We start from the raw sequence: 72,089 nt of genomic DNA, 5'->3' as shown, positions 1-72,089 counted from the left end.
CCTGGTAATACTTCTGAGAAGATATTCAGAGAATCACGAGCCACCGGTATGTTACTAAGCTCGAGAACAATCTTGCTTTTCAGGGCAAGACGATATGATCAATAGAGTAAGAATTTGAAATAATCCTAACTCATCGATCGAGGAGTGAACCAGGAGAATGGACTAGGTAGCACGATCAATCTTAGAATGATGATTCAATAACCAACACACTAAGAATAAAATTATTGTCCTTTAACTACCCAGCAACGAGGTTGCTAGGCGTATTGATTTCACACATCACAATTCATTTGTCGGTATTCCGGTTGCATCAACACGAAGACCGAGGAATGACTAATGACGGCAAGAAGTATCACTGTACCAGGAGTTCATAGGATGGGGTGCAATTCCTATAACAATCCCGATTTAAAGATGGTAATACTCCAAGGTAGAACAGAACGAAAGCTGGATTAGCAATTTGATCTGCGGAGCACAACTTCTCTGACCCAATCCTGGATATGGAAGAGGTACTGGAGTTTGTTTCTCCAAGTCATTCAGGACAGAATGGCTTGACGGACCACAAGAGTAATAGACATCGATAAACGAACGCACGCATACTCTTGACTATCAATTGATAGACGAGGGTCAGAATGCAACTAAAGAGAGACAACTCAAAGGAACATATAACTTTCTGAGTTGTGGATGCATAGATTAGTATGTCGAACCAAGTTCAACATATTTCTTCCGGATAACCCATGCGGAAAGGTAGAACTGGCAGAGTCACAATTTATGAATGGAGAACTCCTCAAGAGTACTCTAATTGTGATTTTTTTTTGATCCAATAAACATCTGCCATAAGTAGTTCATGGTATTTGGAAGAAGAAGATACCACGGACTTCAAGGACTATCGCAAAGGTTACTAATATCCTAAAGGAACTAGCAATTACTATCAACATGAAGTAGGTAGAGTGAATCTCGGGTTCAAGAACCCAGGAATAGAATACCTATTACTAAGTAACATCACGGGATGCTTTCGAGAGTAAAGGCCAGAATCATCACACTGGGACACAAATCATGACTAAATTACTAGATGATCCCCTAAGACACCTAGGGTCATAATACCAGCTCCAACATATATGTCAAGGCAATCAAGTACCTCAACTCACCGATTAGTGTGGTTAATCTGGCCCAAAGGAACATCGAAACGGGAGGAAAGAATTTGCAAATTGCTTCCAACTATTTAGAAACCTGGGATGACTCGGACAGCATAACGACTGTAAATGCTCAGAAAAGATTTGAGACATTCACAAAAATGGTGGCATAACCACTTAGAAGCACAATATCAAGGTTCCGAGATCAGCAATTATCATACGGAAGTAGTAGAAACTGAACTCAAGCTTAAATCCAACAATCTTATAAGTCTTCGGATTAGTAACACATGATCCTAATAGAAAGAAGAGAAAGCCTAGTTCTTAATCCCCGTAGAAGAGAAGATGATGACTCAGATTAGAAGGTCATGAGGTATAAGGAGTAAAAACAGCCTTACGTTCCATCCCACAATCAATTCCCTTATATAGCTAAAGAATTTCTAGACTCAACTTCGACCAGTTTGGCTTGGTAATCCTACAGGCAACCTGGCTCTGATACCAACGCTGTCAGGACCCCGACTCAATGCCACATCGATCTAGCATGTAACACCTCATATCACTTTGCGGCCTCACGCACGGTATTCCCACGGGTGTCGCCTTACCTTTGCCCGAGACCGTTTGCGCCTTTTGGCACACGTATATGACAGTGTCGCTAGCATCCATATGATAAGGAGCCCGGGCTGACATGGCTAGTCGTAAACCCAAAGTGGCACAAACTTACAGGGACAGGCATCCATGACCCAGCATCGAACGTGTCGGTCATCAGCGAGTGAATCCAGGCTGTAGCACTGGGCTAGCAGGACTCCGGTGAACCGGGCTGTAGCGGGCTAACAGGACTCTGGTATTCATCGCGTGAGATTTCCCCGAAGGGACAGACACAGGAACGAAGAAGGACACATGCCGGCCAGCCTAAGTGTTCCGGAGCAGTAGCAAGCTACCATGGCTCGGTGGAAACACTAGGAGACATTTCCCGGTAAGAGAGGCTACTGAAGATAAACGACTAGATAGTCAGATCCCACACATACCAAGCATTTCAATAACATACACACAATATGCTCGATATGTGCAAACACAACATGGCATCACAACATGACTCTATGACTCAAGTAATTTAATCAATAGGCTCCGAGGAGCGAGATATTACAAACATGGGTCTCATGACCCAACAATCAGAGCATACAAGTCAAAGCACAAGCGGAAGCTATCATGTCTGAGTACAGACATCTATAAATGAAAAAGGCTGAGAAGCATGACTATCTACCAGATCCTGCCGAGGGCACAAGATCGTAGCTGAGGTAACAAGCTAAACGTCGAAGTCCACGCGGAACTACTAGCGAGACCGAAGTCTCTCTGCAAAAACATAAATAGGCAAACGTGAGTACAAATGTACCCAGCAAGACTTACATCAGAACTAACTACATATGCATCATTTCAACAAGGGGATGGTGGGGTTTAACTGCAGCAAGCCAGCTTTGACTCGGTGGCTATCCTAAACTACGACTGCAAGCGACTCTTTTGAGGTGGCGCACATGAGTCCACATATTCACCATATCAATACACCACTATGGAATTCGCTCCCGTCCCCCTACGAGAACGCCATCCATAGCACTCACGCTTATCTTGCGCATTTTAAGTATCCACTTTCACTTGTCTATGAACTGATATAAGCAACCCAGAAGTCCTTTTCCGCGGACACGGCTATTCGAATAGATGATGTTAACCCTGCAGGGGTGTACTTCTTCATACATGTTTCCACCACTTAGCGTCTGCACACGACATGTGCTCGGCAGACTTCAAGCGAAAGCCGACGTGGGTGTAGACCACGACCTACCTAAACACTCAAGTCTCTAGTCCAGGTTTATCACCTATTCAGGTTCCATCCATGAGGAGATCCGGCCGGAGTTTCGCTCACAGCCCCAAACGATGTGAACAGGGTTCCGTGACACCAAACGGGCGCCCGGTTTACCCGGCCACGTGCCTACCACATCACAGCCCACCCCTACGGTCAACGCTGTCCACGGCCTCCAGCATACTACAAACACCAGAAACTACTTGCAACTCCTGGACAGAGGACAAGGGTGAATAAGAAGTCGAGCGGGGTCATATTTCAGGGCCCAATGTATGGTAGTAGCTGAATCATGGATCACAAACACAGAACTCAGTTCCTGAGGACGGCTACAATGAGACAACCCACCATGTACTCCTACATGGCCTCTCACCGCTACCTTTACCAAATCGTGTTCACACACTTAGCTCACACACAGTAGGACATGTTCACACGCCTCTGATTCATCCCCGATGAATCAGACCTGACTCAACTCTAAGCAGTAGCAGGCATGACAAACAAACATGAATGAGTAGGCACAACAGGGCTCAAACAACTCCTACTCATGCTAGTGGGTTTCATCTATTTACTGTGGCAATGACAGGTCATGCAGAGGATGAAGGGGTTCAGCTACCGCAGCAAGTAACAGATGAATCGGTGTTGTCCTAATGCATTAAAAGAGAGCAGGAGCGAGAGAGTAGGATTGTATCGGAATGAACAAGGGAGTTTTGCTTGCCTGGCACTTCTGAAGATAACATTGAGTCTTCATCAGTGTCAATGATCACATCATCGGTACACGTCTATCGAGAGGGGACAAATACCGGCAAATACAGAAAAGACACGATCAATGCAATGCACAATATGATGCATGCTATGACATGGCAATATGAATGTGTTTTGGGCTAATGCACCTAAAACCAGATTAAATGAAGTTGGTTTGAATACAAGATTCAAATTCAAACTCCGTATGTGGTTATTTAAATGTCATTCACTTCATTTGCCCTAAACAGTACTGATAAGTTGTTCTAACATGCATGAAAATGGTACAGATGGATTCCTTGAATTTTTCTGATAATTTTTCATATATAATTTATTTAATTTGGAGTTACGGTTAATTTTCTATGATTTATTGAAGTTTTAGGCATTTTCTGGAATTTCAGAGTTAAATTAAATCCAGAAATGATTATGGCGTCAGCACCACGTCACAGTGACGTCAGCAGGGTCAACCGGGCCGGTCAGGGTCAAACCTGACGTGTGGGGTCCACACGTCAGTGGCACAGGGGCTAATCCCTCGTTGACTCGGGCTTTGACCCGCTACGGGGCCCGCTGTCAGTGTCTGTGGGGGTGTTTAGCATGGTCATTAGCGACTAAGTAAGTGCGCCACGTCGGCGTCACCGGAGACCAGCCGGCGGCGACCACAGGACACGGCGGGGCACGCTGGACTTGCGCTAGGGGCATCGGATCGATGCGCCAAGGGCACCAGGAGGTAGCCCGCGCCCGTGCGCATCTAGGGGGACCAACGGAAGGTGCGGGGGTGGCCGGAATCAGCAACGGCGGCGAGCGAGGCGGCGGCCGGAGCTCGGGCGAGGTCGGGGTTGGCGTTCGGGGGCACGGGAGGGGAAGCTAGTGGCGGCTACGGGCTCCTGGAGACGTGTTGAGTGCGGTGGTGTGCTCGGCTTCGAGCTGCAACGGCTCCAGCCACGGTGGTGACGAGGCACGGCGGCGGTGAGCTCTCGGGTCCGGCGGAAGCAATGGCTAGAGCGGCCCAACGGCATGGGAAGAAGAGGGGAACGGTTCAGTGGCTCACCACGAGTCCAACGAGCGCGAGGGCGAGGCCGGGGACGCTCTGTGGCCGGCGAATCAAGCAACGACGGCCGTCGGTGCAGAGGAAGAAGATGGCGTCGGTGACGGCGCTCCAGGGCGTCCGGCGTCTTGTGGCTCCGTGGTAGGGACGGGAACGTCACGGCGGAGCTCGGGGGCGCGTCGGAGAGGCGAGGGAAAGGCGGTGGCCGCGGTGGTTCTCGTGGGCGGTGACGGCTGCGTTCGGGTTCGGGCGAGAGAGAAAGAGAAGAGGAGCGGGGCCTCGAGGAAGAGTGAGAGGGGTCCGAGGGGGTGGCGTGGCGTCTCCGGGCGTCGAGGAGGGAGGCAACTAGGCAGGAGGTGGCCAGGGGGGAAGCAGGAGGTGGCCGAGGCCTCTCGGGCGCGCGCCACGCCTCTGTTCGTCCTCCTGGCAGAGGAGGAAGAAGACAAGGGGGAGGAGGTGGGCTGGGCCGGCCAGATGGGCTGGCCAGCTGGGCCAGTTCTGGTGGACTGCACGGGTGAGGCCAGGTAAGCTGGGCTTCTCTCTCTCTCTCTCTCTCTTTTTTACTGTTTTCTATTTTTGTTCTGTTTTATTTAATTGGCACTGAATTTTAATTCAAACAGAATTTGAAAACAGTGCCTAAACTTCCCTGGATATTTTTTAAGTCACCTAATGGACTTCTCCACACATAATAAAAATATCTCAGGTCATTTGAAAATATATTCATTATATATTATGAATATAACTCCAAATTCAAATAAAATATTGATTTAAAATCAGAGCCCAATAATTCCTTAGAAATGTCCCAAAATTTTGGTTTGATATATAACTCTTGCCAAAATTGTCAGAGCTATTTCTAGGGCATTTTGGATTTACTGATTGCAATTTTAGGGTTTCTTGCCCCTCTTTTATTTAAGTTTTGAGGCTTCTGAATTCCTCGGTTCAAATTTTATTTGAAAATAAACATGATGCTCACATGAGGCTAACCTAGAGCAATGCCTGAAGCTAGGGATGTGACAGCCGCCGTCGCATCCATAGCCACCGGCCACCCCTCGCCCTTCCGCTGAGCTCAGGAGCTCCGCCTCGACCCCCTCTTCCTCCCCACCAAGCCAAGCCCCTCGGGAAGCTCTGCATCGCCTCCACGCCATCGTCTTCGTCCTTGACCGCCGCCGATGGTCGCCGTCGATTCGCCGCCGTTCGTGCTTCCCCGAGCTCGCTGACCCTCCCTGCATGATCCCCGTGAGCCCCTGCTTCGTTTCCCCCTAACCCCATGTCCGATTTTGAGCTCTAGCCGCCCCCTCTACCGGAGCCGAGACGCTCCGCCACACGGGCTCGTCGCCGGCGAAATCCCGGTGACCATTTGGTCACGGGCGTGCACCCGTTGCGCTAGCCGCGACCCGTAGAGCCCCTCCAGCGCCTCAGCTCCCTCGTCTGTGAGCAGCAGCGCTGAACCTGACCGCACCCGAACTCCGGCCGCCGCTCACGAGCTCGCCGTCGTCGGTACCAGCCACCACAGGCACGGCCACCACCACCGTTCGATGCGCACCAGCAAGGGCTCTCCAACGAGCCCAAGCACGGCCTCGCCCGTGCCCTGTAGCGCATTTCCGGTTCGCGCCGCCGTCTCGGGCCTCGCCGGCGTCATGTCGCCGGTGTGTTTGACCCACTCTGACCACGACGGGACCCCCCCTGTGTCCATGACAGGTGGGCCCAACCCTGTTAGCTAATTAGGATTAGCACTAATCGAATTAGTTAAACTAATTACCCCATGCTGACACTGACAGTGGGCCCCGTGGCTATTAATTTGATTAGTTAGAGTTAATTAACTCTGTTAGTCACCTGAGTCATTGACCAGTGGGCCCCACTGGTCAGGTTTGACCCGGACCAGTCCCTGTTGACCTGCTGACATCACACTGACGTCAGGCTGACGCAGTAATGAATTACTGGAATTATTATAATTCAGGAAATTCCAGAAAATTGTATAAACTTCTAAAATTCATAGAAATTCAACCGTAACTCCAAATGAAATAATTTATATATGAAAAATTATCAGAAAAATTCAAGGAATCCATCTATACCATTTTCATGCATGTTTGAAAAATGTTTGTCCTCTGTTTTGGACAAAACAAATTAAGGGCATTTAAATAATCATATATGGAGTTGGAATTTGAATCATGTATTCAAACCAACTTCATTTAAATCATAGCTAGGTGCATTAGCCCAAAACACATTCATATTGCCATGTCATAGCATGCATCATATTGTGCATTGCATTGATCGTGTTTCTTCTGTGTTTGCCGGTGTTGTTCCCCCTCGGTAGACGTTGTACCGATGTTGTGATCGTTGACACTGATGAAGACTCAATGTTATCTTCAGAAGTGCCAGGCAAGCAAAACCCCCTTGTTCATTCCGATAAAATCCCACTCTCTCGCTCCTGCTCTCTATTACTGCATTAGGACAACAACGATTCAACTGTTACTTGCTGCGGTAGCTGAACCCCTTTATCCTTTGCATGACCTGTCATTCCACAGTAAATAGATGAAACCCACTAGCATGAGTAGGAGTTGTTTGAGCCCTGTTGTGCCTACTCATTCATGTTTGTTTGTCATGCCTGCTATTGCTTAGAGTTGAGTCAGGTCTGATTCATCGGGGATGAATCAGAGGCGTGTGAACATGTCCTACTGTGTGTGAGCTAAGTGTGTGAACACGATTTGGTAAAGGTAGCGGTGAGAGGCCATGTAGGAGTACATGGTGGGTTGTCTCATTGCAGCCGTCCGCAGGAACTGAGTTCTGTGTTTGTGATCCATGAACAGTTACTACCACACATTGGGTTCCGGTAACTCGACCCCTCTCGACTTATTAATCAACATGATCTCTGTCCAGGAGTTGCAACTAGTTTCTGGTGTTTGTAGGTAGTGTTAGTAGTCTACCAAGTGGCACCCGGTACAGGTGGGCTTGGGACAGACTAGGCACAGTGGCCCGGTGTACCAAGTGGCACCCGGATGGTGGACTTGGGAACCCTGCTCACATCGTTTGGGGCCGTGAGCAACACCCCGGCCGGATCTCCTTGCGGATGGAACCCGAATAGGCGATAAACCTGGACTAGAGACTTGTTCGGTTAGTCAGGTCGTGGCCGACTCCCTCGCCCGGCTTCCGCTTGAAGGTTGCCGAGGTACATGACGTGTACAGGGCGGTAAGTGGCGAGAGCGTGTGTGAAGAAGTACACCCCTACAGGGTTATCATTATCTATTCGAATAGCCGGATTCCTCGGATATGGAAACTTGGACCCCTTGTACAGTTCATAGACAAGTGAAAGTGGATACTCTAAAATACGCAAGATAAGCGTGAGTGCTATGGATGGCGTTCTCGTAGGGAGACGGGAGCGGATCCATAGTGGTGTATTGATATGGTGAATATGTGGACTCGTGTGCGCCACCTCAAAAGAGTTACTTGTAGTCGTAGTTCAGGATAGCCACCGAGTCAAAGCTGGCTTGCTGCAGTTAAACCCCACCATCCCCTTTGTTGATAATGATGCATATGTAGATAGATCTGATGTAAGTCTTGCTGGGTACATTTGTACTCACGTTTGCCTATTTTATGTTTTTGCAGAGAGACTTCAGTCTCACTAGTAGTTCCGCGTGGACTTCGACGTTTAGCTTGTTACCTCAGCTACAATCTTGTGCCCTCGGCAGGATCTGGTAGATAGTCAGGCTTTCAGCCTTTTTCATTTATAGATGTCTGTACTCAGACATGATAGCTTCCGCTTGTGCTTTGACTTGTATGCTCTGAATGTTGGGTCATGAGACCTATGTTTGTAATATCTCGCTCCTCGGAGCCTAATGAATAAATACTTGAGTTGTAGAGTCATGTTGTGATGCCATGTTGTATTTGCACATATCGAGCATATTGTGTGTATGTTATTGAAATGCTTGGTATGTGTGGGATCTGACTATCTAGTTGTTTATCCTTAGTAGCCTCTCTTACCGGGAAATGTCTCCTGGTGTTTCCACTGAGCCATGGTAGCTTGCTACTGCTCCGGAACACTTAGGCTGGCCGGCATGTGTCCTTCTTCGTTCCTGTGTCTGTCCCTTCGGGGAAATGTCACGCGATGAATACCGGAGTCCTGTTAGCCCGCTACAGCCCGGTTCACCGGAGTCCTGCTAGCCCAGTGCTACAGCCTGGATTCACTCGCTGATGACCGACACGTTCGATGCTGGGTCATGGATGCCTGTCCCTGTAAGTTAGTGCCACTTTGGGTTCACGACTAGCCATGTCAGCCCGGGTTCTTTGTCATATGGATGCTAGCGACACTATCATATACGTGAGCCAAAAGGCGCAAACGGTCCCGGGCCAGGTAAGGTGGCACCCGTGGGAATACCGTGCGTGAGGCCGCAAAGTGATATGATGTGTTACATGCTAGATCGGTGTGACTTAGGGTCGGGGTCCTGACAGCGTTGGTATCAGAGCTTGACTGCATGTAGGATTACCAAGCCAAACTGGTCGAAGTTGAGTCTAGAAATGCTTTAATTATGTAAGGGAATTGATTGTGGGATGGAACGTAAGGCTCTTTTTACTCCTTATACCTTATGCCTTCTGATCTGAGTCATCTTATCTTTCCTACGGGGTTAAGGAACTAGGTCTTCTCATCTTTCTATCAGGATCACGTGTTACTAATCCGTAGACTTATAAGATTGTTGGACTTAAGCCTCGTCTCAGTTCCTATTACTTCCGTATGTTAATTGTTGATCTCGAAACCTTGATATTGTGCTTCTGCGTGGTTATGCCACCATTTTTGTGATTGTCTCAAATCTTTTTGAGCATTTACAGCCGTTATGCTGTCTGAGTCATCCCAGGTTTCTAAAATAGTCGGATGCATTTGCAAATCCCTTCCTTGTGTTTCCAATGTGCTTTTGGTCAAATTAATCACACAAATCAGTGAGTTGAGGTACTTTATTGCCTTGACATATATGTTGGAGTTGGTATTATGACCCTAGGTGTCTTAGGGGATCATCTAGTAATTTAGCCATGATTTGTGTCTCAGTGTGAAGATTCTGGCCTTTACTCTCGAAAGCATCCCATGATGCTACTTAGTAGTAGGTATTCTATTCCTGGGTTTTGAACCCGAGATTCACTCTACTTACTTCATGTTGATAGTGTTTGCTAGTTCCTTTAGGATATTAGTAACTTTGTGATAGTCCTCGAAGTTCGTGGTATTTCCTTCTTCCAAATACTATGGACCACTTTATGGCAGATGTTTATTGGATCAAAAGATCACAATTAGAGTACTCTTGAGGAGTTCTCCATTCATAAATCGTGACTCTGCCAGTCCTACCTCTCTGCATGGGTTATCCGGAAGAAACATGTTGAACTTGGTTCGGCATACTAATCTATGCATCCACAACTCAGAAAATTATATGTTCCTTTGAGTTGTTCTCTTTAGTTGCATTCTGACCCTCGTCTATCAATTGATAGTCAAGAGTATGCGTGCATTCGTGTATCGAGGCCTATTACTCTTGTGGTCCGTCAAGCCATTCTATTCCGGAATAACTAGGAGAAATGAACTCCAGTACCTCATCCATATCTAGGATTAGGTCAAAGTAGTCATACTCCACAGACCAAAATGCCAATCCAACTTTTGTTCTGTTCTACCCTGAGGTATTACCATCTTTATATGAAGAATATCATTGGAATTGCACACCCTCTTATGAATTCTTGTTGCAGTGATACTTCTTGCCATCATTATTCATTTCTCGGCTTCCGTGTTGTTGCAACCGGAATGCCGACGGGTGAACTATGATGTGTGAAATCAGTACCCCTAGCAACTAGTTGCTTGGTAGTAAATGGACAATATTCTCATTCTTAGCATGTTGGTTATTGAATCACCATTCTAAGATAGATTGTGCTACCTAGTCCTTATTTCGGTGCACCCTTCGATTGATGAGTTAGGATCTTGTCAAGTCCTCACTCATTTGATCATATCGTCTTGCCTCAAAAGCGAGATTGTTCTCGAGCTTAGTAACATACCGGTGGTTCGTGATTTTCCATATATCTTCTCGGAAGTATTACCAGGTTGCACCTGACTGTTATGTTGAGCTCGTAATCAAGTTGGTTTCTTGTGAACCACTCTTTCTCCAAGAATCTGCGTTGGATATTCCTGAGCTAGTTGGTTAAGCTAGACAACAACTTGGAGAGTTGGAAGATAAAAGCTTGCCTAACTTAGTTCGTTCCAAAGGGATATTCTTGTGTAGTGTGTGTTGAAGAAAGATGATATCTTCATCGATTGGTCCCTGTGATCAGTTGCTGGACCTATTGTCTTATCAATCCTTTGATTTGAGTGTGGGCTATCGTCAGTCAAGTCAGTACCAACGATGCTCGTAATGTTGTCTTACTCGTGGTTGATCCCTCGAGCATATACCATTACATCTTTTGGTCTGACCAATACTATCACCATGTTCACATGATGGTGGAAGTCCAGTGATATGGAAATTCCGATGAGTTGTTGTTGAGCCCATCAGCAGCATTTTGTCTCCCCCATGATTCATGTTGAACATCAACCTAGTGTTGGAAACTTTTATAGGCATTTTCTTCATGCCCCGTTCATGAAGTATATGTTTGGATGAAAGAAGTGACTTCCTTTGATTCACGTGCATTTGATGTAAGTTGCCGCCGTGAATTCGAGAAAGCATGTTTTTACCTCCTCTGGAACCATCCCAAGTCAGTTATGCACATGCGAAGTATTCTGTGGCTTGATAGACTGATCATCTTCATTCCATATGTGTATCCTAGCACACCAAGCCACTGATTGATTTGTTCAAGGAAAAGGAGTTGATGTGCTAATCCTAGGTCATGCACAAGACTTCGACATCCTCGATGATGGTTCCCCACCGGAACTCGGTAGTGTTTTATTGTAAGACTACCATGTGATCATGTTTGTCTGAGACAACATGTTCACATGTGTGTAGCAGAACCAGCTCATGTTTTGGAGCTTTCTATCGTAGTTCATCTCCCGAGAATCCCGCAACGTCATCTCGTCGATTTGTGTTGCAAACTTTCAATTTTCTTCCTAGACTCGATGGGTCTGGAATATCCTGACACCAACCAGATCTGAATCTCAGGCAGATATGATGGTTGGAACATTTCCCCAAGAACTATAATATTGGTTCCTCGATAACTGGTAAAGTGGATGTCATGGCCAACACACCCAGCCAGAAGACCTATTATTGTAGTATCTTGATTGAAGAAGCTGGCCACCTCCCCATAAGGATTTCGCAGGATTTACCTCCGTAGTTATTCCTTATGGATTCTTGTGCTCCCGAAGTCCAACCTTTTACTTGATGTCCTAGATATCAAACCATAATTATCTATGGATTACGCTAGCACATCAAGGAGAACATTAGAAGCAGAGTGCTAAATGTCTCTCGGTCAATCATCCAAATTTTATTTCCTTGGCCTCGCCAAGGGTGAAATCTGAGAAAGTGTTATCTTCCTTTGCATCTGCATCATCCATCATCATTCATCATGGTAGCAAGTTGTGTTGCCAGGATCCTTGACACGGATATTGGTAAAATCTTGATGATTATGGAAATGCCCAAGTTCTTGAGAGCACGCACAAGCGCTAGGTGTTATCATCAGCACTAACTGGGTTTGCTCTCAGTTTCCTCGGCAATGCTATGACCTTTTCAAATAGTGAATTCACTCTTTATTGTTGGGTTCTTCCCCAGTTATCAGAATCATTCCCAGCATTTGCATTTTGTTCCCAGCTTGCACCGCCAATGTGCCATTCTACCATGGGTCTCATCCATTTCCGGTGATAAGCAAATTCATCCATTACGTTGTCTTCAACAAGGTAATCCACATCATCCAAGTCCGAGTATGCCATTCTACCGAACCCCTCCAAACGATCGCTCGAGATTTTCCTTAGGCTGGTATAAAGAGTTTCAATGATCTCTGAATCAAAGGTAATTCTTTTTGCCACTTAAGGGGATATTTCCACAAGTCACCTTCCCTAAGGTGCCCCGTTGTGGTATCATGGCAACTCAACTCCTTGCTACGTTGACAATCGTTTACCACCTTTTTAAGTGTGAAATTGTTGTCTACCTAGTGAGCCCTCGTCATTTGTCTCACTCCATTTCCTCAGATGTATGCCTCGTGTCTCAGCTCAAGAGATGTTGCTATGACTCACTTTGTGAGCTGATCCTAAGTTGATTGATCTTCGAGAAGATAGATTCTTCTAGGTTTTCCTTTCCTCTTCTCGTCATGTTAGCTGGAATTCTCGGAGCAAGACATCAAGACAATGATGGTAATCGAATCAATGTTCTTATGAAGTGCAACCTGGATCGTGAAGATTGTACTAGTTTGCGTTTCCCCTTCATCTTACCCTACGCTTGAATCTCGGGACGAGATTCTTGTTTAGTGGGGGTGGGTTGTCACATCCCTAGCTTCTAGTGCTGCCTGGTGTTTGCATCATGTTTAAATTTTTGAAACTTGAACTGAGGAAATTTGGAAGCCTCAAAACCCTAAATAAAAGAAGGGCAAAAACACTGAAATCTCATTCATTGTTCCAAAATGCTCTTCTTAGATGTTTAATATTTTTGGCAAGGGTTTTGATCCAAACCAAAAATAATGAAAATTTTAAAAGGATTTATTTTTGGGACTTTGAATTTAAATCATTAGCTATTTGAATTTGGATTATATTCATATAATTAGAATATAATTTCAAATACCCCTGAAATATTTTATGAGCTTTTGGAAAAGTCCATCTAGCAAAATAAAAATATTCAGAGGAGTTTTTGGCATTGTTTGAATTATTTTAAATTCAAAACAGTGGCAAAATAAATTGAAAAAAACAAAACAGAAGAAAAGTAAAACAGAGCAGAACTTACCTCAGCCTACCTGCGCGGCTCGCTACTGTTGCCGGCCCAGCTGTGCGGCCCAGCCCACCAGGCGTCCTCCTCCTGTCGTCTTCCCCACGCCAGTAGGCAGCGCGCGTGGCTGACGGGCGCCGACGCTGCCTCGGCCACCTCCTGCTTCCCCTGGCCACCTCCTGCTTCCTCCCCGAGCCCTCTAGCAACGCCACGGAGACGCCCTCGACCGCTATCCTTTCTCCCTGCTCGCTCTAGCTCTCTCCCTCCCTCGATTTGGAGCACCACCAAGAGCCACCGGAGGGCGCCGCCGTCGCATCCATAGCCACCGGCCACCCCTCGCCCTTCCGCTGAGCTTAGGAGCTCCGCCTCGACCCCCTCTTCCTCCCCACCAAGCCAAGCCCCTCGGGAAGCTCTGCATCGCCTCCACGCCATCGTCTTCGTCCTCGACCGCCGCCGATGGTCGCCGTCGATTCGCCGCCGTTCGTGCTTCCCCGAGCTCGCTGACCCTCCCTGCATGATCCCCGTGAGCCCCTGCTTCGTTTCCCCCTAACCCCATGTCCGATTTCGAGCTCTAGCCGCCCCCTCTACCGGAGCCGAGACGCTCCGCCGCACGGGCTCGTCGCCGGCGAAATCTCGGTGACCATTTGGTCACGGGCGTGCACCCGTTGCGCTAGCCGCGACCCGTAGAGCCCCTCCAGCGCCTCAGCTCCCTCGTCTGTGAGCAGCAGCGCCGAACCTGACCGCACCCGAACTCCGGCCGCCGCTCACGAGCTCGCCGTCGTCGGTACCGGCCACCACAGGCACGGCCACCACCACCGTTCGATGCGCACCAGCAAGGGCTCTCCAACGAGCCCAAGCACAGCCTCGCCCGTGCCCTGTAGCGCGTTTCCGGTTCGCGCCGCCGTCTCGGGCCTCGCCGGCGTCATGTCGCCGGTGGGTTTGACCCACTCTGACCACGGCGGGACCCCCCCTGTGTCCATGACAGGTGGGCCCAGCCCTGTTAGCTAATTAGGATTAGCACTAATCGAATTAGTTAAACTAATTACCCCTGCTGACACTGACAGTGGGCCCCGTGGCTATTAATTTGATTAGTTAGAGTTAATTAACTCTGTTAGTCACCTGAGTCATTGACCAGTGGGCCCCACTGGTCAGGTTTGACCCGGACCAGTCCCTGTTGACCTGCTGACGTCACACTGACGTCAGGCTGACGCAGTAATGAATTACTGGAATTATTATAATTCAGGAAATTCCAGAAAATTGCTAAAACTTCTAAAATCATAGAAATTCAACCGTAACTCCAAATGAAATAAATTATATATGAAAAATTATCAGAAAAATTCAAGGAATCCATCTGTACCATTTTCATGCATGTTTGAACAATGTTTGTCCTCTGTTTTGGACAAAACAAATTAAGGGCATTTAAATAATCATATATGGAGTTGGAATTTGAATCATGTATTCAAACCAACTTCATTTAAATCATAGCTAGGTGCATTAGCCCAAAACACATTCATATTGCCATGTCATAGCATGCATCATATTGTGCATTGCATTGATCGTGTTTCTTCTGTGTTTGCCGGTGTTGTTCCCCCTCGGTAGACGTTGTACCGACGATGTGATCGTTGACACTGATGAAGACTCAATGTTATCTTCAGAAGTGCCAGGCAAGCAAAACCCCCTTGTTCATTCCGATAAAATCCCACTCTCTCGCTCCTGCTCTCTTTTACTGCATTAGGACAACAACGATTCAACTGTTACTTGCTGCGGTAGCTGAACCCCTTTATCCTTTGCATGACCTGTCATTGCCACAGTAAATAGATGAAACCCACTAGCATGAGTAGGAGTTGTTTGAGCCCTGTTGTGCCTACTCATTCATGTTTGTTTGTCATGCCTGCTACTGCTTAGAGTTGAGTCAGGTCTGATTCATCGGGGATGAATCAGAGGCGTGTGAACATGTCCTACTGTGTGTGAGCTAAGTGTGTGAACACGATTTGGTAAAGGTAGCGGTGAGAGGCCATGTAGGAGTACATGGTGGGTTGTCTCATTGCAGCCGTCCGCAGGAACTGAGTTCTGTGTTTGTGATCCATGAACAGTTACTACCACACATTGGGTTCCGGTAACTCGACCCCTCTCGACTTATTAATCAACATGATCTCTGTCCAGGAGTTGCAACTAGTTTCTGGTGTTTGTAGGTAGTGTTAGTAGTCTACCAAGTGGCACCCGGTACAGGTGGGCTTGGGACAGACTAGGCACAGTGGCCCGGTGTACCAAGTGGCACCCGGATGGTGGACTTGGGAACCCTGCTCACATTGTTTGGGGCCGTGAGCGACACCCCGGCCGGATCTCCTTGCGGATGGAACCCGAATAGGCGATAAACCTGGACTAGAGACTTGTTCGGTTAGTCAGGTCGTGGCCGACTCCCTCGCCCGGCTTCCACTTGAAGGTTGCCGAGGTACATGACGTGTACAGGGCAGTAAGTGGCGAGAGCGTGTGTGAAGAAGTACACCCCTGCAGGGTTATCATTATCTATTCAAATAGCCGGATTCCTCGGATATGGAAACTTGGACCCCTTGTACAGTTCATAGACAAGTGAAAGTGGATACTCTAAAATACGCAAGATAAGCGTGAGTGCTATGGATGGCGTTCTCGTAGGGAGACGGGAGCGGATCCATAGTGGTGTATTGATATGGTGAATATGTGGACTCGTGTGCGCCACCTCAAAAGAGTTACTTGCAGTCGTAGTTCAGGATAGCCACCGAGTCAAAGCTGGCTTGCTGGAGTTAAACCCCACCATCCCCTTTGTTGATAATGATGCATATGTAGATAGATCTGATGTAAGTCTTGCTGGGTACATTTGTACTCACGTTTGCCTATTTTATGTTTTTGCAGAGAGACTTCAGTCTCACTAGTAGTTCCGCGTGGACTTCGACATTTAGCTTGTTACCTCAGCTACGATCTTGTGCCCTCGGCAGGATCTGGTAGATAGTCAGGCTTTCAGCCTTTTTCATTTATAGATCTCTGTACTCAGACATGATAGCTTCCGCTTGTGCTTTGACTTGTATGCTCTGAATGTTGGGTCATGAGACCTATGTTTGTAATATCTCGCTCCTTGGAGCCTAATGAATAAATACTTGAGTTGTAGAGTCATGTTGTGATGCCATGTTGTATTTGCACATATCGAGCATATTGTGTGTATGTTATTGAAATGCTTGGTATGTGTGGGATCTGACTATCTAGTTGTTTATCCTTAGTAGCCTCTCTTACCGGGAAATGTCTCCTGGTGTTTCCACTGAGCCATGGTAGCTTGCTACTGCTCCGGAACACTTAGGCTGGCCGGCATGTGTCCTTCTTCGTTCCTGTGTCTGTCCCTTCGGGGAAATGTCACGCGATGAATACCGGAGTCCTGTTAGCCCGCTATAGCCCGGTTCACCGGAGTCCTGCTAGCCGAGTGCTACAGCCTGGATTCACTCGCTGATGACCGACACGTTCGATGCTGGGTCATGGATGCCTGTCCCTGTAAGTTAGTGCCACTTTGGGTTCACGACTAGCCATGTCAGCCCGGGTTCTTTGTCATATGGATGCTAGCGACACTATCATATACGTGAGCCAAAAGGCGCAAACGGTCCCGGGCCAGGTAAGGTGGCACCCGTGGGAATACCGTGCGTGAGGCCGCAAAGTGATATGATGTGTTACATGCTAGATCAGTGTGACTTAGGGTCGGGGTCCTGACACCTATGGTATGATTGTATGTTGTGGTTGTTGTTGTCCTACGGACTAAAACCCTCCGGTTTATATAGACACCGGAGAGGGTTAGGGTTACAAAAGGTCGGTTAAAAAGGAGGAAATATCCATATCTGTATTGCCTAGCTTGCCTTCCACGCCAAGTAGAGTCCCATCCGGACACGAGACGAAGTCTTCAATCTTGTATCTTCATAGTCTAACAGTCCGGGTAATGGAGATAGTTCGGCTATCCGGAGAACCCTAATCCAGGACTCCCTCACCCACCGATTGATGTTAATGCAAGGAGTAGGGATTGCCATGCAACGGATGCACTAGAGCTATAAATGTATGAAAGCTCAACAAAAGAAACTAAGTGGGTGTGCATCCAACTTGCTTGCTCACGAAGACCTAGGGCACTTGAGGAGGCCCATTATTGGAATATACAAGCTAAGTTCTATAATGAAAGATTCCCACTAGTATATGAAAATGACAAAACAAGAGACTCTCTATATGAAGAACATGGTGCTACTTTGAAGCACAAGTGTGGTAAAAGGATAGTAACATTGTCCCTTCTTCTTTTTGGGAGGGGGGCTTCTTTTTTTTCTTTGGCCTTTCTCTTTTTTGGGGGACAATGCTCTATTAAATGATGATCATCACACTTCTATTTATTTACAACTCAATGATTACAACTCGATACTAGAACAAGGATGACTCTATATGAATGCCTCCGGCGGTGTACCGAGATATGCAATGAACCAAGAGTGACATGTATGAAAGAATTATGAACAATGGTTTTGCCACAAATACTATGTCAACTACATGATCATGCTAAGCAATATGATAATGATGAATGTGTCATGATGAACGGAATGATGGAAAGTTGCATGGCAATATATCTCGGAATGGCTATGGAAATGCCATAATAGGTAGGTATGGTGGCTGTTTTGAGGAAGATATAAGGAGGTTTATGTGTGAGAGAGCGTATCATATCACGGGGTTTGGATGCACCGGCGAATTTTGCGCCACTCTCAATGTGAGAAAGGGCAATGCACGGTACCGAAGAGGCTAGCAAGGATGGAAGGGTGAGAGTGTGTATAATCCATGGACTCAACATTAGTCATAAAGAACTCACATACTTATTTCAAAAATCTACAAGTCATCAAAAACCTCAGCACTACACGCATGCTCCTAGGGGATAGATTGGTAGGAAAAGACCATCGCTCATCCCCGACCACCACTCATAAGGAGGACAATCAAATAACACCTCATGTTTCAAATTTGTTACATAACGTTTACCATATGTGCATGCTACGGGACTTGCAAACTTCAACACAAGTATTCCTCAAATTCACAACTTCTAAAGTAGCACGACTTTGATATTATTACCTCCATATCTCAAAACAATCATCAAGCATCAAACTTCTCTTAGTATTCAACACACTCATAAGAGAATTTTATTATTCTTGAATACCTAGCATATTAGGATTTTAAGAAAATTACCATGCTATTAAGACTCTCAAAATTATCTAAGTGAAGCATGAGATTTCATCTATTTCTTCAAAATAAAACAACCACCATGCTCTAAAAGATATAAGTGAAGCACTAGAGAAAACGACAAACTACTCCGAAAGATATAAGTGAAGATCAATGAGTAGTCGAATAATTATTCAACTATGTGAAGACTCTCTAACATTTAAGAATTTCAGATCTTGGTATTCTATTCAAACAGCAAGCAAAGCAACATAAAATTACATTCTAAGATCTTGGTATCTATGCTTCCTAGATCCATAGATAGATCTGGTCGCGCCGGATTTTTGACGCAAGTTCTCACGTAGAACGTGTGTTGACTTATGCATGACTTTGTTAGCCGCTCTATCGTGTTCACGGGGTGGTGGATCCGGCCGGTTGGCCGTATCACTTATCGGCTGTATGGGCTCTAAGGCATCGTCGTCGAATTCCGGTAATAGCTTGCTCTTTGGATAGCTATTTGGGTGGTAGATTCTACCATACTTTGTTACTTTGTTCCACTTGTTGTTGAGCATATCTTGTGCGACCTTGAGCCTTTGCTTCTGTTTCTTCAGGCTTCTCGCTGTGGCAGTAAGCCTTCTGTGGAGGTTCTCTTGCTCCAAGTGTGTTTCCGGGATGATGGGTGCATCATCGTCCAGACTATTTTCTTCCCTAGATGGGGATTGATGATGCTTATCTTTGGCGTCATCATGTTTGGACGTCAGATCCGTACTATGTTTGTTGTTTGCAACTTGATTGTTTTCTGCCACCGGGATGGTGCAATTGTCGTCTTTTCCGGAGTCGTGTGGACTATTGTTATCGTTGTTTTTGCTATGGCGGGACTTAGGGCGGCGCCGCTGACATCGGCGCTTGGGTTGCTTCTTGGAGGGGTCATCCTCCGCTTTCTCGTCACCATTGGCTTCGTTGGGGGGTCCACCATGTGCACGTCATGTGATGAAGTAGTGGTCCTGCGCCCTATGGGCGGTGGTTCCGGTTCGTCTCCGGCTTCGTCATCCATACCCTCGAAGTCCTCGGAGCCGAAGTCGAGCATGTCGGTTAAGTCCTCGATAGTGGCTACTAAGTGTGTGGTGGGTGGGTGGCGAATTTCTTCGTCATCCGCATCCCATTCTAGCCGGACATAGTTCGGCCAAGGTTCTCCTGACAAGGAGAGAGACCCTAATGAATTTAGCACATCCCCGAAGGGTGAGTGCTGAAAGATGTCTGCGGAGGTGAACTCCATGATCGGCGCCCAGTCGGACTCGATGGGCACGGATATGAGCGGCTCAGAGTCCGTGGCTGTAGATGAATCCAGTGGTTTGGCGACACGGCTCTCATAAGGGGTGAAGTCAGTATCCGGCTCTATCGCCACTGAGAGTGCGGCCTCCATGGTGGGGTCCATCCCTTCACTCTCGGATGGCGCGACTTGCTCCGGATTGATGGGCGGAGTAGCTGCGGATGCGATCTCCCGAATACTGTCCGACGACAGAGGTACATCATGCTCGTCAAGACTGTATGGCGCGTCCGACATGGGCTCGAATCCGTCGAAGATCAAGTCTCCACGGATGTCAGCCGTGTAGTGCAAGTTTCCAAATCTGACCTGATGGCCAGGGGCGTAGCTCTCAATCTGCTCCAGATGGCCAAGCGAATTGGCCCGCAGTGCAAAGCCGCCGAATATGAAGATCTGTCCCGGGAGGAAAGCCTCACCCTGGACCGCATCGCTAGCGATGATCGAAGTAGCCATCGAGCCTTATGGTGACGACACGGTGGAACTTTCAATGAAAGCACCAATGTTGGTGTCAAAACCGGCGGATCTCGGGTAGGGGGTCCCGAACTGTGCGTCTAAGGCGGATGGTAACAGGAGGCAGGGGACGTGATGTTTTACCCAGGTTCGGGCCCTCTTGATAGAGGTAAAACCCTACGTCCTGCTTGATTGTTCTTGATGATATGAGTATTACAAGAGTAGATCTACCACGAGATCAGAGAGGCTAAACCCTAGAAGCTAGCCTATGGTATGATTGGCTGTTGTCCTACGGACTAAAACCCTCCGGTTTATATAGACACCGGAGGGGGCTAGGGTTACACGAGGTCGGTTACAAAGGAGGAGGTATACATATCCGTATTGCCTAGCTTGCCTTTCACGCCAAGTAAAGTCCCATCCAGACACGAGACGAAGTCTTCAATCTTGTATCTTCATAGTCCAACAGTCCGGCCAAAGGATATAGTCCGGCTGTCCGGAGACCCCCTAATCCAGGACTCCCTCAGTCATTTCATCCCCTCTCATTTAACTTTCAAAAAGTTTCAATTTCACTCACTTTCAGTCAATCAATCACACCACAATCAAGCAATCAATCAAATCTATCTATTTAATATAACATTCCAAAATTTAGAATTTTGGGATGTTACAAAGTCCCAATATTATCGCATAGCCTATACCATGTCAATGCCTTCTCCTTCAAAGATAAAGGGAAGACCTTCTTCTTGAATTCATCCTTGAGCAAACCTACAAGCTTAAATAATCCACAAACTTCATCCACATTGATTAGATGCATATTAGGATGTAGTGTTCCATCTCCTGCATAAGGATTAGCTAGCAGTTTCTCTGTCATACCCGAGGGAATTTCATAAAAAATATTTTCAGTAGGTTTAGGAGCAACTCTTTGTTCTTCCGTTTGAGGTGAAGATACCCCGAACAAACCCCTCAAAGGATGATTTTCCATAGTGAGAAGTGACAGTAAATTTCAGCACGTAATATAAATGTTTTCTTACCAAATTCCACTTACCAAAGGCGCTTCACTCCCCGGCAATGGCGCCAGAAAAGAGTCTTGATGACCCACAAGTATAGGTATCTATCATAGTCCTTTCGATAAGTAAGAGTGTCGAAGCCAACAAGGAGCAGAAGGAAATGACAAGCAGTTTTCCGCAAGGTATTTTCTGCAAGCAGTGAAATTATCAGTAATAGATAGTTTTGTGATAAGATAATTCATAACGGGTAACAAGTAACAAGTGTAACAAAGGTGCAGCAAGGTGGCCCAATCCTTTTTATAGCAAAGGATAAGCCTGGACGAACTCTTATATAAAGCAAAGCACTCCCGAGGACACATGGGAATTACTGTCAAGTTAGTTTTCATGCTCATATGATTCGTGTTCGTTACTTTGATAATTTGATATGTGGGTGGACCGGTGCTTGGGTGTTGTCCTTACTTGGACAAGACTCCCAGTTATGATTAACCCCTCTCGCAAGCATCCGTAACTACGAAAGAAGAATTAAGATAAGTCTAACCATAGCATGAAACATGTGGATCCAAATCAGCCCCTTACGAAGCAACGCATAAACTAGGGTTTAAGCTTCTGTTACTCTAGCAACCCATCATCTACTTATTACTTCACAATGCCTTCCCCTAGGCCCAAGTCATGGTGAAGTGTCATGTAGTCGACATTCACATAACACCACTAGAGGAAAGACAACATACATCTCATCAAAATATCAAACGAATACCAAATTCACATGATTACTTATAACAAGACTTCTCCCATGTCCTAAGGAACAAATGTAACTACTCACAAAGCATATTCATGTTCAAGATCAGAAGGGTATTGAATATTGTTAAGGATCGAACATATGGTCTTCCACCGAATAAACCAACTAGCATCAACTACAAGGAGTAATCAACACTACTAGCAACCCACAGGTACCAATCTGAGGTTTTGAGACAAAGATTGAACACAAGAGATGAACTAGGGTTTGGGAGGAGATGGTGCTGGTGAAGATGTTGATGGATATTGACCCCCTCTCGATGAGAGGATCGTTGGTGATGATGGCTTCGATTTCCCCCACTGGAGGGAAGTTTCCCTGACAGAATAGCTTCACCGGAGCCCTAGATTGGTTCTGCCCAGGTTCCGCCTCGAGAGGGCATTGCTTCATCCCGAAAGCTTCCTTATGATTTTTTCCAGGTAAAAACCCTTCATATAGCAGAAGATGGACACCGGAGACCTACCAGGGGCCCCACAAGCCCTAGGGGCGTGCCTAAGGGTAAGGCGCGCCCCCAGGCTTGTGGCCACCTGGTGGGTCCCCTCTGGTATTTTCTTCACCTAATAATTCTTATATATTCCAAAATAATTCCCCATAAATTTTCAGGACTTTTGGAGTGGTGCATAATAGGTCTCTCAGATTTGCTCCTTTCCGGTCTAGAATTCCAGCTGCCGGCATTCTCCCTCTTTGTGTAAACCTTGTAAAATAAGAGAGAAAAGGCAAAAGTATTGTACCATAATGTGTAGTAATAGCCCATAATGCAATAAATATCAACATAAAAGCATGATGAAAAATGGACGTATCAGCCTACACACACCTTGGGTGAACGATCTAAAGAGATATAACGAATGTGCGTGATGGAGAGAATGTTGTGGGAGGGTGAGAGGGAGGCGGGCGTGTGCATGCATGAGAGAAATTTAGCGCTAGCTACAAAGAGAAGAGGATTGTGTGGGTGTAAAAGACGAACAGAGATCATAATTCATTATAAAAGTGGATTTGGATATTTGAACAAGAGATCATAGTGTTTTAAACTAACGCATGCATGAATATAATGGTGATACGCATGGTGTGGTTATGAACATGTTCAGTTATACTACATATAATATATATATAACATTTATTTGAATTTGTGATAATGTGTGGCTTTTGCAGCTCATAGCTAAATACTTGTCATAATGTAGGGGGCGGGGCACTATACTTTGTGTGATAAACACGGTGTACATATGACACATGGTTTAGATTATGAAGATCTAGCTAGTACATCAAATACAGTATCATTTGGAATCAACATCAAGTGTATTCAAAATTTTGAATTCGAGTTCATATAGTACACATAGTTCATATCTAACTCTATATTAATCATGTGATGTGTTATTAAAATAATATACAAATGATGGTTTAACTTGGCAATAATCATGATTGTAGATTCTTATTCAAATAGAGAAACGAATTCAAATTTAGTTCGAATTGCAGTGGTAGTATAGACATTTGGAATGCACTGAAATGTTCGTATGAGTAGGTTACATGCATTATACAGCCAGCGAAAAAATTTAATTGGACATAACATGGATTCATAGTTTTGAATAACATTTGTACAGTAAAACGGGACAAGACTCTCTCTTTGTGTGGTGCGAATAGTTTTTTTGTTTTTTCATTGAGGGAAGTGCGAATTGATTTGGTACGTACATTATTACATGTTAGGCTTGTCCCAAAATTTCAACCGGCACCTTGTTATCCCGGAAATTCAGATATCGCTTTGTCTCTATGTGCTCCAAACACTCGCTCCTTCACAACCCGCGTCTTGCTATCCCGAAATTACAACGCGCACGAAAACTCCCTCCAGCTGCCAAATCCCGACACGCGAAATCCCCCTTCTAATCCTGAGCCGAAAGGGTCGCTAGTTCAAATTGGTGTGCTACTTTTGTAACACACCCTACATTTTGGACAAGAGCGTCCCTAAGTCATGGTTTGCCCCTCCCATCACCTCCTTTTCGCCATTCAAAATCCTAGGCCGCCATAACCTCTCTGCTCCAGCCGTGAAACCCCACCCTACTTTGTCCACCACCCCACCGCTGCCCCGACAGAGCCTCTTCCCCGACGACGTTGTCCACTGCAACTGCTCGACGTCCCTCATCCACCGGCCCAGATGAGGATCCATCGTCGATCGTCCCGCTGGTTCAGCAGCCCCGTCCTCCACCTCCAAGGAGCTGCTCCGATGATCGTCTCGTCTATCGCGGCTGATCCATCCCCACAGCGTCGCCTTAACCTGCTCCACCAGAATCGCAGCATCCTCACCAACTCCTCGGATGAAGCTGAGGCCTAATTGGCGCCACCAAAGAGGTTCTACAGTAATCGCTGGATTTTCTTCTTGATTCGATCTAACGGTGCTGCCGGCGCTCGGTCCCGAGCCACCATGGTGCGGCTCCATCTACGGCGGCATCGCCATCCACTTCCTCCACAGTTTCGCTCCCTCGGCGGCGACGTCCACATCAGTATAAGCTATTGTTGCTTCTCTGCTCTTGCTCTCAGTCACCTGCCTGGTCTGCTCTAGCTCTTTCTTGTGCTGCTGCTCTTGCTCTTGCTTGCGATGCTGGTCTACTCTTTCTCACACTACTATTGCATGAGCAGCAGCTCTGGCTCTCGCTCGAGCTCCTCCTCCTGCTGCTCCTACCCAAGATGCTGCTACACTAGGCGCTGCTGCTGCTCTGCCACTAGTGCTTGAGCGACCAAAACTATTAGTGCACTACTTTTCTGCTACTAGTGCGTTCAGTTTCGATAGTAAAATTCAGTTTCGACAGCAAAATTCAGTTTCAGCAGTAAAATTCAGTTTACCAGTTAAATTCAGTTTCGACAATTAATTTCATAGATGAGCGGCTGATGTAATTTACATCCAGCACTTTTTTATTATGTATTTTACATCATCTATTGGAGATGCTATTAGAATACCACTTCTGGTTAACATTGTCTCTCTTGTCCTGGTTCAGCCTCGCCATCGTACACCTCACCGGAGCTGCTCCAACGATGAAACCCTCCATCACAGTGGAGCAGTACCCTTGGCTCCATCTCGAGACGCCTAAGATCTTCTTCCCCTCCTCCGACAGCCACATCAGCCGCAGCATCCTTAGCGACCAACCCAATGATGCTAAGATCGACATGGCTTCGTCAAAGAGGTTGTACACTTGCTGCATCGCTTTCTTACTCTACATGTTATATATATTGTCCACTGAGCACATGTAGTAACGTGAAATACGATTAGTTTCTCATATATAAAAAGCAGTGAGGTACCAGGCAACTTAGCTATCCATGATGGACTCTCTCGAAAGTCATCATTATTTATCTCTGTTGTTTGAGCTATGCATGTGTAGATGGGCCTGGGAGTTGAGCTAGTACGGTAGTGGTCTGGGTCCAAAGTAGTAGACATAGCACAAAAACATTTTTGGAGTGTAGGCTTTAACCTGTTCAAGCCTTCCTACTAGAATTGCCAGTGGTTGAAAGGAAAAGTGAAGGAAAAACATAAGAATTGGAAAGTTTCCTATGGCACTACTATTCATGCATTTGGTTCAAAGGAATGGAGCAAAGGAAAACTGTAGGATTTGTTCCTTTAGTGTCTCTTTCAAAGAAAAACCGTAGGAATTTTAATATCCACTTGGCCCTCCTTTTCAAATTCCTGTTCATGAAGAAGAAGACTAGGTGATAGTAGCATAATAGCATTATAAATGTACATTTTCTTGTGGCTTGACATAATTTGACCATGCTTCTTTGCATTCCTATGACTTTTAAATTCATGTGAACCAAACACCCAGATTGACAGAAAGCCTGTGATTTTATATTCTTTGTTTTGCACATGCATTCCTATCCTATTACTGTGTATTTCCCATCCCTAGGTTGTTAGAATCCTCCAATTCAAACGAGCCCTTACAAAATTACTTCTCTTATAGATAGTTGTTAAATAAAACCTTGTGTGGTTTGTCCCGCTCCTGCCACGTCGTCGTCCACCCCAGCTCAGCTGCTCCAACGACGGAAGGGTCCACCACACCAGGGATCCGTGCTCCAGACTGTCTTTCGTCGCCTCGGATCTTCTTCTCCAACGCCGGCAGCCACGACAACTACATTACCATCATCAACTGAGCAGATAACCTTGAGGACTAATTAAACGGGTCCACAAGAGAGGTCACACTCTTTCATGTCTGCTTACGTTATGCATCTCTTAATATTACATGCTACTTTATCGTCATGTTCACCAATTAGACTCCGAGTCAGCTCCAAACAAATGCTCCAACTTGAGTTTTAAAATGGTTGTGGGGTACATATCGCGGCCGCAATCAATAGTATCTGTCTACTATCTGGTAAATCTCTGGTGTCTACTATGAGTTCCATGTTGGGTGGGAAACAAACAGTAAATAAGACATTATCTGTATTTTTTAACTGAAGCTATTATCTTCCTGCTATCATTGGTTTTGGGTCTATCCACAGGTTTCTATCATCACTCTAGATTTCTGCATGCCCTCCTTACATAATCTCACTATGTTTTATTCTTATGCATGTTAGTTATTGTACACAATGGTACTGAACATGTAGAGAAAAAGAGACGAGCCTTGTGTGGCAATAATATTTCATGCAGACGTTGCTCCATGGTGGGCACAAAGGCAGCCCCCTCCCCCCATTTCAGATTGTAATCAAGAGGAAAATAACTGTTCTGAGGGGGATTCAGAAGGAGCAGACCACTCCTATTTACCCCCTGAGGTCTTTTCTCTAACTTGGCATGCTGATGTTGGTCATAGCATGCCTATGGTGCCTTGCATTGCTTACTTTATACATCAAATATGTTATCTGCTTAGTTTAGACATGCTTTGTGTGAATGTCATCTGTTTAGTTTCTATATCATATATGTGAATTATGCAACGCCATCTTGTTTAGCCAGGCATCATATATGTGAATTTTGCAATGCCATCCTGATTAGCCAGTCATCTTTTATGTGAATTATATCATACCATCCTTTTTTTCATTACGTATTACATTTGTCAATAATGTTAGTACATTCAACTACTCTTCATGTGCATCAGCCATTTGACACGGTGATGGAAAAATCTGGAGTGAAAACAAGGTCTTAAAAGCAAACAATGCTATCTGATGAAGCGCATATCTCGCTATTTACGGATAGCTCCTCAGAGGAGGATTTAGAGATAGATGACCAGTCCTATCCCCCCCGAGGTGTATGCTCTAGCTTGGCAGGGTTATGTTGCTCATATTGTGCGTATGGTGTCTTGCATTGCTATGTCATTTTCTTAGTTTAGACATGCTTTGTGGGAATGCCACTTGTTTAATGTCTAATTACCATATATGTGAATCATGCAATGTCATCTTGTTGCAAGACATTATATATGTGAATTATGCAATACTATCTTGTTGTAAGGCATTATATATGTGAATTATGCAATGCCATGTTGTTTAGTCAATCATCATATATGTGAATTATGTCATGCTATCCCTTTTTTGTATTATGTATTCCATTTGTCGACAACGTTTGTATATTCACCTACTCTTCCTATGCATCAGCCATTTGAATCAGTGACGGAAGTATTTGGAGTGAAAACAAGGTCTTTAGAGCAGACCAAGGCCGGGCCGGCAAAATTCGGGCCCTGTGCGAAACTACAAAATGGCGCCCTATCACACTAACAAAATGAAATCACAAGCAATTATAATGTATATATGTATCCCGCAAAAAATAATTATAATGTATAATTGTATATAATATAATGTTTTCAACCGAGGGGGTGTCTGAGGACTATTGCCAAATTGTCGATCGATCCGCCTGTATGTTGTAGCAACGGTGACGCGGTCGTTGTTTTGCGATCGATCTGCTACCTATGTTACATGGATACGGCAGGTATATTTGTGGGTAGATGATGAATAAAATGGTTCAACAGTGCATTAGAAAGTAAATTAATAATAAATTGACTTATGTCTTACAAATTTTCAGGAGCGCTCAATGTACGAACAACTTGCCTTGTAGACTGTAGTTTCCCGTAAGTCTTCTGTAGTTGCATACTACTTTGTTTATTTTTTTTCTATCGATGGATCTGAGTGTTTGTATGGAAAGATCTAAATGCAAATTTTCCCTAATAGTTTCTCTTCGTTAAGTCCCCAGCACTAGCAGCATGGATGGTGTACAAAATAAGAGTAAGGAGGCTGGATCAATGGAGCTTACTTGCGATAACGTGATGGATCGGTGAGACGCTACGTTGCTGCCGGTGGCGCGGAGAGACCGATAGATGGCGATGTGGAAACTGATAGGTGACGGCGGCGCCGATATGTAGGAGTCATTGTGCGCGAGAGCTTGTGTTAGCGACCAGAATTCTAGCAATCAGGCGGCGATTGACTCCTGTCCCGTAGATCCCGTTTTTCTTTTTTTTGAAGGTGTGACGAGGTTATGATCGCGAAGCGTGGGATCGCCTGAGATCGAGCAGCGATGTGGCTCGCGCATAGACTCATGCGGAGTCATGGACACCAGCGGCCCAGGCCCAGGAATAACATTTTTTCTGAGAAATATACATACTAGGCCTATAAAAATTGGGGGCCCCAAATTTTATTTCCTTTGCGAGCCGCACACTCTATACCACTATGGGCCCGGCCCTGGAGCAGACAATGCTACCTGCTAAAGCATACATCTTGCTAGTTTAGAAATAGATGACGAGTCCTATTTCCCCCCTGAGGTGTATGCTCAAACTTGGCAAGGTTATATTACTCATATCATGCATATGTTGTCTTGCATTGCTTAGTTTTTATATCATATACACAATATTAAATGCCATTTTCTTAGTTTAGACATCATATATGTGATTGCCATATGCTTACTTGCTTAGTATATAAATCATGGATTTGAATTATATCATGTTATCATGTTTACATAGACATCATCTATCTGAATTATGGCATGCCAACCCATTTAATAAAGACATCATATAGTTATATCATCTAATCCTGTTTAGTGTTTACATAGTCATCATATTTTGAATTATGTTATTCTATTCGTGAATTATATCATGCCATCATGTTTCCATATGCGACATGTATGTGAATTATGGCATGCCAACCTATTTAATAAACACATCATATAGTTATATCATGTCATCCTATTTACATAGTCATCATATTTTGAATTATGTCTTTCTATCCTGTTTAGTTAGCCATCATATATGTGAAATTGTGTCATGCTATCTTGTTTATTTAGCCATCATATGTGTGAAATTGTGTCATGCTATCATGTTTGGTTAGACAACATAAATGTGAATTGTTTCATGCCCTCTTTTATTTCTCACTATCCATTGCACATGTCTATCATACAATGTCTATACATTCAATTAATTTTCTTGTTTATCAGCCATTTGAATTGGAGGGGGTGATGGCAGTATCTAAGGGAGTAACAACATGGTCTCCATAAAATATAGTGCTACCAGTCGATGTAGATAGAACCACGGTTGTACTTGCCCAAGAACCAGCCCCACCACACATAACTCAGACTCTTGCAAATTGTACCCCCTACCCAATTGGACAGAGAACCAGCTACACCCTTCTAACCCCAACCCCAAAAGATAGTAACCCAGTTCCAGTTGACACAACACCGTCTCCACCACAGAGCACCCAAACACGAGCAGTTAGTAAGGCAACTACAGTGCCCAAAGCACAAGGACCACCACTCCGAACCCCAACTCAATGCTTAAAGTAGAAGAAGAATTGTTCTCAGGTCAGATTCCGTAGCTATGGTTCATACTCCTTTGCTCTTGCATCACTGTATTTACTCATACCAACTAATTTCAAATTTCAAGGATGGAATTGAAACTCCAATGGCGCAACAGGTATGTTTTAAACATGTTTCTTTAAATTGTTTGCTGTTGTAACTTGCTCTATGTTTATTTCAGTTTTAAATGAATAAACAATCATGTTCTCATGTCATGCACATTATAAGTGTTGTTATTGTTGTGTAGTTTCCCACACTTATATTATATCTATGCTGCTTTGTCTTAAACAGATATGATTTGAGCTGTGTATCCATCTTGATTTGGCAACATAAGCTAGAATGATATAGACCATACAGTGACCATGGCACATAGTTATATGTTTGTTTCATGTTGTTATCCTGTCCAGTTTACTACTGAACTAATTTACCAAAATGAGTTTCATAAACAACATGGTAAACCTGTGATGTGTCTTCTTGTTTCTATTTTAGAATGCGGATAAAATATTGGAGAAGAGTACCCCATTATGCAATGGTAAAGGAAGTAATGTAGATAATGTTCAAGATAGTGAGACATCCCTATTGGTCTCCAAGAAAGCTGATAAAAACTATCTTGAAGATAGTGAGACAACCCCAAAGTCTTGTCTTGATATAGTGTTCGAGTTATTGGCCACTACTGCTGGCACAAGCTCTTCGAACTTGCTGCCTGAATTAGTGTGGCTTCTTGAGTCTGAAATTCAAGTTGAAAGACATCAATGAGATGTGTTGCGACACGAAGCCGAAGGACTGAGGAAGTTCCTGCATAATTCAGATGCATACTTTCTGGTGCAACGACAAGCGCTGGAGGATTTAAGTGCCAAACAAGATAAAGTTAATAAGCTTGCTAAGCATCTTGCCAGCATGGTGGGTACCCAGAATATTGTTTCTTGAGCTCTTATGAAGTGTTTTTAGTTCTGGACTTGTTTTACTGTAGTGTTTATTTGCACTGGTCGCCAACTTTGACAACCAGTGTATGTAATATGTTACTTTGTTCCCTATATTTGTACTAGTGGCGAACTTTGATGCCTAGTGGATGTAATCTGTGCAATCGCCGTAATATCCTAGCGTTAGTTGCTTGCTTATTTATTTTTAGTATTATTTATTTGTTTGCTTGTAGTTCTGCAGGTATTTTTTTCTCGGTTTTCTAGTGGCCGCAATAACCTACTTTTTAAAACTAGGCCACAATAACCATGGGCAACATATGGACCGTTGTAACCATGGTTCTCCTATCTGCTATAGTGACCATGGGCCTCCTACGGGCCTTCTACGGGCCGTATGATCGATTGGCCAAATATGGGTCGTACTATTCGTGGACCATTAACGGACCGCAATATGGGCCGTAAACGGGCTAGAATGGGAATCGTCTGTCTATGGGCCGACCATAACGGGCCTTTAGTAGGCCGATGTGTACAACGGGCTTAATTCTATCGGCAAGCATAACGGGTCCTCAATCGGCCATATTTGACGACGCTATGAAAATGGCCCAACGGATTAATGGGCTACATATGAGCCGATTTTAACCGCGGGCTGAATTTGACCCACAAGCTTAACAGGCCAATAATGGACCGTAAGTAATCGAATTCTGGAAATGAACCCAATAATAAATGGGCCCTTAGAAGGCCAAAAGATAACACTGGCTAGAAATGGCCCAATGGAATCATGGGATGTTAATGGGTATAAAGCGATATATTGTTCATTATGGGCCAGTTTCACCACGGGCTGTTTATGGGCCAAGAGTTACAAAGGGCCTCATATTGGCCGAAGGACGTCATGGGCCATACATGGGCTGGAAGTTAGAACGTGATGGAATCATATTGGACGGCCTAGATGATGCTACTAGGCCTAATTCGGATAGGGTGTAACGGGCCATGAGTTAGAGGGCTGTAAATGGGCTATATGCGAACAAGCCGTTAACAGGCTTTCCGTGGGCCGGGACGCTGGCTTTTGACCAACTCAAACGGGCTAGCCTTTTAACCTGAATGGGCCACTCTTGGGCCGAGCCACGTGTCGACGTATCATAGGCGCATCTCGTCCATTCGTTGGATGACATCTATCCCAGCGCTGAGCCGACACGTGGATCCTCCGGTGAATGAGAATTTTATACGTGGAAAATCCATTGGTCCGGACTGTTAACGGGTTATCGGATCCAAACCGAAACCCGATAGCTGGCGACCCGTTACGGCGGATGCCACGTGTCAATTACCCTTGATGAAAGCACTTCCATGACGCACAATTTATCGTCATGGAAGTGGACACTTCCGTGATGATAATTTGGTATTGTCATGGAACACTTCTACGATAGCACAGGTATGACTATCTTGATTTTGCCATAAAATCGCCATGGATGTACATGCATGACAGAAAACGTGACCTACTGTGACAAACACGTATCATCACGGAAGTGATTTTTTGTTGTAGTGCAAGTATCAAGGAGCTTGAATCAATAGTTTAATGAGATAGTTAAAGAGTTTTTGACTTCATTAAAAATGACAAAGAAATTTGTGTATACAAGAAGTTTAGTGGGAGCTCTATAGCATTTATAGTCTTATATGTATTTTCCATATTGTTGATTGGAAATAATGTAAAGTTTATAAGCACAATAAAAGATTTTGTAGAATGTGTTGCTAATGAAAGAATAAAGGTGAAGCAACTTATTGGACATAAAAATCTATATAGATAAATCAAGACATCTGGTTACTCTAAGCCGAAATGAATACATTGACAAGATTTTAAAAGGTTTAAAATGGAGAAAGTGTTTTCTCCTAATGTCACATAGCATGATGCTTAAGATAAACGATTGTCTATAAGACAGTTGATAAGCATGTGCAGATTAGTGGAATTCAATAAACCTTGATAATCGAATCCATCATGAATACTATGATATGTATTAGGCCAAATGTTTCTTATGCACTAAGTGTTAGTAGCATGTACCAAAGTGATCCTGGATTGGTTCACTAGGCAAATTGTTAATATAATTAAGTACCTAAGAAGGACAAAAGGACTTTCTCCTTGTTTATAAGAGGAGATGAAGAGATCGGTGTAAATGCTTACACGAACACCAGCTTTATGACTGACACAAAATTATTATTGAGCTATAATAAATTGTTTGGAATATTTTTAAGCATAAACAATATTGTGGATTCTATAGAGTCAGATGAATATGTTGTAAGCATCATATGTTTCAAAGCAGTCTGGATCAAGAAGTGTCCTGATATAGTTAGTGTGATCCCAAGCGGTGAAACCAATAACATTGTATTGTGAATAGTAGTGTCATTGCTCAAAGCAAAAGGAATCAAGATCCCGTGTAGAGATCAGACATGACTAACACAAATATTACATGGTTTTGAATGTGCCAAAACTGATGGCGAAGACTGTACCACAAGCAAGGCATGAGCAACAGGGATAAGTTATGGGTGTTAAAATAGGCTATGCAACTAGATTGTTGACTCTAGTGCAAGTGGGAGACTGTTGGAAATATGCCCTAGAGGCAATAATATTGTATTATTATATTTCCATTTTCATAATTAAGAGTTTATATTTCATGTTATAATTGCTATGATCCTGGAATATGTGACTCAGTGGAAAACTCATATGCATGTGTGGAATGATAAACGGTAAAGAATAGGTTCCTAGTCTTGCCTCTAAGACAGGCTCAAGTGTTGTTGGTGATCATGTTTTCCGAACCTTAGGATACCGTTAAGTGTAACGATAGTCCTAAAAACAATGAGAGTATGATGTTAGAAGAATTATGATATTGAATCGACCCAAACTTTTTTGTTATACTTTGAGATAATATCGTCTGAAATCAATTGTTATAACAAGGAGTGTTAACATGTGTTTTTGTTCCTTAGACCATGAGAGTATCTTAGTCACTTCTTACCATATGATGAGCCTTGGGGTTGCTCAAACGTCAACTATAACACGATGATCATAACGACAACTTACAAGTTCATTGGAAAATTTGACAAGGGACTAGATAGCTCGAGAGTGGAATTTGCTTCTCTGCCAATGAAAAGATATTCTTAGGGACCTCTTGGTGCGACGGCATCCATCATTGTCTAGATAGACATAGGTGCCTATATCACGGGGATGCCAAAACATTTCAACGAGAGAAAAAACAAAACTAGTGACAAGAAGAATGGTATAGTGAGCATGTGTATGGCTCAGGAGGATGCCGATGCACCTCGGGTTCTGTAAAGTATCGAGAAACAAAGGGAACATCACATGATAACCAAAGGTTCACTCGAATGTCATTCGCGTAATCATAGGGATCAATATGGACGTCGACGGTTCCGCCATCGACCAATGAACGAAGGGGTTTCGTTCTTGTCTATGTTTTACTGAACCTACAGGGTCACAAGCTTTAAAGTTATCACGGTCTGCTAAGTGTTAGTAGGACGATAGTATCGAGGATTTATTTGTCGAATTGTTTCATTAATATTTGGAATAGTTCCGAGATGAACATGAAGCGTTTCTGGGTCACCGGAAGGGGTTCGGAGTTTATTAGCTAATATCGGGCATTCCTGATAAATAATATATAGGTAGAAAATGGTTTCGGTGGTGTTAAATTAATAACAAAGACTCTAGTAATTGTTATGAGGCTTTTATATTCAATTTAATATCAACGGGCCTTAAAAGACCAAGTGGTGGATGAAGAATTAGGCCACCAAGGCCAAATAGGGGAAGGCGCCCCCCCTTTCCCACTTGGAAGACCGAATTGGAGTGGGGGACTCCTCCTCCCTAGGACGGCACACCAAGGAGGGGCTCCTTCCCTCCTTGTGTGGCGCCCCACCTCTCCCCTTCGACCTATATATACTAGAGAATTTTGCACTATTAGGACACATAAGTTTTGGAGCATGCTCTAGTTCTCTAGCTCTTGTCCTAGTTGGTCCTAGTTAATCAATTAGAGGCCGACGTTGATCCTCTAATCCTCATAATTAGAAGTCCAATGTGGTTCTAATCTCCTCTCTCTAATTCTCCGGCGACGATTAGCTCTGGACGGCGAAGCACTGCCAGATCGTGAAGATCATACGCTTGCAACAAAGTAGAGAGGTCATGCTTTTGGTCTTCCGTTCGAGGGATCATTCGTGGGCGGTTCGCGAGATCGTTCATCTACGGTTCGAGGGACTCCAAGTACGATCTACACCGACTCGTCTACTTCCTCTGTTACTCCGAGTCGGTAACGATTGTGATCCAAACCGTTTATGCATCTCCATATTGTTCCTGGGTGATCGTAGGGTGATTTCTTTTGTTTTCGTACTATGTTTTTCCAACAAAATTTGGTCCGATACCAATGGCAGGTGAAAAACTAAGCCCGCCGCTAGAACTAATATACCAGTGGTGGGCGGTCCTCTCCGTACTCCACTGCTTATTTGGGTTCAGATTAACTATGGGGCAAACATATCAGTGGCGGGTGTCCCAAATCGGCCCACCACTAATAGTTAGAGCAATAGTTTTGGGCCCATCTAAACACGCATCATTTGTATTATTGATACTAATTTGGCTTACTATAAACGTGTGGGAAGCTATATCAGCCGCGGGCACTTAAGATCACCCATCTACCCAAATATGTAGGTATTTTAAAACAACATTTCTTGTGAGTTAGGATATGGCCAAAGCATTTCTTTATTATTAGCAAAGAATAAAATGGAATTGTGGGTCTCACACACTCGTGGGACCAATATGCACATATGGATGCGCCAAAATGAGCGAAGTTGATCCCCATTTTTTTTCATTAGAGAAAAGACAAGCATCCGACTTTATAAATAAAGCCACCAAACAGAGTACCGAAACCAACGGAGCAAAATTAAGTAGCATACATACCAGACACAATAGCGTATTAAGAGTAGAAAACAGTTTAACAATGGCACACATACCAACTACCTACGACCAAAAGACTACAACATCTTAGAGGTAAAACATAAAACCACGTCTATCATGAGGAAGCAACATGATCTTGCTGAAGGAGGGTAGACGCCGTTGATTGAACATGGGACTCCCCATATGAGAGTATTAGATAATTTTATGCTGCAAACATATAAGACTTTGTCTACGGTGGTGCTCTTTGAGTACTAAGGGCCTGTTCGATGGCTCCCCAACTACTGCAAAACCTTGAATCACACTTCTCGTTTCCACCGCCAGCTTCCGATGGGAGCCCTAGCGATAAAAATACGTTCGGCTCCTCGCTCCAGCTTCTGGTACTCTCCAGCAGGCCAATCTGCCTAGACCGGCTGAAGCCCAACCGGCTCAAGAGGTAACACGGCCTTAAGGCCCAGTCGAACACATTAGCAGATGCGAGATAGAAGTAGCGAACCGGTACGTGAACCCCTGGAGTCACTTAGCGGTGGCATCTCGATGTAAATAACGTCAACTCCAGTTTTCCCCTATTCCTGGATCACCCAAACTGCCGCTCCGCCTTTTTGTACATGAACGCAGCTTCAATCCGGAAAGCTGGGCTTCTTGGAGCTGGACCTTTCGGGCCAGCTTCCCTTGTAGATTTGCTAAAGCTAGGAGCTGGCGAGCTATCGAACAGGCCCTAATTTTTGAATTTTGACAATCTTAGATCTGGTTTTCACGCACCTTGTTGAAGGCATTTTCCTTGAGCTTATCGAGTCCTTCTTTTCTTGATGAAAACCGGTGATCTAACACTATTTTCTCGTTGAAAACATTAATATCAGGGAACCTTGTCAACAACAATGGTAAAGTTGATTTGTGGATTATTCGCCATGTCTTATTCATGCGTACTGCATTTATATCCACAGAATGCGAAAGCGACATTTCCAAAAAATAAAGGCCATGTGTGTCCTTAAAAGTAAAAAATAAAAATAAACAAGAAATGTGGCATTAGAATGCAGCGAAAGTCCACACACATACCACGCTTAGTCAAAGTCGCCGGCGACACACAGACACGCCGATAGATACTAAGTGTCAATGGCGGCAACGAGGCCTGGAGTGGGAGAGGCCGCAGAGCGCAGGAGCGGGGAGCAGCGAGCATGGCGAGCCCATGGGACAGCCCTTCGACCAGCCTGTGGGGCACGCTGGGGCAGGCCTCCAACGTGGCGCAGCTGGTCGGCGTGGACGCGCTGGGGCTGGTCTCCATGGTCGTGCAGGCCGCCCTGGCGGCGCGCCGCCACCGGGACGCCTGCGTGCGCCTCGCGCAGCACGCGGAGCTGATGCGGCGGGAGGCCACCAGGCGGCCGCTGGAGCAGCTCCGCGGCGCGCTGCGGCGGTGCTACGAGCTCGTCACGGCGTGCCAGGACTGCGGGTACCTCCGCCGCCTGCTTCTGGGTGCACGGATGGCCGACGAGCTCCGCGCCGCGTAGCACGAGATCGACATGTTCATCCGCCTCATCCCGCTCATCTCCCTCGTCGACAATTCGACAAACAGTCGTCGTGCCAAGGTAGGCGTGTTCCGGCTTGTCGCCGCTTAGTAGTTGCAACTTTCTTGGCGCTTATGTGGAAGTTCGTATGAAAATTGAAACCCATGGTAGTATGTGATTATGGAGTTATTTTATTTATAAAATTCGTTAAACTGATCTGTTCAAGTGATCCTCGGCATGATATGAATTTATAATTATGCTTGAATTGGGTGTAACTGCAAATTTGGTACTTCCAGTTACACAATTCGATATCAATTTAGCAATTCTGATTTTGTTTATAGAGCACCTCAATCACAGAACCTCTTCTGGTTGATTTTACATTGGTAATATTTGTCACTTAATCATGCTGATCCTTGTCTAGCAGGCCGAGGAGGGGGTGCTCAGTGTTGTCACAGACAATTCAAGTAGTCACATCAGGTCAGTTAATTTCCGTTGTGTATTTTATCATCGTTTTTTGAAATTTAAATCCAAAGTTTTGTGGCGTCTTTGATCAAACAGTAACGTGGGAGGTTAACCACTTGTTATCTGACAAAGTGACAAGTGCAACCCAGATGACTGTTGATCATATTAGGTTGACTAGTGCCACCGCTTGGTTTAGATTTCTAGAGTAAAATCTGGTTCAGAGCTACATGCTACAAACCTACACCATATATGTAGATTAAATGTCTGAAATGTAAGCTGTGCATCAGATCAATGACTTTGTTTGACTTTAAATGCTATCAGCTGTTTGACTTAAAATATACTATGTTTTGACAAATTTCTACTAGTTTATTTGTCATTAAGCATCCTTCTTATGTTCCTTTTTAGGATTTTTTTCCCTTATATTGAATCCCTGTGAACTGTGAAGTCAAGTTATGTAGCTGTGCCATAATTTAATAAGTTATACAGACTCAAATGTCTGAAACTTGCCACCTTTTAGGAGTGTGTTGAAACCATCTCCAGCAAGAGCTTTGGAATTCTCCGAAATAAAGGTTCAAGGAGCTACTGAACTTTGCATTGTTGAAGAAAAAACATCTGTAGGTAAGTAGTTATTTATGAATTTCCTAATGCACTTAAGCATGAACTTAGGTATGCAATTAGTAGAGTGAAGTTTCATGCCAATGTTATTTGTTTTCAAGGATTTTGAATTGCTTTGTTATGTCTGTGTGCTGCTGCCATACCCTGCAGCTCATGTTTTTGGATATATTGCAACAGAGATGATAAAAAAAGTCCGTATGAATAATTTAATATATATACTCCCTCCGTTCCGAATTACTTGTCTTAGATTTGTCTAGATACGGATGTATCTAACACTAAAATGAGTCTAGATACATCCGTATCTAGACAAATCCAAGACAAGTAATTTAGAACGGAGGGAGTATAAAATTATACATGTGCATACTTTTTCATGACAAACATTGTGTCACCACTCACCACATCAAATTTTACTGTGTCACATGTCATGGTGATAGCACTAGCTAGTGGAAACAAACATTCATCACATATTTTCCTCTGTTATTACGCAAATGAAATATATGACTTTGAATGATAACAACATCATCAATATCTTGCATGACTTCGTCTATTATAATCTCCATTTGTTTTCATATGATGGGAAGTCCCTAATTAGGCTGAGTTGATGATCACTAGAAAAAGCAAACTGAGGCATGCTCTCAATTATTGTGTATTCTCTTAGTCATGTAAAGGTTCTTTGCAATCCCATTAGTGACATGGATAAATTATCCATGAATCAGGAAAAGTTAACATGCAAGAACAGAAAATCTTCAACATTGAAGAACTCACTGAGCTTTGTACCCGTATAGAAGAAACTTGTGTGGGATTTGCAAAGTTCAACTTCTTTCAGATCGTGGATGCTACAGACAATTTCTCAGAGAGGAGAATACTTGGGCTTGGTGGATTCGGTACAGTTTATAAGGTAAATATGTGCCAATATCCAAACTAACTAACAAAGTGAATACCCGTCCTCCTTGTCTTCCCAATTAAGACCTGATTTCTGTTGATAGAATGTTATTTGAACTCCCTTAGTAACCATTGCAGGGTCAGTTGCCCAACGGACTTATGATTGCCATCAAAAGACTTGATGAGCATGCAACCGTATTTGATTTCGATAGTGAATTGCAGCTTGCGAAGCTTCAGCATGCCAATCTGACTAGGTTGCTAGGGTGGTGCATTCATGGGAAAGAAAGGATTCTTGTCTATGAGTTCATGCAAAATGGTTCCTTGGACCATTACATATCAGGTGCATTTTCTGTATTATCAGAGATATCTTTCAAGCACACCTCCTTTAATTCCTAGTAAATGTGCATGAATTCAAAACATCTACAGTTAAATGGAGGGCTACAACAAATCTAGTTTTCACCTGATTCTTTGTTGCTCGAATCATAAAAACTATTCTAGTTTGGTTTAGAGCAATATACATCAATAGTTGATAGAAGTTGCAATTTGATTATCTTTTGCAGAAAGAACAAAAGGACAAGTGCTGGACTGGTCTAAGCGATTCAAGATAATTACAGGGTTAACAGAGGGCCTTGTTTACCTGCATAAAGGCTCCATGTCCTGCCTTGTCCATAGAGACTTGAAACCACATAATATCCTCTTGGATTATAACATGAGCCCGAAGATTGCTGATTTTGGATCAGCTAGGACACTGAGTTCAGATGTAGCAGAAGAGCGCACGAGTAGGGTTGTGGGAACCAGGTATCAGCTGCCTACAATATCAATAATCACACATTCCCATCATTTGTTTTCAGATGTTCTAATCTTACAGTTTTGGCATCCTTTGTTTCACTTTTCAGTGGTTACAAAGCTCCAGAGTATGCATCTCAAGGAGTTTACTTGCTGAAGACAGATGTGTTCAGCTTTGGCATCTTGGTTCTGGTGATTATTAGTGGCCGAAAGAATACCATACTCAACAAGCAAGGGGATACTGTTGGTGATCTTGTACGAGATGTGAGTGAAAACATACATTTCAAGCAACATTTTTTCTCCACTCTCAGTATTAGAAAATAGACTTTCTGCATGTTTTTACTAAAGTGGTGAGTTTTAACCTATACCATTACTTGGCATCAAAAGTTGTGAACTTTTCTAATAGGGTGTGGAAAAGCAAGACTTATTTTAATACCTGGGCCATATAAATTGCATTGCATCTCTTTAAAGTCAAATGTATTATATATTTCAGGCCTGGCATATGTGGAAGGACCAAAGGTTGCATGATCTTGTGGATCCGTTGTTAGGGGACAGATATGAAGTCGCTGAGATAACGAGATGCGCTCAAGTGGCACTGCTTTGTGCCCAGGAAGATCCAGCAGACCGGCCTGCCATGACAGATGTTGCTGCAATGCTGAACTCTGAAAACATAAGCTTACCAATGGAGCCTAAGCAGCCCACCGCGCTGATCCATGGGTGTGCCGACAGAGACACGGCATCGACATACATGAGCCAATCAGGCAGGACAATAGACATAACCATAACGAGTTCAGCTCCAATGTCGACTAGAGTTCGAATCATTCTAGACCCGGAGGTTTGATATGACGGAGAACATTCAGTAGCATATATAATAGTAAAAAAAATGTAAGTGAGGATTATGGGCTTTTTATGGCTCAGGTATCGTACATATTTGAGATATCAAAGATCAGTTATGTGGAGTAAAAATAAACATGTGTGTGTGTGTGTGTCGTACCAGCTACCAGACTGATTTTCCATGAGCTACATTGTAATTCAAACGTATAATGTTTCATGTTTTTTTCTGCTGCTACTCTAGCCAGTTCTCAGTGACGTTTAGCCAGGTTTGCTCATGTTTGGGAACAACTGTTTGCAAACCAAAACCGAAACTTAGCCGGCACATTCAATTTGGGAATGAGAAAATCATCAAACTTCAAGTTGGCAAGCAGCAAAGAGCTCAGAGTTCCACACACATCAGGATCTCAAAATAAGTTGGCAAGATAACAATGCACCATGCTGGTTAAGATTTTAACTCTGAACCGAAGGCCTGAAAGTTAACAAAGCATAATAAGGAAAACAATGCTACAAGCAGGCATTCTTCTGCAGGTCTTTTTTTTTTAGAGATGCATTCTTCTGCAGGTCATTTTCTGATGATGCAAGAAGTCATTTGGCCTGGGCCGACTCGGATTCAAATTGCTCTTCTGGGCTGTAAACGTTTCCCTTTGTGGGCACCACTAGGCGCCGGCGCACCGGCCGAAACTTTCGGCCGGTCCAGCCATAGCCGCTCGATGCGAGCCGCGCGGCGGTTGGATCTGGAGCCAAAAAAAAATAAAAAATCGCCCCAGCTTCTTCTTCCTCGGGCCCCGTGGCGCATCTCCGGCGAGATCCCCTGCGGCTCGCAGCACCGCGCAGCTCCAGCAAAGGCCCCCGCGGCACATCTCCGGTGAGGCCCAGCTCCAGCCCCGCGGCGCATCTCCGGCGAGGCCCAGCTCCAGCAACGCCCCCGCGGCGCATCTCCGGCGAGGCCCCCCGCGGCTCGCGGAGCCTCACGTCACCGGCCGCAGCACCCGTTGTAGAGCTCGTGTTGTTCCTCATCCTTAATTTGCCAGTCGCAGCAAAAAATTCCAGCGGCCGTAGCAAAAATTCTTGACGGTTCCAACAAATAATAAAACGTTGGTAGCAAAATTAGAAAAAATCGACGACGCTCCAACAAACCAAAAACCTGATGGTAGCAAAAATTGAAGCTTGTTCCAGCAAATCGAAACGCTAGTGGTAGCAAAAATAAAAAATCGAGCGCTGGTTCCAGAAAAATCAAAGAAGTCGGTGGTAGCAAAAATTGACACTGGTTGCAGCAAACCACAAAACGGTTGTAGCAAAAATAACTTGTGGTCCAGCTAGGGGCTTCTCCAGTAGTAGCAAAAACAGTACAAGGTTGTAGCAAAACACACAAGCGCAGGGTCTCGACAATCTCATGAAAAAGGATGTAACAAACGACAGTGCCGGTAGTAGCAAAAAACCAAAACTGTTGTAGCAAAAAAGTGGTACAAAAAATGATTCCAGCAAAAAGACATGGCAGCAAAATTTGGTTAGTTCCAGCAAAAAACAAAGACGATGGTAACAAATTAGTACACTGGTTCCAGCAAAAACAAACATGGAAGCAAATCTGGAGTTGTAGTAACATGCCTCGAGCTCGTAGCCATGGCCGCCCTGGCCTGTGAGGTCGCAGACCATGGCCCCCTGTCGTAATAGTGCCGGTGCTCAGCCCCGTCGCGTTCGGCCATGGCGATGGCATCCCTTGCAGCAGCAACAACTCCCGCGGCGCCGCGCTTCGTGGGTGAGGGCGCCCCGTGCAGCAACTCTACAGCAATGGCGTCTGAGAAAAAATAGATAGGCAGAAGTAGCGGCGTGGGAAATCCAGGCAAGAAAGGAAGGAGATGTGGTGTGTGTGGACAGCAGCCGCGCTGGAAAGGATAAGGAAGCAGAGCGGTGTGCGGGCCCTCGCGGGATGACGTGTCTCTCCTGCTTTAGCGCTACGCGCGGGGTGAGTGAGTGGACCGGCCGATGCCCCGGCTGTAAACGTTTCCCTTTGTGCTTTCTCTGAGGCGTTGGAAAGGTGGCTATGCATGCCTGGGCTGACTCGGATTCAAAAACGAAAGTGCGCGTTTTAGGTATGCCTGGGCCGACTTCGACTCGGATTCAAATTGTTTGCCGCGTCTCCAGCGTCCCTGTTTTCTTGATCGCCCCCTTTCCCCCAAATCACGATCCATCTGACCTCCCCTCCAATCCATCTTCCTCTCTCTCCCAACGCCGGATCGTTGCTCCTCGATCAACTCCGCGGCCGCGACCATGGCCGGCACCACGGTGCTCCCGCCGTCTCTGCTCCCGCGCCGTAGCGCCGCTGCCGCCGCCGACCTGCACTCCTGCTCCTCCCGCGTGCGCGTGAACCCCGCCTTGATGGCGAACCCCGCGGCTGCCAAGAGGACAAAGCGCCCCGGATCCGTGCGCAGCGAGCAACCGCCGCCGGCGAAGCGCGTACGCGGTGCCTGCTCCGGGGGCGAGCTCCATGCCGCGGTCCCCGCCAACATCAAGGGTAGCAGCAAGCTTCCGTGTCCCAGCAGCGGCAAGGATCCGCTCCACTCCTCCGGGATCAAGAACCAGGTCGCCGAATCTCCGGCGAGCGCGACGCAGTCGAAGCCGCCGATCAGCATGCGCCAACTGATTGAGAATGCTCGCCTCGTCATGGATTGGGCTCACCCTGCCGCCGAAGAAGAGGCCAGCCGTCGGCGGGACATCGAGCGCAGCAGAGCGGAGCCCCGGCGAAAGGTGGAGCAGATGGCGGACACGGTGCAGTTCAACGACCCCTGGATCCATTACTCCGACGTGACCAAGTCCCCCGAGGAGCTGCTCCAAGCAAGACAGCACGCATGGCGTTATCAAGCTCACCGCATCGAGATGGCTCGTCGACGGGACTTTGCTCAAGCGATGCAAATCTACGGATGAGCGCTCGGGTGATGGAAGCAGAGGAAGAAATCATCAGCAGTGCAGGCTTGCTGGTGGTAGTCATGCATCAGAGGAAGCAAAGCAGAGGAACCAATTCCTTTCTTGAGTCCGTGTGGGTGAACCTTCGAGTTAAGCTAGTCCTTCCTAAACCATTCACACATGAGTTTCATTTAATCTTTGCATCTCTAGGTTCTGCACTTAATCACCAAGATTTCTAGTGTTCTTTCAATCCCTTTCAGCCATTAGTAATTTTACAAGAGTGTCAGCAGAGTCTCCATCTAGCTAGGCAGCAAAAACCTTGTTAAGATGTGTACGGCATAGTTACACTACATCCACACCTGGTCCTAAGTAAGGGTTTAAGTAAATAAAGGGCATTTTCAATAAATCAAAGTAAAGCAGATGAGCCTAAAAAGGAAGCTCATGTACTGCAATTCCGGCACGAGACAGAGCGTAAAACGCACTCGCCGCAAAATCCAAAACGCCCGTTTGCTACCCGGCTTGTAGCAGGAAAAAAGGAGTAGAATTGAACTTGTCGATACACACAGTAATCATGTGAGCTGCCTAGCGTCTGGAGACTATGCTGACCCTCCTGTAAACTTAATCTTGGCTGACTTGGATTCTTAGGCATTGGCGTCGTGGTGAGTTAAAGTTGCAGTTTCTGACGAGTAGCATTGGTTGGTGAACTCTTGTGTGTATGTGTGAGTGAAGCTTTGAGCTAAGCAAGTCCTTGATGTACCGACTATCAAGTCATACTGTAATCAATTTTGGATTTGAATGAGAAAATTGTTGGTCTGAATTTTGCAGAGCATTTGAGTAATCTTTTCGTATCTATTTATTCTTGTATGCTTCTGTGGCTTCTTAAAGCATTCTGCTGCTCTAGTCGGAAAAGTGTGTACTGAGGCACAGATCCAATGGAGGCCCGGCGAAAGGTGGAGCAGATGGTGGACACGGTGTAGTTCAAGACCCCTGCATCCATCACTCCGACGTGACCAAGTCCCCTGAGGAGCTGCTCCAAGCACGACAGCAAGCATGGCGTTATCAAGCTCAGCTCATCGAGATGGCTCGTCGATGGGACTATGCTCAAGCGATGCAAATCCACGGATGAGCGGTCAAGTGATCGAAGCAGAGGAAGAAATCATCAGCAGTGCAGCCTTGTTGGTGGTTGCAAGTGTGTAGTAGTATTTCACTGGCATGTTTTTCAGTAGTGCGAGTGAGATTCTTAATTTGGCCATCAATTAGTGTGCATTATGATCACAATTGATCAATGAATGCAAGGGATTGTTCTATGTAAAAGCATTGGATCTGATGTATGTTCTTTATGTAAAAGCATTGGATGTGATGATCCCACCAAGAAGATCACTTCTGTGCTTGAACTACTATTCCAGATGACTTCTATTTTCCTGGAGAAGAACAGATATGTGTGCTTGCTGAATTCCTGAATCCTGATGCAGAATTTACTTGTCGCATCAGACCTCTTTCTATGTTTTCGGTCTGTTGTATGCAAGCATTGGATCTGATGGATGCAAGCACACCAGGAAGATCACTTCTGTGCTTAAACTACTATTCCAGGTGACTGCTATTTTCCTGGAGAAGAACATATATGTTGTCTGAATTTTATGCCTCAACAATGCAGAATTTATTTGTCACATCAGGAAGGCGCCAAAAAGCATGTTTCATTCAGTACAATTGGTGTATATGCTATTTTCCTGGAGAAGAACAGATATGTTGTCTGAATTTTGCAACTGCTGCAAATTTCATTCAGTACAATTGGTATATATGCTAGACTAGTTTCATGTCACACTGCAGAGAAAATCAATATTACTTGTCAGCAATGGTGTTTACTGCATTTAATTAACATATTCATTGACATGGATCCATTGAGGTAAGGGAATTACAATGCATGATGCATCATCTGAATTCAAACTACACAGCTTCATTCGAAATCAACTCAGCTACAATGAGAAATGTTGGCAACATCCACAGGTATTGCAGTTCCTCCTCTGTACCTTCAGCGTCATCTGCAACTTCTCGGATTTTTTTCCTGAAGAGAAATCACGAGTGCGCACTTTAACATGCTTGGAAATGGAAAAATTAGCTCTGCTCTATCCAAATTTTGTAGCTCCTGGGGTGACAGATTCTTTTTCCTCTGTGAACGCCAGTAGTTTGTATGTATCTTGTCTGCTAATAAAGGGGCTTATTTGTAAGAGCTAGACCTCCTTTTAGCAGAGCTTGGAACGTCAAGATGATGTAGGCACAAAACAGTCCTGAACTTGTAGCAGCTCTGAACTTCAGGGTTAATATTGATGTTTCCTTCACTAAATAGCACTTGTCATCAGTAGGTAAATGAACTACTAGTTAAAAAGATAGTATGATCAACTTGAACGGTCAAAACTTGGCCTTTGCCCCCATTTGGCCATCACCAGTCATTTATCTCCAATTCTCAAGGCAAAACTTCCAGCAAAACATTCAGAATACTAGCCATCGCGGACGTATGGGACTAGTTGTTCTCCATTGTCACTATACAAACAAGGCCATTCTTCATTCCAGTTTTTATTTATTTCATTTCTTTTCTTTCCTTCATCATAAGTGGCTTGATCCAAAAACAAAGCTCGCAGCCAAGAACTATGTATATGTAGCACTATTGATCCTGTTTTCTACTACATCCAAAATAGTGATCTCAGAATCTCACCTGCATCAATCAAGTTTCTGAGATCATAGATGGCAAACCAAAACTTGCGAACCATCCCCAATAGCAAGCAGAAGCCATTATCCCTAAAATCGCAATCTGTCATGTTAGAGTACCTTTCCTCGAAGATTAACAGGGCCGTAGGCATTTCACATTTCACATTTTTCTGAAAATAAGCTCATGGGATTCTGGTAAATAACTAATCCTACCACCAAAAAGTATTTTCTTCAGAGCACTCCAAAGTCCGGATACATCCGAGTCACTCATAAATAAATCCTTATTTTTACATTGCATTAATCACAGTATTGAGTGTTAAAATATTGAACATCACTTATTCATATCGCCTAATTTCTAGAACAGGGCGATCGCTTCGTCTGCACAATTATTTCTACAAGGCCTCCAAGAATTATGTTGTACTATATGGAAATGCTCACTGCTATTCCACTTTCGGTCATCTCATGGAACATTTTCCTTCCAGTAACAGTTCTCCCAGCATGAAAAACCCCATCCAGTACGATGCCATATGTAACAGTGTCGGGTGTAATTCTCTTATGCAAGATTTCTCTGAACAGGGTTGGACCGCTATTGATCTTTCCTTTTTTACAATAGCAATCAAGAAGTGTACTGTAAGTAACAACATTAGGCTGAACACCAACTGATTCCATGGCATTGGCATCAAGTAATCTGAATGTTTATCCATCTTGCCGGCTAAGCAATATCCATTAACCAGCGAGTTAAATATAATGACACCAGGCCTCTCACCTATGCGTATAACCAGGTGGAAGATATCGTGTGCATCCATAACCCTTCCTTCGATGCATAGACTGTGTATTACTGAACTGAAGAATACTATGTCAGGACGAGGAACACCTCTGTTTATCATTTCACAAACCAACTCCTTAGCTTTAACCAAATCACCATTTATACAAATTAGGGACTTACAAACAACTGTGTCTGGCTGTACTCCCGTACAATCATCTCACTGAATTTTTCCATAGCATCGACCAGCCTACCCATGCTACAAAGTGCAGCTATTACAGTTGCGTAGGTGAATACATCCGCAGTCATTACTTGTCCCTGGATATCTAGTTTGTGGCCCTTGACAGTCATGGAATCATAAAATTCTGCAGCTTCTTTGCTTCTTCCATGCTTGCAAAGGGAACCGAACGAGTTGAAAGTAAAAACGTCTGGTATAAGACCCCGGCTTGTTATTTCTCTGAACATTTCAGCAGCGCCTTTCCATTGCCCTGATGTGGAATATCCATGGATGACACAATTACATGTCTCTTTATTCGGCCTTGCATCGCACATCAATGACCGAGCTACATGTCACTGCATTAGGCACAACCCCTTGTAGCATCATTTCATGGAACAGATGGCATGCCTTGCTTAAAGAAGCCATGGATGACCGTGTTATACGCCATCGCGTCAAGGAGGCAGCCACCTCCCTGTTTCGCCACCGTGTGGAGCAGGCCGAGTGCCCCGCTGGCTCCTTCTATCCACACATAACCTCTTAAGAACTACTGTATGTTGTATGGGACGGCATTAGGCACACAACCGAGGTCGGACATCCCATGAAGCAGCACGTCGATGGCCTCGTCGGTCCGCTTGGCGTAGCAGAGGCCCTTGAGGAAGTTTTGGCGACGACCTGGTCTGCCTTGAGGCCCGTCCTGACTGAGGAGATGGCCGAGGAAGGCGAGGCCTAGGTCCGGGTGACGGGCGCGGCAGCAGCAGTCCATGAGGATGCCGTAGGTGTACACTGTGGGCCGGCTTCCACTCCGCGCACGCGGTTTAAGAGGACGACTCTTTGACGCCGGACGCAGAGGACGTGGCGCGGGCGAGCACGGCAAGGAGGCCGTTCAGGGAGCGGCTGGGGACCAGGGTGTCCCGCCGTAGCAATTCGTCGAACAGGCGGTCTGCGTCTGGTCGGCTGAGCGCGCCGGCGCGGACGCACTCTGTGGCCGCGGCGAAGGCGGCTCGGGGAGACCAGGAGCGCGAGGGCGGCGAGGTGGTGGAGGAGGAGAGGCGGCAGGGGCAGCGGATGCCGACGCGGCACGCGCAGGCCGTGGTGGAGTAGAGGCGTGTCGTCAGGAATGGCGTTTCAGCAACGTACGCCCGGAGCACACCAGCTCGAGGCTGGCATGGGGAGGGAGTAAGATGCGGGACGTGCTGAGTTATTTTCTTTTCTTTTTGCATAAACGGATGTGCTGAGTTAGAGCATCTACAAGCAAATCCAGTCCCCTATATCTCCATATACGCATACACATCGCTCAATCAAATTTGATGGAGTATCTCCATATACGCATACACATCGCTCATCACACACAAACAACGAGAAACACACATAAATGCAATTGATGCGTACATAAAAATACATAATGCAAACATAAAATTTGTTCATAGTGCACAATCAAAACACAAAAAAGCATAGTTCAGTGATTTTCAACGTGAATTCACATATGCTCCACAAGATCATTAAAAAGTTGCATGTGCACATGTTAATCTCGAAGTTGTTGATGAATCAGAAAAAAGTCGGCAATAACCTCCGCCTCTTGTTCCGGGAGGTGGACCTAAACTCCGGGTTTTACAAAATCATGAGTACGGGCTACCCCACCAGCCGGCGAAGCTCCTCATGGTGTTGTCGTCACGATAAAGTGCGCACACGCATGAGGAAGACTGGTTGCTGACGTGGTGCGTTCGTAGGGTGAAGGAGCGCACCGCGAGCAGCCTGGAGCATGGATGCAAGCTCGCAACCGCGGTGGCGGTCTTCGGCACCGTCCATGCTAGGAGCTGCGGTGGCCGTCGGGTCGATGACCGGATCGAGCAGAGGAGGGGTCGGGTGAAGCAAGCAAGGAGGGGAGGGAGGGTCGGCAGTGGGGCGATGCTCCAGCGGCAAGCTCGCCGACGGGAGCCGCTCTAGCGGTCGAGTGCGATGTGAACAAGCGAGCATGGGCAGTGGTGAACGTGTTGCACCCAACATGCTCGATAAAATGCACGGGTGAAAGTGTATCTGCAGTCTACTAACGGGTGGGCATTTTGTTAACTTAACGTTTCAGCATACGATGTTAGATTTTGGTGCCACATCAGCCTTGACAGTGGGCCCAGCTTGTTATATTTTGCATCAAACAGCTCTCAGTCCAGCGTTTAGTGCTTCAACAAACAATTACTCAAGACCAGTCTTTTTGGCAAACTTTTACGAAAATGGTGGGTTTCTGCACCGCGCAATGCAATTGTGATGGTTATGGACAATTTACTCCTCCCATCCGGATTTCAATATTTATGGCATCTTTGGCCTTATCATAAGCAAGCATTATGAGAGCAACCGTGCATTTCTATAGGGGAAATAAAGATAGTTTCTACAACAATCCTTCCTCGTCATGAAGTTGTCATCAGCCTCCTCCACGACATTCACTATGCGTAAGAACAAATCTTTGCTCATCTGAAAGCGACATCGAAAAGAATCTTCATACTATGTTGGGTTCGGTTTGAAATAGTCAGCATAAAGAAGCCTTGCAGCAGCAATCCTACCCCGGGGAACAACTCTCAGCCCTTTTATCGAACTCTTGAGGTTCAGTACATGCTCCTCTGCCTTCTCCATTTCTTCTTGGATGCTCATCATCATCATCATCATTTCAGCATCTTTGTCGCTTGAATCCGACGATTCGATGAACTCTCTGTATATGAATTTGTCAAGGTCCATGTTTCCATAGCCATCACTCGATACAAATGACCAGAAAATAAAAAATGATTGGGCATTTCATCTAACACATAGAGCACGAGGTGTATGTGTAGAGGAGTTGCACGTACCATGGAGGCATCCAGTAGCGGTGAACTTTTTTGATGGTGGAATGGTCGATGATGTTGTCAGTTGGGGCCTCTGGCAACGACACGGTAGGTTGGGGACGACGGCGGACCAACAATATCCGCGAAGTTATTATGACATTTTTGTAGTTGTGGCAGAAAATAGGAAAGGAAGAGGGCAGGACGAGCAAAGAGAGGGCTGCCTTCCAGCAATTTGGCATGGGCCCCTATGGTCATTTTGACGTGGCGGGCGCGTCTAGGTGTCCCCATATTCGTCCCACACATGTGCTAGGTATGGGGGTTTCCGGTCAGCCCAGACGTTTGGGCCACATTTGGATGGCCGATTGGGTGGCTTTTTCTGTCTGGGCAGTGTCCGAGCAGGCCGTTGGGGGGTTTGGGTGGATATGGGGCGTCCAGTGGTAGATGCTCTTAGTTAACTGATTTGTAAACTCGTGGACAAAACCAACTCCTATGTGACGCATCCAAGGACAAAACCCGACCACCCCTGATTTATCGGCCTGGCCAACTACACCATCATTTTTGGAAGAACCTATGCGTGTGCTGAAGCCCAATTTGAAGGCATAGTCATTGTAGAACCTTTGAGCATCATCGACAGAGTTGAACTCCATGCCAACATAGGGCGCAAGGGGCTAGATGAAATCTCATCTTCTTCTTCCACACCATTCATTGTTGCGCCGACATTGAGCATGCCATCTAAATCCATGCCACCACGAGTTGCAAAATGTTGCGGAAGCATAGCTCTCCTCACCTCTTGTCCTACCTTCGGTATCCTATCAGCAATGCAGCAAAAGTTGAACGTCATACATCAGCCACATTTAGAACAAATGGTAGGACATGTTTTACTTTCATTTATCAGACAATATCATCATTACTTTTGCAACATAAACTTTTGTTCCAAAGCAAAATAGTATGTTCAGTGAAGGCAAACAAATCATAAGTTCATGAGCTGAACCAGTTGTTTTTCTTTTTCGTTTACTACTGAATCGCAACTTAATATATTTTTGGATGGAGTCCCCCTGCTACTGATTAACTGAACTGTGCAAAAAATTTAGAAAAATATCTGGTTTACTGGACTTCAACATTCAATGAGGATACACCTGAAATTCAACATTAAAATTCAACATATTCAGCTCAATAATGTTAAGAAAAAAATCAGCTATTGCAACCTACTGAATTCAACATCATTTTGTTGGGGGTGCATCTTTTTTGTATTGAGTTCAATATGAACATCCAGCAAGTTCATATCTGTTAGCATCAATGCAACAAGGAATATACTCAGGAAAACAATTAGTCTCTACACAATCAAGCTCATCATCATTGCAAATGCTTCAACGCTTCTGCAAAACACAGAATCGCTCAAGGATTTAGAAGGCTAGGGTTTTCAGATAAGAACTCACACAGTTTGTAGTGGATCTGGTAGGGGTGCCATCAGGGAAAACAATTGCCGGATCATGGTACATCCGTGCAGTAGTGGCTTAAAACCTGGGATATATGCCGCTCGTCGGAGCTTAATTCATTCGTCGGGAAATAGTCATCGTGATGAGGACACCACAACCATCGACAAGTCTCCAACAATTATAGGTCCAATCACAAGAAGTCGTGCCAAACTAATAAGTGACCAGGTGAACACTAACTTAAGTTTACCTTGTAACCTTGATGACACAACTATTATTTCATCCCCATTATTGTTGGTTGAACTTAGGTATCACATGGAAGAAACCCAACAACCTATGAGCTCTTAAAGCAACCGGTTTGGAGGAACAAGTTTGGAGGAAACAAGTTTCAGGTGAAGCTGATGTTGTCAGTTTTTACCTCTAATGTTTTGGTGTGCCACACCCATGTGGTGGAGAGACGGGGCTATAGGGGTACATTACAGAAGCTACATCAAATTATCTTTCCAATGCAAAAAACCACACATCATTTGGAGTTGTGAGTCAAAAGTTGTAGTCATTCTCGTGGAAGGTGTCCAGACTGTCAAGGCTTCGCGAATTTTGAGGAGCTCTCCAACAACTCCCAAAGTTGACTGCTTATTTCCACAAGAAAGTCATGCAAACCTATTTACTTTTGAAACCATTTTCACACCTAGCCAAGCGGGGTTGTCCCTGCTATAAAACCCCATCTCCCCCATCCTCTTGAAAAACCTTTTGTCAAACCGTTCAGCTACAAGCTTATGCAGCAAGACTGCTAGAGAGATCCGAGAGATCTTGCTACCTTTGCTCTTGTGAGTTCATTCGGATTCACGAGAAGGAGCCTCTGGCTCCGCCTAGTTCATGCTCTATGGTTCCGGCCATTTTGTGTGGATTAGTCCTGGTTTATGGTTCTGCGATTGTTCGGACAGCGGGTTGGAGTTCTTGTAGCTTCGGTCAGCCATCCCCAACGTACGGGTTGCATCCAACCTTGGCAGGTATAAAGCTAGTTATCCCGGCTGCTTGCAGCTAGTTATCCCCCCGATTCAATCCTACAACGTGAAGATCGGGCCACCCTCGGGCGTGAACTCGTTCATCGGGTTCCCACCTATCATCTGGCATCGATCAGAGCCTTCATTGACACGGTAGGATTTGGTATCCAGGTTTATCTTGCTATCATCTCTTTAGATCGAGTGTTTTTCATGCTATATTTTCTGTCCTAGAAGTCCAAAGCCCCACCAAAAATAAAGCCAAGCCTTGTTGGTGCTGAGATCTTGTTGTTGCATACCTTGCATGTTCTTCATCTTTAAGATCTGCACCAAGTTCATCTTCATAATTGCTTTCAGATTTGGTTGTTGTGCTTTGGAAAAAGAGAGAAAAAAAAGAGTGTCAAAAAAATCAAAGAGAGAAAAAAAGAGTGCAAAAAAAGTCAAGAGAGAAAAAGAAAGTGTTGTGTAAGATCCAAAAGTTTGAGCTTGATAGAAAAATTTCAGAAGCTTGTGTGTTGTGTTTTTCAATCTTGGTGCAAAGGTGCAGCAGATCCATCCACATATTTTTCTTGGTTTGCATCAACTTGATTTCAGCACAAGCCCCTTTTTGTTTACCCCACTGAGCTCCACCAAAAACCGAAGCTAGTTCTTTGATACCTGTCTTTCAATCTCTTTAACACATCCGGGAGAAGCACAAATCTGATGTGAACTCATAAGAACTTTGGTAAGTAAGAGGTGACGTTGTGTGATTCCACAAAATTATCCTATTCCACTTTTGGCCTTACTAACATGGCAGGATCTAGATCGAGTGTTCATGGAGAAAACCATGGGGAAGAAGATGCCCCGGTCACACATGCTGATTTTCAGGAATTACGGAACATGGTTCGAGACCTTGGAAGGATGTTTCACGAGCGGCCTCCAGCAGGTGGCGATAGGGTTCGACACCACCAACACCCTATTGACCCACTTGAGGAAGTTGGGGATGAGAATTCCGTGCATGCTGCTGTTGACGGTGCCTTGGAGGATGATAACAACAGCTATGGTGGACATGTGGCTACTGCTCGTGGGCGTGGTGCTGCTGCTCATGGAGGGCAGCGAGGAGGACAACTTCAAGGGTGAGGCCATGGTCCTCGTGGGCACTATTATGACCCTCATGAGCGTGTTGCTCATGGTCATGAAGATGATTTTGATGATTATGATAGTGTCACATACCGTTGTGCTGCTGAAGAAGGGCGTCGTGCAGAACGTCATGATCGAGATGGTCGAGATGACATGGCAAGAATCAAGTTGCACGTCCCCAAGTTCACAGGAAAGGACCCCGATGCATATTTTGATTGGGAAGAGCAGTGTGATCAAATTTTTCGTATCCATAACCTTGCTGATCCGAAGAGAGTCAACCTTGCTTGTGTTGAGTTTTCTGGTTATGCACTCACTTGGTGGAACAAACTCCAAGAAAATCAGCTGCTGCTAGGTCGTGAACACATTGACACTTGGGAAGAGATGAAACAAGCCATGAGGAAAATGTTTGTTCCTTCGCAATATCAAAAAGATCTCCGAAACAGATTGCAGCGCCTCAGCCAAGGTACACGCATGGTGGATGAGTACTATAAAGAGATGGAATCGTTGTTGGTTCGTGCTCATATTCATGAAGATGAGGAGTCAAAGATGGCAAGATTTCTACATGGTCTCAACAATGAAATTTCAGATTTTGTGGAGATGTTTCCCTATAACAGTCTACAAGATATTTTGGAGAAAGCAAAGTGTATGGAGAGGAAGGTGCAGCGGAGTGGTCATGGACGGATATCTCATAACCGCACGACCACACCATGGCAAAGGTTGCAGCCAAGTACCTCTTATGGTGGTTCTCAGTTTCGGCATACTTCACACCCTACCGCCACCGGGCGAACAACGGCTTCATCGGCATCATCACCGGCTCCTAGGAATGTTGACAAGAGTGCTCCTTTTGCTGCTGGAAGTACTTCTAACCCCATGGCTGTACCATCATCTCGAAGCCGAGATATTGAGTGTTCAGTGTTGGAAGTGCAAAGGGCATGGTCACATTGTCGGGGAACGTAGCAATATTTCAAAAAAATTCCTACGTGTCACCAAGATCAATCTAGGAGATACTAGCAACGAGAGAGAGTGAGTGCATCTTCATACCCTTGAAGATCGCTAAGCGGAAGAATTACAAGAACGTGGTTGGTGGAGTCGTACATGCAACGATTCAGATCACGTCGATTCCGATCTAAGCGCCGAACAACGGCGCCTCCGCGTTCAACACACGTACAACCCGGGGAAGTCTCCTCCTTCTTGATCCAGCAAGGGGAGAGGAGAAGTTGAGGGAGAACTCCGACAGCACGACGGCGTGGTGGTGATGGAGCTCGTGGTTCTCCGGCAGGGCTTCGCCAAGCGCTACGGAGGAGGAGGAGGTGTTGGAGAGGGGAAAGGGTTGTGCCAGGGGAAGGGTGTGGCTGCTCTCTCTCTCCCTCACTATATATAGGGGGAAGGGAGGGAGGAGGAGGCGCCCTAGGGTTTCCCTAGGGTAGGGATGGCGGCCACAGGGGAAACCCTAGATGGGTTTGGGCGCCCCTACCCCTAGGAAACTTGCCCCCCCAAGCCGGGAGGGGTGTCTGCCCTAGGGAAGGCGCAACCACGTCTCCAGTTTACGTGAGATGGGGTGGGAGGGGCGCTCAGCCCCTTAGTGGGCTGATGTGCCCCCTCCCCTTGGCCCATAAGGCCCCCCAACGCTTGCCGGGGCCTCCGAAACCCCTTTCGGACACGCTGGTCGTCACCCGGTACCCCGAAACAATTCCGGACTCCAATACCCTTCGTCCAATATATCGATCTTCACCTCTAGACCATTTCGGAACTCCTCATCACGTCCAGGATCTCATCTGGGACTCCGAACAACCTTCGGTAACCACATACTATTTCCCATAACAACTATAGCGTCACCGAACCTTAAGTGTGTAGACCCTGCGGGTTCGGGAACCATGCAGACATGACCAAGACATCTCTCCGGCCAATAACCAATAGCGGGATCTGGATACCCATATTGGCTCCCACATGTTCCACGATGATCTCATCGGATGAACCACAATGTCGGGGATTCAATCAATCCCGTATACAATTCCCTTTGTCTATCGGTATGTTACTTGCCCGAGATTCGATCGTCGGTATCCCCATACCTCGTTCAATCTTGTTACTGGCAAGTCTCTTTACTCGTTCCGTAACGCATGATCCCGTGGCTAACTCCTTAGTCACATTGAGCTCATTATGATGATGCATTACCGAGTGGGCCCAGAGATACCTCTCCATCATACGGAGTGACAAATCCCAGTCTCGATTCGTGCCAACCCAACAGACACTTTCGGAGATACCTGTAGTGCACCTTTATAGCTACCCAGTTACGTTGTGATGTTTGGTACACCCAAAGCATTCCTACGGTATCCGGGAGTTGCACAATCTCATGGTCTAAGGAAATGATACTTGACATTAGAAAAGCTTTAGCAAACGAACTACACGATCTTGTGCTACGCTTAAGGGTCTTGTCCATCACATCATTCTCCTAATGATGTGATCCCATTATCAATGACATCCAATGTCCATGGTCAGGAAACCATGACCATCTATTGATCAACGAGCTAGTCAACTAGAGGCTTACTAGGGACATATTACGATCTATGTATTCACACATGTATTACGGTTTCCGGTTAATACAATTATAGCATGAACAATAGACAATTATCATGAACAAGGAAATATAATAATAACCATTTTATTATTGCCTCTAAGGCATATTTCCAACAGTCTCCCACTTGCACTAGAGTCAATAATCTAGTTCACATCGCCATGTGATTAACACTTAATGAGTTCTAGGGTTTGATCATGTTATGCGTACGAGAGAGGTGTCAGTCAACGGGTCTGCAACATTCAGATCCGTGTGTTCTTCGCAAATCTCGATTTCATATTGTAGATGTTGCTACTATGCTCCACTTGGAGCTATTCCAAATGGTTGCTCCACTATACGTATCCGGTTTGCTACTCAGAGTCATCCAGATAGGTGTTAAAGCTTGCATCGACGTAACCCTTTACGCCGAACTCTTTATCACCTCCATAACCGAGAAACATTTCCTTATTCCGAAGGAAAATTTTGACCGATGTCCAATGATCCACTCCTGGATCACTCTTGTACCCCCTTGCTAGACACGTCGCAAGGCACATCGCGGTACACAGCATGGCATATCATATAGAGCCTATCGCTAAGGGATAGGGGACGACTTTCGTCCTTTCTCTTTCTTCTGCCGTGGTCGAGCTTCAAGTCTTAACTTCACACCTCACATCTCAGGCAAGAACTCCTTCTTTGACTGATCCATCTTGAACTCCTTCAAGATCATGTCAAGGTATTTACTCTATGAAAGTCTTATCAGACGTCTTGACCTATCTCTATAGATCTTGATACCCAACATGTAAGCAGCTTTACACAGGTCTTCCTTTGAAAAACTCCATTCAAACAACCCTTTATGCTTTCTAGAAATTCTACATCATATCCGATCAACACTATGTCATCCATATATACCTATCAGAAATGTTGTAGTGCTCCCACTCACTTTCTTGCAAATACAAGTTTCTTGCAAACTTTGTATAAACCCAAATGCTTTGATCGCCTCATCAAAGTGTATGTTCCAACTCTGAGATGCTTGCTCCAGTCTATAGAAGGATCACTGGAGTTTGCATACCTTTTAGCATCCTTAGGATTGACAAAAACCTTTTGGTTGCATCACATACAACCTTTCCTCACGGAAACCGTTAAGGAAACTTTGTTTTGACATCCATCTGCCTAATTTCGTAAATGAAAATGCAACAACTGCTAACATAGTTCTAACAGACTTCAGCATCGCTATGATTGAGAGAGTCTCATCATAGTCAACTCCTTGAACTTGTCAGAAACTTCTTTGAGACAAGTCGAGCTTCACAAATGGTGACATTACCATCAGCGTCTGTCTTCTTCTTCAAGATCCATTTATTCTCAATGGCTTGCCATTCATCGGGCAAGTCCACCAAAGTCCATACTTTGTTCTCATACATGGATCCTATCTCGGATTTCATGGCTTCTAGCCATTTGTTGGAATCCGGGCCCACCGTCGCTTCTTCATAGGTCATAGGTTCATCGTTGTCCAACAACATGACCTTTAAGACAGGGTTACCACTGAGAAGTTGTACACACCTTTGTCGACCTACGAGGTTCGATAGTAATTTGATCTGAAGCTTCATGATCATCATCATTAGCTTTCTCTTCAACTGACGTAGTTGCCACAGAAACATCTTTCTATGCTGCGCTACTCTCTGGTTGAAGTGAAGGTTCAACAACCTCATCAAGTTCTATCTTCCTCCCACTCAAATCTTTCGAGAGAAACTCTTTCTCGAGAAAGGACCTGTTCTTAGCGATAAACACTTTGCCCTCACATCTGAGATAGAAGGTATACCCAATCGTCTTGTTTGGGTATTCTATGAAGATACAATTTTCCGCTTTGGGTTCGAGCTTTTCTGATCGAAGCCTATCGACATAAGCATCGTAGCCCCAAACCTTAAGAAACAACAACTTTGGTTTCTTGCCAAACCATAGTTCATACAGTGTCGTCTCCATGAACTTAGATGGTGCCCTATTTAAAGTGAATGTAATTGTCTTTAGTGCATAACCCCCCAAAATAGCGGTAGATTGGTAAGAGACATCATACACCATATCCAATAAGGTTCGATTACGACGTTCGGACACACCATCATGCTATGGTGTTCCAGGCGGCGTCAACTGTGAAATGATTCCACCTTGTCTTTAGTGATTGCCAAACTCATAACTCAGACACTTCCCCTTTGATCAGATTGAAGGAACTTGATCTTCTTGTTACGATGATTCTCAACTTCACTCTGAAATTGCTTGAACTTTTCAAACATTTCAGACTTATGCTTCATTAAGTAAATATACCCATATCTACTCAATTCACCGGTGAAGGTGAGAAAATAACGATATCCACCGCGTGCGTCAACACTCATTAGACCGCACACATCAGCATGTATGATTTCCAACAAGTCACTTGCCCGTTCCATTGTTCCAAAGAACGGGGTTTCAGTCATCTTGCCAAGGAGGCATGGTTCACATGTGTCAAGTGATTCAAAATCAAGTGACTTCAAAAGTCCATTTGCATGGAGGTTCTTTCATGCGCTTTACACCAATATGACCTAAGCGGCAGTGCCACATGAAAGTGGTACTATCATTATCAACTCTACATCTTTTGGCATCAATGTTATGAACATCTGTATAACTACGACCGGGATTCAATAAACCATTCACATTGGGTGCATGACCATAGAAGGTATTATTCATGCAAACAGAATAACAATTATTCTCTGACTTAAATGAATAAATGTATTGCAATAAACATGATTTAATCATTTTCATGCTCAACGCAGGCACCAATGCAAACACCATTTATCTAGGTTCAACACTAACCCCGAAGGTAGAGGGAGCGTGCGATGGTGATCACATCAACCTTGGAAACACTTCCAACACACATCGTCACCTCGCCCTTAGCTAGTCTCCATTAATTCTGTAGCTTTTGTTTCGAGTTACCAATATTAGCAACTAAACCGGTATCTAATATCCAGGTGCTACTAGGAGTACTAGTAAGGTACACATTAATAACACACATATATAAAATATACTTTTATTGAAGTTGACAGCCTTCTTATCTACCAAGTATTTGAGGCAGTTCCGCTACCAGTGACCGTTCCCTAATAGAAGCACTTTGTATCGGGTTTGGGTTCTTGGGTTTCTTCACTGGAGCGGCAACTGGCTTGCCATTCATGAAGTTTCCTTTCTTGCCCTACCCTTAGTGGTCTTGTTAACCATCAACACTTGATGCTCCTTCTTGATTTCTACCTTCACGGCCTTAAGCACGACGAACAGCTCCGGGATCATCTTCCCTTGCATGGTATAGTTCATCACGAAGCTCTAGCAGCTTGGTGATAGTGACTGGAGAACTCTGTCAATCACTCTCTTATCTGGAAGATTAACTCCCACTTGATTCAAGTGATTTAAGCACCCAGACATTCTGAGCACATGCTCACTAGCTGAGCTATTCTCCTCCATCTTGTAGGAAAAGGTCTTGTCAGAGGTCTCAAACCTCTCAACATGGGCATGTGCCTGAAATACCAATTTCAGCTCTCGGAACATCTCATATGTTCCATGGCGTTCAAAACGCTTTTGGAGCCCTGACTCTAATTAAAGCATGGTGCACTAAACTATCAGGTAGTCATCAGAACTTGTCTACCAGATGTTCACAACATCCACAGACGACGCCAGAGGGGTTGGCACACCGAGCGGTGCATCAAGGACAAAACCCTTCTGTGTAGCAGTGAGGACAATCCTCAGACTACGACCCTAGTCCGCACAATTGCTTACAATATCTTTCAACTTAGTCTTTGATGACCCACAAGTATAGGGGATCTATCGTAGTCCTTTCGATAAGTAAGAGTGTCGAACCCAACAAGGAGCAGAAGGAAATGATAAGCGGTTTCCAGCAAGGTATTCTCTGCAAGTACTGAAATAAGTGGTAACAAATAGTTTTGTGATAGGATAATTTGTAACGAGCAACAAGTAACAAAAGTAAATAAAGTGCAGCAAGGTGGCCTAATCCTTTTTCTAGCAAAGGACAAGCCTGGACAAACTCTTATATAGAGAAAAGCGCTCTTGAGGACACATGGGAATATCATCAAGGTAGTTTTCATCACGTTCATATGATTCGTGTTCGGTACTTTGATAATTTGGTATGTGGGTGGACCAGTGCTTGGGTACTGTCCTTACTTGGACAAGCATCCCACTTATGATTAACCTCTATTGCAAGCATCTGCAACTACAACAAAAGTATTAAGGTAAACCTAACCATAGCATGAAACATATGGATCCAAATCAGCCCCTTACGAAGCAACGCATAAACTAGGGTTTAAGCTTCTGTCACTCTAGCAACCCATCATCTACTTATTACTTCCCAATGCCTTCCTCTAGGCCCAAATAATGGTGAAATGTTATGTAGTCGACGTTCACATAACACCACTAGAGGAGAGACAACATACATCTCATCAAAATATCGAACGAATACCAAATTCACATGACTACTAATAGCAAGACTTCTCCCATGTCCTCAGGAACAAACGTAACTACTCACAAATCATAATCATGTTCATAATCAGAGGGGTATTAATATGCATATAGGATCTGAACATATGATCTTCCACCAAATAAACCAACTATGTAACATCCCAAATTTTCAATTTGGAATGTTATACAATAGATCATCTTTGCATATCATATTTTATTGCATTTTGGTTGATCCTAGAAATTTCACGCAACTCAAGGACCCTCGAAGAGAGTTGAGGATTTCGTTATTTTCATATTTGAGTTTTCTCAAATTTTGAAAATAGGATCATTCCATTTTATTTATTTTATCTTCAATTATTTCTATTATAAAAATACGAGAGAGGGAATAAAATGACTTTCCCAAAATAAAGAAATATTGAGGATTTAATAAAAAAAATCAAATAAGAGTTTATTTTGGTTTATTTGCTATTTTATTTGAATTTAGGAAAAATGTGCGTTTTTCAAAATTGCATTTAGGCCCCAAATAAATGTTCATCCTGTGCGGCTTGATTTCAGAAGCCGGGGAAAATTTATTTCGGGATTTTTGGAGTCCGTTTAACATTTATTTTGTTTTTTTAGCGTAATTATTTTAAAAAAAGTCTGAACCGACCTACGGGCCGTATCCGGCCAGGACTCCCTGGCCGGGGCTTTATATAGCGCGCCCCGGGGGCACGAGCAGCCAAAGCCGCCGCCCCAACCCTAACCCTAAGCTGCCCGCGCCGCCCGCCCTAGCCGCCGTCGCCGCCCGCCGTCACCGCGCCGCCGCCGACAAGGTCGACCCCGTCGCCGCCGCCGTTTTTTTAGAAAACCGTTGGTTTTCACCGGTTTATTTTTGGTCTTTTTAGTTTCGTTTTTTAGATAGATCGGTTTTTTTCTCGGTTTAGTTAATTAGCAAGCATTCGCTCGTTCGTTCGTTTTAACGAACGCGTTCATCGTTTAGATCCAGATAACGAACGTTCATTCGTTAATCTGTTCGTCGTTTTTCTTTTTCTCGGATTTATTCCACGATTTTTCTGATCGCGATTTCTGATCCGATTTTCGTTCTAGTTTAACTTTTCGCTCGTTTATCGGAATCAGGCGATTCAAGCGCCTGGAGTTTCGTCTCGAAACCCTCTTTTCGTTTAACCAACTCAAACCAGTTTTTGCCTCTGTAAAATTTGACCTAGATCCAGATTAGTAAACGAAGTTTGTTTCTTTTGCCGTTTGTCTTTCGTTGCTTCGTTCGATTAGATTCTTTTTGCCAACCGGAGTTCTTAAGTTGAACTTTCTGGTTATATCTCTTATTTGAGTTTTACCTGTGCATTAGTTGAGTACTTATTGTATGCTTGTTTGTTTGCGATAGAGTACCTGGAGTGCGCCGCTTGCTACTTCGAATCGCTAGGTTTTGCGGATCATCAGCAAGGCAAGTAACACTTTGATCATACTTCCTATTACCCAGTTTTTATTGCATTAGATCAATCCTCACACACTGCATGACTAGGATCTAATTAAATTGTGGGTTTGGGAAGTAGATGAGGTAGCACCTATTACCTGTTATTATCAAACCTTGGGAGTTACTTCTACGCGTTGCTTATATTGCTATGCTATGCTAGTAGACGTGGATTGGGTGAGTGTATCCATGACAGATGTGAGATTGTTAAATTAATGGTTTATCTAAGGTGGCAACTTAAATACACATCTGGGTGGATTGAGGCACCTGGGTATTCCAGCGATTGCCTGTTTTTCTTTTGGACCGCCACCCAGGCTCAAAGGGATCATGAGACTATTCATACTAGAAACTTTCGTGTGCAGCCACAAGCTACTATGGGCTCTAGCATAGTTGATTAAGTCGTGCGAACTCTTACAGTGGTAGACTAGCAGATGTAGAGGAAAGTAGGTGTAACGGTCTACCCGATCGTAAGGTGCTGGCGCTTCTGAAAGACTATGTCTCGGTCATCCGTTTCTCAAACACCATGTAGTGCGAGAATCCCAACGGAGGAGATCGAGTCTTGTGGGGAAAAGTGTGCAAACCTCTGCAGAGTGTATAAACTAATCATGGTTAGCCGTGTCCCCGGTTATGGACATCTTGAGTATCTAGTACTTGGATTATCATGTGAATCTCATCATGTTACTCTAATTAATTTTGTTGGGTTTTTAATGATGATGCTTAATTGGGATTGAGAGGGTGTCTACACTCTCAATGTTTAACAACCACCATGATAGTTAAATAAAATGTATTCCTTTGCAGTAGGGAAAAATTGGCTTTACGGCAAACTGTAACCATAGAGCTTTCCACCAGCCAAATATGCATGTAGTATAGCCTTATTCTTTCATTGCTCTCTATGTGTTACCTTGCCAGCATATTCCATGTGCTGACCCGTTTCGGGCTGCAACGTTCATGTTGTAGACTTTTCAGACGACGAGTAAGGTGCCTTTAGGTCGTGGTTCTATACTCAGTGATACCGTTGGAGTTGATGGACTCATTTATCTTCCAAGCCTTCAGCTGTTATTGTTATTAGATGGCCTTAAGCCATATTTATTGTAATAAGTTCTCTTTTGAGACACTGATGTAATAAGTGTGTGATTGCTACTCTGTTATAAATCCTTCAAGTACTGTGTGGTGTCGGCATTACTGATCCAGGGATGACACCGGAGCACAGAGATTGGACCGTTTGAGGTCTGGTCGCTACAAGATGGTATCAGAGCACAAATTGACTATAGGACACGACCACTAAGCTAAAGCCCTAGACCACTACTCACTCTTCTCATTTCTGAGTCCTCATCTTTTCTACTCTTTTAGGATGGCGGATGCAAGGAACAAGTTCACGCAACCGGATGAAGATACACCCTTTGGACGTCACTTGAAGGAAGTCACTAGATACCTGAACATAGGAGTACCAAGCTTCACCGGAACCTACAATGCCACTTTACCTGAAGAAGAGCGCTGGATGATTCAAGTTCAAGTTCCAGGAAGGACGTTCATGCCAGTCACTGAGCCCATAGAGTTCTCCTTTGATGCACCAACCTAGAGTCTAGGAAAGAGCATGGCAGCACACATCGCCATGGGATACATTGGAGAAGTTTACCGCAATGATCTCAAGGATACTATCTACCAGATTTGTGGACGCCGAGATGAGCACTGGGAGATGATCAGCACCAGGAAGGATAGATCAATTGCAGCTTTTATTCAGGAGTTAAACCAGCACATTCGACGTCAGGAGAACTAGATGTGCGCCGGCATGATAGATCTGAAGAAGGCGAGGATAAGAATCACGGAACTGGAGGAAGAACTCAAGGCTACACGTGAAGATTATGAAGAGGAAATCGAAGTACTAGTGGATAAGAATGCCGACCTAACAATGAAGCTAGCAATATTCATGGGAGGCCCTACACCAGTAGAAGAAGACGAAGAACCCAAGGAGATTCTCCCGGAAGGCTACATCATCATCGATGACACCGACTCGGATCCAGATGATAGCGATGATGACTATGTTGATGAAGCTAGAGCAGATATCATGGAGTCTACAACCGAAGAATATTTCTAGTAGACCACCCCATCAGTAGTAGTAGTCCACCATGTAAATATAATAGTCCGAGCACTTATGCGATAGTTAGATCGATTGTATGCGCTTGTTTGATTGAATGAAGTGAATTGTTTGCTTTTGCCTCATGTGCATATGGGTAGTGTTTTCTCTCTAGACCCCTCTCTATTCTTAAATCTCATCTTTTCTAAACCTGCATATGCCTCCGAGACGTGACCTCGGATTTACCTTCCCACCGGAGCTCACTCAGTTGATCCAGCAGCAGAACACGTTGATGCAGTTGCTAGTCCAAAATCAGAATCAGGGGAACAACAACAACCCACCACCACCACCTGTTGATCACTTAGCCCATTTTCTTAGGCTAAATCCATCGGTGCTTTCCAGTAGCACCGAGCCTATAGTAACAGATGATTGGCTCCGCAAGACAGCAAGGGAGTTGACCACGATAGGATGCACAGATGCGGAAAAGTTGAAGTTTGCCGCACATCAGCTTGACGGACTCGCAACATCATGGTGGGAGAATTTCACCGCCACTTTCCCTATCGACACTGTCACATGGGACTAGTTCCAGCAGGCTTTCCGTAGTGCCCATGTTTCAGCAGGAGCTATGGCCATGAAGAAGCGTGAGTTTCGCAACTTGCACCAAGGAGGACGAACAGTTGGCCAGTTTGTGGAGGACTTTAGTAAGCTAGCACGTTATGCCCCAGATGACGTTGCTACGGATGCAGCTAAGCAGGAGAAGTTTCTGGAAGGACTGAATGATGAGTTGAGTATGCAGTTGATGGTAGCAACCTTCAACAACTACTAGGAGTTGGTAGATCATGCTCTTATGATTGAAGGGAAGCAGCAGCAGATTGAGAATCGCAAGAGGAAGTATGGACAAGGGAAGTACAATTTCAGAGCTCAGCAGAAGCCATGTTTTACCCCTAGACCGGGAGGACATTTTCAGCATACCCATGGAGGAGGTAGCTCGCACAATCATAATGGCCCCAAGAATGGTAATGGGAATGGAGGAAGCAACGGCCAGAATCGTACCAACCCATCAACCCCAGCCAAGAGAGACCTGAGCCAAGTCACTTGCTTTAAGTGCCAGAAGACTGGACATTATGCCAATGAATGTCCTAAATCTCAGAATGGAAATGGCAATGGAAGCTCGGGGCCGTGGAGGAGGTTGAAGAGCAGCCGGATGCAGTAATCGGTAAGTTTTTGGTTAAGTCATTTACTGCAATCGTACTTTTCGATACTGGTGCATCGCATTCATATATATCAAGGGGATTTGTGGATAAGTATAACATGCCCACCAAAGTTCTTAGAACACCCATGTTAGTGAGCTCACCAGGAGCAGAGTATATGGCTAGTAAGGGATGTTTTCAAGTGCCATTGAGTATAGGTAGGCATGTGTTTCCCTCGGATTTAATCATTTTGGAATCACAAGGTTTGGATGTAATTCTAGGTATGGATTGGCTATCGATGTATGGAGGGAACATTGATTGCACCAGTAAGTCAATTTTGCTTACCACCCCAGAAGGGAGATGGATCAAGTATGTATCCCGGCATGTGCCGAAGAGGACTCAAGTAAATTCGTTAACAGGAGTTGTGCAGGAGGAAGTACCAGTAGTCAAGGATTTCCCTGATGTATTTCCAAAGGAGTTGCCAGGCATGCCACCTGATAGAGATATTGAGTTTTTGATTGAGCTTTTGCCAGGCACAGGACCAATATCTAAGAGACCATATAGGATGCCCGCAAAGTATTTGGAAGAGATTAAGAAGCAGATTAAGGAGTTATTGGATAAAGGATATATCCGCCCAAGTTGTTCGCCTTGGGGATCGCCAGTACTTCTAGTGGAGAAAAAGGATGGATCATTAAGGATGGTTGTTGATTATCGAGGATTGAATGAAGTAACTATCAAGAACAAGTACCCACTACTGATGATCAATGATCTGTTCGATCGATTGCAAGGAGCTAAGGTATTTTCCAAGATCGACCTGCGATTAGGATACCATCAGTTGAAGATTCGAGAACAGGATATACCTAAGACGGCTTTTACCACCAGATATGGGCTGTACGAGTATACCGTTATGTCATTTGGTCTGACTAACGCACCTGCATATTTTATGAACATGATGAACAAAGTGTTTATGGAGTTTTTGGATAAGTTCGTCGTAGTGTTCATTGATGATATCCTGGTTTACTCGAAAAATGAAGAGGAGCATAAGGAGCATTTGCGTTTGGTACTTGGTAAACTCAGAGAACATCGGTTATATGCCAAGTTTAGCAAATGTGAATTTTGGTTGAAGGAAGTTGGATTTCTCGGACACGTTATATCCGGAGAAGGTATAGCAGTAGATCCCACCAAGGTTGACACTGTGACAAATTGGGACGCGCCAACAATAGTTGGAGAGATCCGGAGTTTTCTTGGACTTGCAAGATACTACTGGAGATTCATTGAAAATTTCTCGAAGATTGCGAAGCCTATGACGGATTTGTTAAAGAAGGATACCAAGTTCGTATGGACTAAGGAATGTGAGGCCAGTTTCCAGGAGTTGAAAAAACGTTTGGTTACATCACCAGTGTTGATTTTGCCAGATCAGACCAAGGATTATGAGGTGTATTGCGACACTTCACGTCGAGGACTTAGAGCAGTGCTTATGCAGGAAGGAAGAGTTGTTTCATATGCCTCACGACAGCTTAAGCCTCATGAGTTAAATTATGCTACGCATGATTTGGAGTTAGCAGCCGTAGTGCATGCGTTGAAGATTTGGAGACATTTTCTCATTGGAAACCATTGTGAGGTGTACACGGATCACAAGAGTTTGAAGTATATTTTCACGCAGAAAGAGTTGAATCTTAGGCAAAGGAGATGGTTGGAGCTCATCAAGGATTATGATATGAGATTGCATTATCACCCCGGAAAGGCTAACGTAGTAGCCGATGCACTGAGCAGTAAAAGTCATGTCAACACCCTAATGACGGGAGAATTACCAGGGGGGTTAGCCGAAAATCTTCGTGAGCTATGTTTGGAGATAGTCCCGAGAGGCTATGTAGCAGCATTGGAGATTCAGTCTACTTTGATGGATAAGATCATAGAAGCTCAAAGGACTGACAAGGAGATCGCTTCTATTAAGGAGAAAATGAGCAAAAGAAAAGCTAAAGGATTTCGTGAGGATGAGCACGATACCTTATGGTTTGAAGACCGTGTTTATGTGCCCAACGACCCGGAGATCAGGAAGTTGATTCTGCAAGAGGCCCATGATTCACCATATTCGATTCTGTCGGCGTTCTAGGAACGGGGGTCCCCAGACTTGCCTGCCTGCGGCCTGCGGCGTGGCTCGGGTGGGGGCCCAACGCGGCCCATCTTCATCAGCCCAAGCTCAAGACCCTCGCGAGGTGCCAAGCCTCGCGGGGTGGACGACAGGAAGCTTCCTCAAGAGCGGCCTCATCAGGCAGGCTCGCGAGGAGGCGGAGAGATCAATGCAAGGGTACCTCGCGAGGATCCCATGACGCAAGCCATGACGATCAAGGCCAGGCGGGCGCTGGCCTGCGCAGGGTCCTTGTTTCCCCTTTGGTGCAAAGAGGGCAAGCACAGGCCAAGGTATCAGGCAAAGGTTACCATTCCGGTGCAACAAGACCAATACCAGCCGGATGGCCGGACGGAGGTCACCGTGGAGCCCAAGACGGTGTCATCACCAGTGCTTTTGGCAGCCGAAGACCACCTTTGGTCAGGATAACTTGTACTAGATGTTCCCCTTCAAAATGGCCAATTGTTGGCGCCCTTCCTGCTCAATTATTCGGGGAGAGGCCCAGGGCCTCTATAAATAGAGCTAGCCTCCACAAAGGAAGAGAGGAGAGAAGGAGGGGAAAACCCAGTAGAGACTAAGTAGAACACACCGCACCAGCTCAAGAACACCCCTCGCAAGGCTGTTCTTCCCCTGTACTGTCCATCATCAGCCCCAGAGGCAATCCACCACACCACACACTGGAGTAGGGTATTACACCACAACGGTGGCCCGAACCAGTATAAACCTCGTGTCTCTTGTGTTGTTCATCGTTTTCATCTTAGTTCGCACGAGAGGATCGGGCGTAGATCGGTAGGGGAGAGATCTCCGCGCGCACCCCAGTGTTCAAACCTCAAGGGTCTGCCGGAACCCGAAATCCGACATTTGGCCCGCCAGGTAGGGGTGCGCCGGAGTTCCCTCCCGACGGCCCGCTCTCCATCAACACCGTGTTTCGTCCTCATGGCGAACAACGCGCCGCCCGCTCCGGCAGCGGATGCCACCGCTGGGGCCAGGGGGATCCAGGCCTTGGCCCCCGCCTTGTGACGGGTGTAGTGGCCACGTAAGTTCAAGCCTGAGATGCCGCCGCGCTACAGCGGCGCGACGAACCCGCTAGTTTTCCTGCTGGCGTATGAGGACGCCGTCCTCAAGGCCGGGGACGACGACCGGGTGATAGCCAACTGGTTGCCCATGGCCCTCACCGGTGTCCCGCGCATGTGGCTCCTCCACCTACCGACAGCTTCTGTGACCTCTTGGGAGGAGCTACGCGACCTCTTCCTCGCCCGTTTCACCGCGCCAACGCCGCCCGTCGTCGCGGCTCTCCTGGGTGGTTCCCAAGCAGCACCCTCGAGCCACCACGTCAAGCCATTCACCCGTCAGATCAGCGCTGCATCCAAGCGCCAAGAGGGCCCCCGAGGCTGGGCGGCGCCCGAGGCCGATCTGACTTTCGGCGTGGATGATCACCCTTTCAATCCCGCCGGTTCGGGCGCACCCCGATGCTGTGCACCCCCACCATCTGCCAAGTGGCCGTCAACAGGACCCTCATCGAAGGTGGTGTCGGCCTCAACATGCTCTCGGTGGAGGCCTTGAGCCTCCTTCACGTGCCACCGGAGCGGCTCTAGCCTAGCAGGCCCTTCTCAGGCGTCGGAGCCGGTTCCACCGCCTCCTTGGGGCAGATCCGCCTCCTAGTGACCTTCGGCACCTACGACAACTTCCGGACAGAGGTAATCGACTTCGACATTGCCCCCATCGGACTCCCCTACAACACCATCCTCGGCTACCCGGCCTTGGCCCGGTTCATGGTGGCAACTCACCCGGCGTACAACCTCATGAAGATGCCCGGGAGCAGCGGCGTCCTCACCGTGCCAGGAGACGCGAGGGATGCGCTGCAGGTGCTCCAACTCGCCTTCAAGGCGGCCGCGGTGGCACAACCCACCAGCACCGATGCCCTTGAGCCCAAGGGGGCTGCGCCGGCTAAAAAGAAGCAACTGTTCACCCAGGACAAGGTGGAAACAAAGCAAGTATCGGTCAACGAGGACGGGTCCACCGGCGCCACCTTCACCATAGGGGCCACCCTCGAGCCCGAACAGGAGAAGGCCCTGATCGAATTCCTGCGCGCGAACAAGAAGGTGTTCGCGTGGGAACCTGATCAGTTAGCAGGAGTCCTGAGAGGTGTGATCGAGCATCACCTCAACGTGTGCCCCAACGTATGCCCCGTGAAGCAGAAGGCAAGGAGGCAGTCTACTGAGAAACAGGCTTTCATCGTTCAAGAGACCCGGAAACTGGAAGCGGCAGGGGTTATCCGCGAGGTCCGCTACCCTGATTGGTTGGCTAATCCTATTGTCGTGCCAAAGAAGGGGGGAAGGAGCGCATATGTGTCGACTTCACCAACCTCAACAAAGCTTGCCCGCATGACCCATTTCCGCTCCCCCGCATTGACCAGATAGTCAACTCCACCGCAGAGTGTGACCTATTGTGCTTCCTGGATGCCTTCTCGGGCTATCACCAGATCAAGATGGCGGTGGAAGACATGGAGAAGACTGCTTTCCTAACCCCGTGTGGGGTGTACTGCTATACGTGCATGCCATTTGGGTTGCGCAACGCAGGCGCAACCTTTCAGCGGCTGATGCATATTGCTTTAGGCCGGCAGCTCGGGAGGAACATTGAGGCTTACGTCAACGACATCGTGGTGAAGTCTCGGGAGGCAAAAACCCTGATACAGGACCTGGAGGAAACCTTCGCGAGCCTCAATGAAGTGGATCTATGGCTCAACCCGGAGAAATGCGTGTTTGGAGTCCCCTCGGGCAAGCTCCTGGGCTTCCTAGTATCCCACAGAGGCATAGAGGCCAACCCGGAGAAGGTCAAGGCGGTCGAGGACATGAGCCCGCCGAAGACCCGCAGGGAGATGCAGAAGCTCACCGGGCGTGTAACCGCGCTAGGGCGCTTCATATCCAAGCTAGTGGAGCGAGCACGACCCTTCTTCAAGCTTATGAAGAAGAAAGGCCCCTTCGAATGGACTAAAGAGGCCGATAAGGCGTTCCAAGAACTCAAGAAGTACCTTACCAGCCCATCAGTGATGGTAGCCCCTCACCCTCAGGAGCCCCTGGTACTCTACCTGGCGGCCACGCCCTACTCCGCTAGCGCAGTTCTGGTGGCGGTCAGGGAGGAGCGCCGGGCCAAGGCCGCATCGACTGACCAGGCTGAAGCAGAGCGAGGCCAGGAGGGCCTCGCGAGGACCACGACCACAGCCAGAGAGGGGCAGCCGCAGCAGGAGGGTGCACCCGGGGCAGGGGAGGCCCCTTCAAACGATCAAGAGCTAGGGGCTCCGTTGCCTCAGGAGACGCCTCGACCCCTGGAGGACGCAAGCTGTGTCAGCACCCTCAACCTCGTCGAGCACCCTGTGTATTTCGTCAGCACAGTGCTATGGGACGCGAGGGCGTGGTACCCCATGCCTCAAAAGCTCCTCCTCGCGCTATTGGTGGCCTCACACAAGCTGTGGCACTACTTCCAAGGCCACCCCATCAAGGTCGTCTCGGCATACCCCTTGGAGAGGGTACTCAGGAGCCCCAACTCAGCTGGAAGGGTCGCTGAATGGAACATCAAACTAAGAGCATTTCTGCTGGAATTCAGTACGACCAGGGTCATCAAGGGAGCCGCACTTGCGGATTTCGTGGCAGAATGGGCAGAAGCACCAGGTCTCGAGGCAGGCGAAGACCGGTCACTTTCCCCAGGAAGAGAAGCGCCGGACGGCTGGGTCATGTACTTCGATGGGGCGTTCTCCCGACATGGCGCGGGAGCTGGCTCGGTGCTCGTATCCCCCACTCAGGACAAACTCTATTACGCCGTGCAACTCTGCTTCTAGCACGGAGAGAAGGTCTCCAACAATATAGCAGAGTACGAAGGCCTGATAGCAGGCTTGAAAGCCGGGATCGCCTTAGGGGTAAAGCGCCTCACCATCAAGGGCGATTCACAGCTCCTCGTCAACTTCTCCAACAAGGTATACGAGCCAAAGGACGAGCACATGGAAGCTTACCTCGGTGAAGTCCGTAGGTTGGAGAAATAGTTCTGGGGGCTGGAGCTGCAGCATGTGCCTCGCGGCACCAATCAGGAGGCCGACGACATTGCCAAGAGGGCGTCTAGGCGGCTGCCACAGGAACCTGGCATCTTCGAGGAGCTGCTCTTCAAGCCCTCGGCGGTGCCGTTGCTATCGGGCACAACGCAACCAAGGGAGGAGCATC

At 45.7% G+C, this 72,089-nt stretch overlaps 2 protein-coding genes across 2 annotated transcripts; both read left to right on the top strand.

Annotated features, from left to right (window-relative positions):
• Positions 1-37,107: 37,107 nt before the first annotated feature.
• On the top strand, positions 37,108-41,218 carry LOC123148800 (putative cysteine-rich receptor-like protein kinase 20). The gene is made up of 8 exons (XM_044568288.1): positions 37,108-37,540; positions 37,884-37,936; positions 38,439-38,539; positions 39,253-39,434; positions 39,557-39,758; positions 39,979-40,216; positions 40,315-40,468; positions 40,698-41,218. The coding sequence occupies exons 1-8, from the start codon at positions 37,475-37,477 to the stop codon at positions 41,043-41,045; spliced, it is 1,344 nt and encodes a 447-aa protein (XP_044424223.1). The 5' UTR covers positions 37,108-37,474; the 3' UTR covers positions 41,046-41,218.
• LOC123148801 (cell number regulator 13-like) lies at positions 37,133-37,462 on the top strand. The gene has a single exon (XM_044568289.1). It carries the CDS (start codon positions 37,133-37,135, stop codon positions 37,460-37,462), a length of 330 nt encoding a protein of 109 aa, XP_044424224.1.
• Positions 41,219-72,089: the final 30,871 nt, after the last annotated feature.

Source organism: Triticum aestivum, chromosome 7A (assembly GCF_018294505.1).
Source record: "Triticum aestivum cultivar Chinese Spring chromosome 7A, IWGSC CS RefSeq v2.1, whole genome shotgun sequence".
Classification (NCBI taxonomy): domain Eukaryota; kingdom Viridiplantae; phylum Streptophyta; class Magnoliopsida; order Poales; family Poaceae; genus Triticum; species Triticum aestivum.
Note: the sequence above shows the minus strand (reverse complement) of the source record. Positions and strands in the feature narration are given on the sequence as shown.

What these genes read in the sequence shown, in the direction of transcription:
- LOC123148801 (XM_044568289.1), top strand. Translation starts at nt 37,133, where the DNA reads ATGGCGAGCCCATGGGACAGCCCTTCGACCAGCCTGTGGGGCACGCTG.
- LOC123148800 (XM_044568288.1), top strand. Translation starts at nt 37,475, where the DNA reads ATGTTCATCCGCCTCATCCCGCTCATCTCCCTCGTCGACAATTCGACA. An exon ending in AATTCAAGTAGTCACATCAG is followed by an intron (nt 37,937 to 38,438) that starts GTCAGTTAATTT and finishes GCCACCTTTTAG; the next exon opens with GAGTGTGTTGAAACCATCTC. An exon ending in TTGGTGATCTTGTACGAGAT is followed by an intron (nt 40,469 to 40,697) that starts GTGAGTGAAAAC and finishes TATATATTTCAG; the next exon opens with GCCTGGCATATGTGGAAGGA.